The sequence below is a fragment of the Tiliqua scincoides genome, chromosome 4 (genome assembly GCF_035046505.1).
Source record: "Tiliqua scincoides isolate rTilSci1 chromosome 4, rTilSci1.hap2, whole genome shotgun sequence".
In the NCBI taxonomy this organism is placed as follows: domain Eukaryota; kingdom Metazoa; phylum Chordata; class Lepidosauria; order Squamata; family Scincidae; genus Tiliqua; species Tiliqua scincoides.
In genome coordinates, this window is record NC_089824.1 from 1,298,586 (window position 1) to 1,366,464 (window position 67,879).

Consider the following 67,879-nt stretch of genomic DNA (forward strand, 5'->3'; position numbering starts at 1 on the left):
ATGGCAAGTACAGCAGATTGTCCTGTCTCTTTGCTTTGCATATGCTACTGTGGGAGTTATTTTGATAAGAACTCCTGAGGTTCAGTATCTTCCTGGGAGGAGGGTTTGACCTAGATAACACACCTCTACCTGGCCTGACAGTCTGGGCTGGTGGCAGCAGATACATTCTTCCAAAGCTTTTCCCCTGTCAGGTGCATGGCCAAATGGGGGAGAGTGGAGAGCAGGAAGGGACTGAGAATGCTACCCACTGAGTGCTACTGCTCTAGGTCAGCCTGCAGACCCTGACAGTCTCCCCACCTTCCATGACATGGACCATGGCAGCAGAGAACACAGTCGGTGTTGTGAGAGTGACACTACTGAGTGATGCTCTGAGTGATGCTACTAGAGTGTAATGCAGTGGTGGTTGAGGGAGAGAGAATGCTGCCTGGGAACATTGCCTTTCCTAAGAGGTGTCTGCACTGGAGCTCTGGGGAAAAGAACTTCTCAGTCCAATGTGGCAATGGGGCAATCCTGAATAATAGAAGGGATTCTGATGAGTGTTTGGCCAGCAGTACCAATGGTTTGAGTCTTTGGCGTTCACAAGGGAGAGCAGACACTCCCTGCTCTTAGCTGCAGCAAAAGGATGGACATTTTGGCAACCCAGAGGTTGGTAGCAAAAACATGGTTCATTATCGGTGGGTGGGGCTGGCCGGGGTTGTTGGGAGGTGAGATTTTCAGGTGTTTTCTCCTCCCCCATTTCCCCCATCCTATGCCAGATCTGTAGCTGGCATAGCATATTTCTGGTGTGAGGTGCATCCATTGCCTGAAAAGGGGTCAGGATCTGGCATGTGCTGACCCATCCCTCCCACTTCCCTGACTCTTCTCCTCCTCCCCATGTGGTCTTTCTGGTGGTGGAGTTGTGCTGACATCTGAGATGCCTCCTGGCAGGATCCAGGGCATGTCCATCAGCAGGGAGAGAGCTGCGCTCTCAGGGCTGTCCTTGCACTGTCACCTGTACCTGGTGCATCTGAAGTATAGGATCTGGGAAGTGGGGAGCCTGTTGCACTCTTTTCAAGTTCTTCAGTGCCTTGGTGACATCTTCAGACAAGGGGGCTCCAGACTGTCCTTCCCTCAGGTCACTAATAATGTTGAAGGAAATAGTCCCAGGAAGTCTGATCCCTGCAAGACTTCTCAGGCTGCTTCTCTCTGGCTGGGAAAGTTTCTTTTTAGCAGAAGAATTTTATCAACTTCTATTTAATGAGCACTTTCTCATATTTCTCTGGCATACTCAAATTCCAGACAGGTCAGACCCACTGTGTTTTCCTCAGAGGCCATTCACTGAAGGAAACACATATTCTTACCCTTAACTGTAGAACAATATACCCCGTTCAGCCTGTACGCTCTGTGGTATGTTCAGACACCCATGATGTATCTGCTAGCTTTTGTGTGTGAGGAATACTTCTGTTTGGAGGTTGATGTGTGTGTGTGTGTGTAGTCCCTAGCCTTGGAAGCAGACAGGGGCCCATGAGTGGGGAGGGCTGCAGACAGTGGGGATTGTCTCCTAAGAGCCTGGATCTGTCCCATTTTGGCAGGGAGACCATTGGAACCTATGACTGTGTCAATGTGCTCCTGCCCAGCGATGCTGCCCAGCTCTTCCAGTCAGAGGGGATCTTCCCACGCAGAATGCTCATTGATTCATGGACCGCCCATCGCAAACTGCGGAACCACAAATGCGGAGTCTTCCTCAAGTAAGCGAGGGTCATTGTGGGTGCGTGGCGCATGCCTGTGTAAAGTACTGCCACCTGTCGCTGTGTTTTCATCCTACTTGAGGTCAAGGGAAGGGGCCGGCACTCAGCTGTGATTGGAAGCTCTGAGTCCAGCTGAAGCCTCTCAGGTTGTCGGACTAGGAGGGGCTGGTGCCAGAGACACAGGAGGATAGCTATTGCCAGTAGAGGCAGGTAGTGCAAGGCCAGGGGGCCAGGGGTCCTCCTTTCTTTGAAGGTGGCGAGGAAGGGGTGTATCCTGTGCTGCTGCAGGTGCATGCCTGCAGAAGGTCTCCTGGAGCTCCTTCGATGGGAGGGCTGGGGAGCAAAAGCTGTTGGCTGGAACAGTTGCCAGTTAGCTGCTCTGAGGGCTTCCAGGGCAACTCCTTATAGCTGTCCATCTGCAAGGGCTGCCCATCAATTAATTTTGTCTTTTATGTGTTAATTGTCTATCTTAACTGGTGCTTTGAATTTAAATAACTGTGTACATGACCTGGTAGAGGCTGATCACTGAGGTGCAGGCCGCAGTGGGATTGCTCCTGACTAAATGGAGAAGAGCCACTCCTTCCATCCCACATGATTTATTTGATCTGATTTCCAGTATTTGCACCCGCCTTTCTGCTCGAGGCACGCTTAGGACTAGAGGTCCTTCTTGCATTTTTCTTTTTTGCTCCTTATTGTATTTATTTATTTAGAGAAATCTTTCCTTGTTACCTTCTATTCTGCCAGGAGAGCTTCAAGGCAATTTTTTCAATTTGCAGCCAAACCAAGTTACAAGCACAAAATTAAGGGGCAGCCCAATCCAACCTAACCCCCCCCCCCCGCTGATGCAGCCTCACCAGCTCTGGGGCACATGCTGCATCCCTCGGGGGAGGCTTCCTCAAGGTAAAGGAACATTTGTCCCCTTGCCTGGGGGCAATCCTTTGCTGCCCCCATAAGCCCCCTTGGATCTATTTTGCCGGCACAAGTCCAAGTGGACCCAGGTTGGTGGACTGAGGCTGGGAAAGGGGATGAGACATTGGCAGAGCTGCTGTTGCTGTTAACCCCCCTTCATGCCCCCTTGACACTCCCCCATCCCCACCCTTGTTCTGCCCACTTCCCCCCCCCCACTCCCCCAACTCCCTGGTCCCTGAATCAACTTAGCAGCTCTGGGGTTGTTTCAAATGGGAGAAACAGTCCTCTTCTCACAATCCCTATGGCGCTAATATCCAGAGTCAAGATGGCCACTAAAATTGAGTGTTGGGAGGGTTAGGACAGACAAAAGAAAATATTTCTTTACTCAGTGTGTGGTGGGTCTGTGGAACTCCTTGCCACAGGATGTGGTGATGGCGTCTAGCCTGGACGCCTTTAAAAGGGGATTGGACGAGTTTCTGGAGGACAAATCCATTATGGGGTACAAGCCATGATGTGCATGTGCCACCTCCTGATTTTAGAAATGGGCTACATCAGAAAGCCAGATGCAAGGGAGGGCACCAGGATGAGGTCTCTTGTTGTCATGTGTGCTCCCTGGGGCATTTGGTGGGCCGCTGTGAGATACAGGAAGCTGGACTAGGTGGGCCTATGGCCTGATCCAGTGGGGCTGTTCTTATGTGTGCTTATGGCTTTGAAAAATAGAACGGCGGCATCAGTTGCAGGCAGCGTGGAGGAAATGCTGCGTGGAAAGAAGGGAAAGGCTGGACTGAGAAACACTATGGGGGGGGGAGCTGGGGTGACCCAAGAAGCCAGAACAGTCCATGGCTGCTGCTGTGACCCAAGGGCTGTGCTGCTGGGCCCAGAGCACCCTCACACGCTCCCTCCCCCTGGGGTCTTGCCGTGCAGGAATGGGGAGGAGTGGCGTTCTGACCGGCTAGTTCTCAACAAGGAGGTGATCAGCCCTGTGGGCACACGCAAGTTCCTGCCCTTCCTCAACACGGTGGCTGAGGACTTTGTGGACTTCATGCACCGGCAGGTCAGGAAGAACACTCGGCGCTCGCTCACCGTGGACCTTTACCGTGACCTCTTCCGCTTTACCCTGGAAGGTACCTGCTGTTCCCATCCAAACCTCCCCTTCATCCAGTCAACTCTTTCAGTCCTGCCCCCCCCCAACGTGGCAGCTGGGGCTGAGAGGGAGTGGCTTGCCTAAGGCCAAGAGGATTCTGGGAACATTGCATTTTGCAGCTCAGCCTCTTCCATGCTCTGCTGCCCCAGATCAAGCAGCAGCCTCTGCTGTGCATTCCAGGTAGCATGACACAAAGAGGCTCTGGGAGAATAAGTGCAGACCCAAAACGAAAGGTCCCCAAGTCTCCAGAAATCACTGTTTTGGGTGGACCCATTTGGTGGGTCGACTGCACAGAGAGCTGAAGGCAGCAGGCAGCTTCTTCTGGGTATGGTGATCACACCTTCAACTGACTTGACTGTCAGGGTCCCTTCTTGCGTAGAATGCAAGGGCTTAGAGGCATAGGCTTATAGGCATAGGCTATAGGGCTCTAAGAGGCATAGGGCTCTATAGAGGCATAGGGCTTAGAGGCAGGCAGGCAGGCAGGCAGAAAGGGGGTGTTGGGGGAGGGGGCATCTCCATCCTCCTCCTTCCACTTGGCATGGAACATGGCTGGCTTCTCCCCTCCAGTGACTTCTGTCCCCTGAACCAATTCCTCGCTCTGACAGCCAGCAGCTATGCCCTGTACGGAGAGCGCCTGGGTCTCCTGGAAGAGAGCCCACAGCCGGAGTCCCTGCACTTCATCGATGCCATAGAGACCATGCTGAGGACCACGCTGCCGCTGCTCTTCCTCCCACCAGGAGTCATGCGCTGGGTCAACAACAAGCTCTGGCAGGAGCATATGGATGCCTGGGATGCCATCTTTAAGCACGGTCAGGCCTGGGGACCCCTCGCTGAGGGAAGGGAGGAAGCAGTGGGGTCACCTATTCCTCTTCCCAGAGCACCAGGAAGCAGGACTGCTGGGAGGGGGACATAGTCAGGTGGAAGAGCAGTAACCAGACAGGATATGCCTCAGAGCACAAGTGTTGAACAAACGTAGGTCAGCCTTGGGAGAGGGGCTCTCGTGCCCAGCAGCATGAAAGGGGTGCAGGATCATCTTCAGTGCGATGGTCTCATGCCACAGCCAGGTGGTGCCTGCTCTATGGAGCACGGCAGTGTTGGGATCCACAGTCATGGGCTTGGACTGGCCAGGCACCCAGTACAGAGGAAGCAGCTACCTGCTGGGTCAAGCTTTGGTCCAGGCCACCCAGTAGGCTTTGAATTCAGGAGTGGAGACCCCAGGGGCTGGGGCTGGGAGGACCTTCTGCACAGGTGCACCAGTACTGCCACTGAACCCCAACTCCACGGTGAGCAGGGGGCTTGGGTTGGGGAAGCAGACGGGTTCAGGAGAGGCTACACAGAAGACCTGGTCCTCAAGGAGGCCAAGTGGTTTGGCAAAGGGGCAGAGCAGAAGCCTCTTCTTGGCACGGGGAAGAAGGGCTGCATGGCAGGATAGGGCAAGGAAGCAAAGCCCAGGAGCACAGCTGGAGCCCTGACAGGTGCTCTCAGGATGCAGCGCTGGGTTTTTCAGCACTGGGGGGCAGTGGGGCTGTTTGAGGACCGGGACACTGGGGCCTGTTCCAAATCTGGAGAATACAAGAGAGGGAGAGGGAGGAGGCTGGCTGGCTGGCGTGCAGCTGGCCTCTGTTCTGTGACTGGCTCTGGGAGGCTGAACGAGCTATGCTGGGCTGGCAGAAGGGGTCTGGGAGGTGCCTGGCTGCTCTGCAGGTGTTTCTCAAGCAAGAGAGAGCGCGTGGCTCAGATGCAGGCCCTCTGCTTGGAATGCCTCCGCTACGTGGCTCTACCCATTAAGTGTCTTACACATGTCCACGTGCCCTCTTCTCTTTGCATGTTGTGGTTGACTCTGCCTGGGATGTTCTGAACAAGAAAGGGAGGGGTGGCTCGTGGATGCCGCCTCCTCCTCCTCCTCCTCCACAGGCTTCTCTGGGGAACTTCACTTGGAATCAGTCCTCTTTCGATCCAGCCTCACTGTCGGTGTCCGCTGTGACCAGAGGAGCCCAGTAAACTGTCTGGGAGAGTGCTGGCGTCTGCTGCTCACACCCCACCCCCTTCTCCGCTTCTGCAGCCGACAGGTGCATCCAGAACATTTACCAGGAGTTCTGCCTGGGGCAGCCCCGCAAGTATTCGGGGATCATGGCGGAGCTGCTTCTGCAGGCAGAGCTGCCCCTGGACGCCATCAAGGCCAACATCATCGAGTTCACGGCAGGCGGGGTGGACACGGTGGGTGTGCCGAGAGTGAAGCTTGCCCAGCTGTCGGGGGGGGGGAGTGGAGTGGCTTTTCCCTTACTTTATATGCTCCCACCAGTCAATGGTCTCCACTCGAAAGCGGGGGGGGGGAGTGGGTGCCACACATCGCGCTCATAAGGGTGGTCATTTGAGTACCCCGTGGAGTAGCCCCCCTGACGAGGCCTGCCTGCCCCCAGACCGCCATGCCGCTGCTCTTCACCCTCTTCGAGCTGGCCCGCAACCCCCACGTCCAGACCGCTGTTCGCGAAGAGATCAAAGCCGCGGAGTCCGGCGGGCCCGCGGAGCTCTCCAAGGTGCTGAATCGTTTGCCGCTGCTCAAGGGGACCATCAAGGAGACTCTGAGGTCAGTGGGGCGTTCCCGCCAGAAGGGGGCCGAGTCACGGGCAGGGAACGGCGTTGATCCAGCAGCAACCACTGTGGCCTTGATGGGACAGGAGGTTCGCGGCGTGCTGGGGGCCAGTCAAGGAATGCCTTTTTCTTAGCGCAGCCAGGGCGAGGGAAGAGGTGATCTCCCTGCAGGTGGGGGGGGAGGGGGAGGGAGGGAAATTGCTTCAGACCTTCCAAGTGCTCCCAACTCATAAGGCAGTCTGCCCAAAGCGCCCGGTGGATGGGGAGAAAGGCCAGGGAGCCCCACTCGGGAGATGGACTGTGGAGCCTGCGGCTGGGGACACCCCCACATGCCTACTGCCCCTCCCCTCCTGATTCCCACCTGGACATGCCAACTGGTTGTGCCCCCTCATCTTCAGTCTCCTCGCAGCGGGAGTGAGAAGGGCATGGAAGGGCTTCACTTCTCCTCCAGCGCCACTACCGGGGAAGGCCACGGTGGAGCTGGTGATAGGCAGCCACCCTGTTTCCAGCGGTTCTCCAGTGATGAGGAAGCTTGGGGCCTCTTCTCCTCTGCATCCTCACTTGGCAGGCAGGGCGTTCCTGGGAGTTCTGCTCCCTGACTAGCCAGTTTTGAAAATGTGAAAGGCAGAGGAGGAGGAGAAGTCAGGAAGGAGAGGCTGCTTAACTAGCCACATCATCCCAGAAGTGGCCGCCCAGGTGTGCATTCCAGGTGCAGTCTGTCTGTCTGGGGCACCCCTAGAGAGGACACTCCCATTCCTTGAAAAGGGCTCTGCTGATAGCGCCTCTCGAGTTCCTTCTGCCTGGGCTGGGCGCAGAGTCCATGACATGCTTTGGGTAGTGATTCTTCCTCCCGCTTGGAGCTCTTCTTGCCTGGACTAATTTTCTGACCATTGCCAACCATGGCTGACAGTCTGGGCTGTCCTCTATGTGGTGCTAAAACTGTCTAGCCCTGTGGTCTGCTGTGCCCCAAAACCACTCCCAAGAGAAAACTGGCCTTGCCCCTTTGCTGACTAGATGCAAGACGGAGCTGGGAGCTGTCTCAGCAGCTGCCTGCAGAACGCTTCTCCCGTGGCCTCCGGACCACCTTCCGTCCTTAGCTTTCTTCCTGCTGTCTCCTTTCCAATTGAAGCATCATCCCTTTCGTTTCCATGCCCCATTTTCAGACAGAGATACGCATGGGTGAGACCCACTCTAGGAGGAAGGAGCAGCAGACTTAACGTTTGCAAAGCAGACAGACTCAGTACACAGGACAGTGTGTGTTTTGTAGATGAACTAAGTTTCCCTGGAACAAGGGCCATTTGCCCTTTTCTTTCCTGGGGCTGCCATTTCCTTTCCAAATAGACCATCCTGGATCAGGCCCCTTCCACAACCAAGCAATGGAGAAGCTGGTCTCCATCAGGGAATGGCAAATTTCTCTTTCAGACTCTACCCTGTGGGGATCACTGTCCAGCGCTACCCAACACGAGACGTGGTGCTTCAGAACTACTGTGTACCGGCTGGTGTGAGTATTCCCTGGCACATGTGGTCAGTTTCCACCATTTTTGCACCAAGTGGAGTCTCAGTTTCTGGCTGCCGTGCCTGGGTTAGTCTGCTACAGCCTGGGGGCTCAGCACATCATCACTGCCTGGAACAAAGGAAACTGCCCTAGATAGACACCCCAGCAGGTGATGAAGGGCCAAGCAGGGGTGGCCAGGGAGGAACGGTGGGCAGTTCACCTGAAACAGCACAGGACGGGCTGCTTTGGCTGAGGGCAGAAAACAAACCAGCCATCACCAGTGGAGAAAGCGGCCCTGGTGTCTTTCTCCTTGCAGACCTTGTGCCAAGTGGGCCTCTACGCCATGGGCCGGAGCCCCGAAGTCTTCAGTGACCCTGAGCGCTATGACCCCAGGCGCTGGCTCAGCAAGGAGGACAGCAACTTCAAGGCTCTGGCCTTTGGCTTCGGGGCAAGGCAGTGCATCGGGCGGCGCCTGGCAGAGGCGGAGATGATGCTTTTCCTTATGCATGTGAGTTGGGAAGGCAGTGGGGGGGAGGCAGAGCAGGCTCCGCAGGCAGCCCTCTCCAGGGTGCGTCTCCTGCACACCTTGCTCCAAACCACCCACTTTCCAAATATGTGCAGCATTCCTGGGTGCTAGTCCGGCTGTCATGCTTAGCGGACAGGCTCTGGGTGCCTGCAGAGATGGGCTGTGAAAGGGAGGCCCTCAACGTGGTGGTCCCCAGAGATGCCGCACCAAAAGCCCAGCTGCTCCAGGCCGACATCCAAGGCATTTCTCATTCCAGGTCCTGCGGAACTTCAAAATCGACACTGTCTCCAAGGCAGATGTTAAGACTGTCTTTGGCTTCATCCTCATGCCAGAGAAGCCGCCTCTGCTCACCTTCCGCCCCACTGACTAGTTGGACAGCAACAGGCACAGACCCCCCCCCCCCCGCCAGCCCTGGCCCCTACTTAGGCAGACTGACTGGATGAAGCAAGACAGACACGCTCAGCTCATCACTCCAGCTCCCATCCTGAACCTGCCCCCTCCTCCCATTCAAAGGCATGTTGGCTACCAGTCCCCTGTTGCCTTTTGCCACCCATCCCTTTGCTTCCACAACCATGGGGCCAGCGGTGCGGTATGTGCCAGATTGCAGCCTTCAGATCTGGGAGAAGAGCCAGTGCAGGCATCTGCCAGCCTCTCCACCACTGTCTCATGCCAAGTCAGACCCCCAGGTCACCCAGCTGACGATGACTGGCAGTGTAGTTAGGAGCAGCCTCAGACAGAGACCTCTGACAGCCCGAGCTGTCAGGGCAGCTTCCTGGTGGGTTGTGCCCTGGTCACTGTTTCTGTGGAGAATCCTGAGGGCTTACCCCAAAACAGCAGTGGAAAAATGCTTCCCACACTCCAGCCAGCATAGCCACTGCAGTCAGGCTTATGCACCTCCTGGCCAGCTTGTGGGTCTGCCATCGTGGCACTGAGCAGCACAACCCAGTCGGCCCCCATACCGAGGCCAGGCTGTGGCCTTCCTTGAAGGGCTTTCTTACTATTTCTATTTTTTTAAAAGAGCCTGCACTGCAAGGGGTGGGTGACTGAGCACGAGATCCCAGGCTGCCCCCTCTCATGCTGCACCAGGACCCTGCCACTTTGGGACCTGTTCTCCAGGCTGGCTGAAGAGCTCCTGGTGCCTAAGGCGACATGCCAACTGCTGCCCCTCCTTACCCAATGATATGCCGGCCTCTGCTCCTCCCACTCTCCACTGTTCCCGCCCAGCGCTCTCCTCCCCTCCATCTCTGCCCCCTCATCCTTTTCCAGTCCAGGAAGGGAGGATGAGCCGCAAACAAGGCCAGAAGGTGGACAAACTGAGTGCCCCCCCACCAATCTGCTGCCACAGGCTGTTTCCTGCAGGCAGGGCCCTGAGATTTGCAAGGGAGAAAAGTGCTTGAGGAAGAAGAAGCACCCTAAGTCACAAACACAGACCAAGGACCAGCTTAGAAGTGTTTTTCTGTAATAAAATTAAAAGTGCTTTCAATGAGGTCCTGAGCAGCTGTTTCCTTGGCCCCACAGCCTTGAGGAAAGCCCGAGGAGTGGTCCTGGGCAGGGAAACATGGGCTTTCCTCTAAGGGCTCCACTTCCGTCTTCAACAGAGTCCAGCAGAGTGGGAGTATAGGAAGGGGGGTTCAGCAGCTCCAGCAGGAGGGGAGCACTCACACCTGGAGTCCATCCTGTCTTCAAACCTATTGCACACACTCAGGGCCACTGCTCAGGATTGCAATCCCTACCCATGGAAACAGAAGCAAGTTCCCTGCAGGCCAATGGCAGCCACCGCAGAGCACAGAGGTGCTAAATAGCCCAGAACACAGTGTAGAATCCATACAGGCCTACAGGTTTGAATGCAAGAAAGAGAAGCCGTTCTGACCTCTAAAGTCTGCTTCAACTCAGCTCAGGCAGGATTCTGCCCAAGAAGACTCTCAGGCAATATCAGTGCCTTTTATTTTTATGATGGGGTCACTTGCCTGCAGTTCTCTGTTTCCTTGAGAATAAACCATTTATAAAGGACACTTGGCTTTGAGCTGCAAGATTGAGGTGCAGCACTTGTCAGGGACCTGAGAGCCAGAGAGGCTCAGCCCTCCTTGGTCCAAAAAAGCAGCCCTGCTGAGAACCTCTATGTTTGCACCTTTTGCCTTGACGTTGCACCTCCACCAAGTAGGCAGGACCAGGGTGCAAGGAGGACCCCTCACCTCCTGCTTCTTATTCCTCTCCCTCTGGTAATGGGGAAAGTATCATGGGAGACGAGGAAGGCCATTATTAAACCCGGAAGGAGGTCGAGACTGTCAGATCCACAGAAGCCTGTGGGCCGAGAGCAGTAGAGCCCTCCCAGAGCCTCTTCCAATGGGCTGGCTCCTCAAGTGCATCAAGGCTCTTTCCTGACCCTATTCCTGCCCTCACCTGCCTTAGTGTGCACACTGCCCATCTGTCCCAGGCAGACCACACTCCCACCTCCTGAGGCCCAGTGTCCCTCCTTTGTGCTTCTGCCTGGGTGCCTGGCTCCCTACTAAACCAGCCCAGATCTCTTTCTGCTACGTGCCTGAACACCAGCTAGGGAAGGAACCTCTGGGCCTGCCTGCCACTGTTCAGAGAAACACACTGGAGCGTCTGCAGCCCACACAAAGACCCCCACAAGAGGAAGGCAGTGATGGGGAGCTGCAGTCTGGAGGCCCCCCCCCCCCGGCAGCTACAGCTCCCTGCGGCACAGAAAGCTCTGTCCATGGGCAGAAATGCTCCATTCCTCTGGGGGAGTCTGGAGCCCTACACAGAACCTCATCGCTGTTGCCCTGCAACCCCCACTCCTGTCCCAGCAGCAGCAGCAGCGCTCATCTCCCGGCACGTGTTCTTTGCCATCCCTTTTTCCTTCGGCACATCCAGGGACACTGGAAGTCTTGGGACAGCTGCGCTGAGAAGTCTGGTCTGCTGCTAGAAGAGCTGCAGGAGGAATTCCGGGGCCCACTCCAGGGCGGTCTGCGTGACAGCCAGAGCAGCAGCACCCAGTGTGGCAGTCAGGCCCCAAACCGCCATCTTTACCAGGGAGCTGGGCTCTGCCGAGGGAGGAAGCATGTCCGTTTGGGCCTTGCTGGGGGTCAAGTGCTGCTGCTGGCGAAGGATGGCGTCTGGCCGCTGGCAGGACGCAGCCTGCTGGAACTCAGGGAAAGCGCCAACGGCGATGCTGGGGGGGGGGGAGAAAATAGCTCATTAGCAAAGGCTCCCGGGCAGAGTGGCTTCTCAGGGTGCACGGCTTGAGGCGGCCCAGGCCCAGTTGTGACTCCCACCCAGGCTCCACCTCCCCACATGCCAGTCTGAATCCGAACAAGCCAGTTAGCCTAGACGGGTATGCGCAACCTTGGCCTGGAGCCACTTCTGCAGAGTTTTTCCCCCAGCATGGTGTCGTGCTGGAAAAGCCCATGAGCTGCATTCGGTGCTCTCCAGGACAGCTTTCAGGAGCGACCTGGACGGTGGTGCTCGCCCCCTGAGACTCCAAACGAATCGGGGGAGAGAGCAGGCTGCTCACTGCATGCTAGAATGCGACATCTAGAAATGGAGCCCTCACATTTGGAGGAATACGGCTGCTTTCGGTGAGACTATTTGCTGGATCGAGTCACTGCTGTGGGCCTCTTCCAGTCCCATCCCTGTGCCAGTTGCTGTGCTGCCTGAAAAGCAAGGGGTGGCCTCTCAAGTCTTCTGCCCAATCAAACCAGACCTCCTCATTCTAAAGCGGGTTCTTTGCCTACCCACCTGCCCAGCACTCTTGCTGTTCCTTTCCTCGTTTCCTGGGCACACCTTCTTAGCTTCCCACCACCACCTTAGGGGTCTCCAGCCCAGCACTTCCATCGCCCGAAAATGGCCTGCTCTGACTATTTTTATGTTTTGGATGGTCACTGCTTTTAAGTGGCTTTAACACTGAGATCCTGCAAGCATCTGGATGGTCCCTTCACTTGGACTGAAGAGCAGCCTGAAAGGTCCCTCCCACCTTCACCCATGCAGTGGCCACAGTCACAACAGTCAGCTTGTGTGCATTTCTCAAACATACACATGACATCCTCATGGACTGACAGGTCCACATTCTACTTTAATAAATACCGTATGTGCACCCTTTACCCCTGGGCCTTCCTAAACTAGCCTGGTAAATTAGCAAAACACAAACAAAGGGGGGGGCACACATCCTGAGACTGAATCTTGGGAGTAGCCAAGTTCAGCTTGTGCTAAAAAAGATGAGTGCAGGGCATGAGCTTTCCATCCAAATCAATCATGTATGGAAGAGGCTGTTTTTCCATAACCAAGGAAGACGTTTTCTTGCCGAGTAGCAGCCAGGAGGAGCACAAGCTGGGTGTGGAGTGCGGCCTATCTTTGTGTCAACTGCAAATGGTGCAAACTCAGTCACACTTTCACTCTCAAGCTACAGGTCCAACCTTATACAGGGATTATATATATATATTTTTGAGATTTTTATCTCAACATGATGAGAAGGGCCCTTTCAATTAAAATTTCAATTAAAGGAAAACAGTCCTTTACAATAGTCAGAGAGAGGGCAGCCAACTGACAATCCACCAATCATTCTCTCTCCCTTCCCCCAACATCCTTTCTAAGCACCTGATTGTACTTGGTCTTAATGACTCTATCTTAACATCACAAAGGACAGCAAGGCTGTTTTTAAATCGACTGTGCAAAGGGACTTTGTTTTTTAAATGGATTCGCTATAGTAGAATTTCAAATAACCTGTACTTGTTTTATGAGGCTTTCACCCTTAAGAACCTAAGAAGATCCCATGCTGGATCAGGCCAAAGGTTAATTTCACAGTGCTACAGAGAGCATCCTGTTGCCACTCCCTTGCATCTGGCATTCTGAGGTAGCCTGCTTCTAAAATCAGGAGGTTGTACATACCCATCAAGGCTGGTAATGTGATGGACTTTTCCTCCATAAATCTGTCCAATCCTTGTTTAAAGATATCTAAGCCAAAGGCCATCACCACATCCTGTGGCAAGGGGCTCCACAGACTAATTACACACTGGGCAAAGAAATATTTTCTTTTGTCTGTTCCTACTCTCCTGACACACAATTTTAGTGGATGTCTCCTAGAGGGAGTTGTCTGAGAGGGAAAAGAACATCACTCTATCCATCCCCTGCATAATTTTGTATGTGTCAGGCTGCAATCCTAACCACACTTTCCTGAGAATAAGCCCCATTGAACAAAATACGACTTACTTCTGAGTAGACCTGGTTAGGATCGCGCCCTCAATCATGTCCCCACCTTCAGGCACCTTTTTTCTATACTAAGGAACCCCAAACACTGTAGCCTTTCCTCATATGGGAGGTGCCCCACACTTAAAGACTTCTTAAGGGCAGAAAAAGTTGACCTCCTCCCACCCTATTCTCCACCTTGGTAGCACAGGCCGGGATCTTGTCAAGCAGGACACACCTTCCCTTGGGCAACCATCAGGATCACTCTCCCACTTCTCCCAGATGGCTCTGACTCCCTGCTCACCTCTTGTGATGCTGAAGGGCTGCCTGCTTGGCTAGCTCAGTGTGGGGGAGACGGTGGAAGAGCTGGTGGGCTTGGAGGATGAGGGTCTCATAAGGTAGATCCTGAGGAATCCGGGACAAGAGCTGGTGGATGCTGGGCATGTCGCAGTCACAGGCCAGAACCTCCTCTTCACGGTAGAGAACAATCTAGGAGGGGCAGAGGGATCCTGATGACTGATGCCTCATTTCCCCCTTTCCTCCACCCCCTGGGCCAGCCAGCTGTCCTCGGAGCTCAGCACTGACCTTGCACATCTTAGACCAGTCTCTAGATCTCGATCAGTGGCTCCAAACCTTTTTGGTACCAGGGACTGGTTTCGTGGAAGGCCATTTTTCCACGGACCAAGGGGAGGGGATTGTCAGGCGCCTGCCCTTGCTAATGGCCGAGAAGAAGGGGGTTTCCCAAGTCTTCTCCCCAGGGACCTTGGTGGGGTGAAGCCGCCAGGAGGCCTCAGACTAGGCTCCAGGGGAAGAGGGTTACGTCACCCCGCTTTTGTTCCTCTGGGGCAGGGGTCGGCAACCTTAAACATTCAAAGAGCCATTTGGACCCGTTTTCCGGAGAAAAGAAAACCTTGGGAGCCACAAAACCCTTTTTCATCTAAAATGAAGATAACACTGCATATATAGTTTTTTTACCTTTATGATCTGCTGCAAGTTCCCCTTCCTGTGCTAACCAGACAATATACATATTGTCAAGATAGATATATCTTGACTGAGGGCCCAATCCTATCTAACTTTCCAGCACTGATGCAGCCCAGACTTAAGGAAACAAATGTTCCCATACTTTGAGGAGGCCTCTGTGACTGACTCCCCACTACAAGATGCAGTGCATGCCCCATTAGAATGGCTGCACCGACACTGGAAAACTGGATAGGATTGGGCACAGAGATGGCACTCTGAGGCACACACAGGGTGACCAGATGTCATAACAATAAAAGAGGACAAGTCACCCCAAAATGTAGGATATTGAAGAAAAATGTAGGACCACAAAATAAAAGCTTAAAACACTCATCTAGTATATTCATTACATATTGATCAATATATAGATTATATATTTATTATATATTGTATTATTGATCTCATGTGCCTAATTTAAAATTACTTATTGAATTTAAAACTGTATTACATATTACATATTATTACATATTACATAATATGTATTACATATTACATATTATTGAATTTAAAACTGTATTACTTGTAATTTATTAATTACAAGAGGGGATGCGTTGCCTGCTCACAGGGAAAAGCAGGACATTTAAGTTCTTTTCCAGGACATGGGGCTAAAAAATAGGACATGTCCTGGAAAAAGAGGACCTCTGGTCACCCTGGGCACACACTGGGACGGTGCATGCTAAGACGGCACCCTTGAATTTAGCACTCTTCATTTTCCCCAGGTCAACCCCCATCTTTTTTGCTCCTGAAAGAGCACCCCTTTCTAAGGCTCCCACAGCCCCATCTCTGCCCTCCTGCTCCCCATGGCACCCCAGAAAAGCAAGGTAAAGATGGAGTTACACAGGCAGCCCTTCCACAGCCTCCCTCTTACCCACCCACCCACCCTTGCAAAGTCAACACTCCCCCCCCTCCCACTGCTCTGCCTCATCTATTGCCCTACAAGACAAAAGTGAGGTCATCCCCATTGCCTCACTGTGCCAAGCCCCACCCCACAGCTGTGTGCACAGGAGATGCCCACAAGGGGACTGCAGGTGCCTTCTGCCCTCTCCTGGGAGCTGCCCCTGCCTCCCCCCACCCAGGCAGCCCTGCCTGGGCTCCCCCTCCTGCCTCTGCGCCCCCCACCGACCCCCCACTGGAAGCCCACCCACCTGGCGCCCCCACCCCTTGCCAGCCACGCTCAGGGTGGCAGGAAGCCAGGAGGGGAGCCTGGCTGCTGTCAGCCACACTCACCATATACACGACGTAGAGGGCGCACAGCGCATTACAGGAGCAGGCAAAGCCCCAGCACACCATCTTCCCAGGCAGGAGCGGCCAAGCCCCCTTTCCCTCCCACGCAGCACAAAACAATCACCTGCTCCCCCCAAGGGGAAAGCAGCAGCCGCCCATCCTGCCCCTTTAAATCCCAGCCTGCAAGAGCCAGAGCAGATGGCTGAAAGAGCCGCATGCGGCTCTAAAAACACAGGTTGCTGATCCCAGCTCTGGGGATTACAGTCTGGGATGGGTCCCAGGGAGGTGGTTGCTAGCTTCAAAGCCTCCTACTTCACCATACTGCCTGCTCATTACTGCCCCCCCCAGCTTTATGGGACTGGTCAGCCTCCCTCGACCCCACCCCTTCCTCTCTGGTGGGGTCATAAAGGGGCCACAGTTCTCTTTCCCTGGTGGCTAGCAGTGACTCCCTCCTCCCTCGCAGCCTTCTCCTCCCAGCCAGCCCACTCCTTCCTTGCCTGCTTTGCTGGGGTGTGCCTTCCACCGTCCACAGCATGGAGAGGCTTCCCGCCTTGTGCTGCCTGGGACATTAGGTCCCCAAGCTGATCTCCCCTGGTGGGAGCAGCTGGGGGCTACGCATCTGCACCTGGCGCCGGCCTGCTGGGTTGCCCACCACCAGCATCATCAGCCAGAGATGGCCCAGAAGGCCCTGGGGTTCCCCAGCACTTCCCTGCCAGAGCAGTGGAGCCGGATGCGGTACAGGGAGGCTGGACGCTCGCTCCCTGACAGCCGCCCCCTGTGCTCTCTTGCCCTCCTCCTGCTGCGTCTCCTCCGCTGAAGCCAGTCGCAGAGGTAAGTTGGGGTCTGGGGCTTCACCCGGAACCCAACAGCTTCACTCGCTCACCTGCCGCTCACCTCCTGTGGTGCAGCTCGGTTCCTAACAGGCTGGGGACCCCTACTCTAGATCCAAGTTTCTCAGTGTTTGCCACTTCTCATGGACCACCTGTTGGAAGCACCACCAGATGTACCACTGGCAATGGTGTCATCACCAGTTGCTTTCACAGTGGGAGACTAGACCCAATGCAACAAACACTGGTAGGAGGCTCAGGGCAGACCAGGTGGCTTTTTCCACCATGTGCAAAGCACATGCTGGAGCTCCACCTGCTGAGCCTTCCACTGCTGCTTGTCTCACTGCCAGACGCTGGGCTTCCAGGGGACTCACGTGCACCATCAGATACTACCTCAAGTATCACCAATGGTACAAATACCACTGGTTCAGAAACGCTGCTCTAGATAAAATATTTATCTAATAAGAGGTTCCCAAACTCCTCTGAGGGTTGGGAATCTCTTAAGTAGTGGCGGGGCAGGGAGGGGTAGTCCTGACAATGCTGCAGCAGTTGCGAGGCTGTGGGGACCCAGCAACATTTCAACGTGCCCGGAGGGCTGCTGAAGCCTCCGTTAGGGTCCTGGAGGCTCACAGCTCTCTGTGAGCCTCCACGTGGCTGCCCTGATCTCCGATTGTTGATTGGAGCTCCCTCCTGGTTTGCACAATCACAAACTGGAAATAAGCTCCAATTGGCTATTGTAGCTCAGGGGGCTTCGAGCTTCCAGGACCCTCATGACTGAAAGCTTGGGAGAAAGGAAAGTTCTTCACCTGCACCTGAAGGACCAAGGGAGGTGCCAGATGAGCCTCCTGGGGTCCAGTCCTGGGGGACCACAACTAAGGCGGCCCCTGTGCTGGAGTAAAGGCTAGAGCCAGTGCCAATCTCAACCACGAGGACACACACCACCAATCCCACAGCCAGCCGAAGCATCAACCCCCTACCGCCCACCATGGGCCATACCGTAGCAGCAAAGTAGACAGCCATAAGTGGGTGAGAGGCCAGGAAAAAGTCATACAGGCGCAAGATGTGCTGGAAGTTGGCCAGGACATGGCCATACCAGGTGATCAGCCAGCTCAGGGCGAAGATCGTCCCCACCTCAGCTCTGCAACCATAGGCAAAGAGAAGGAGACACCAGTGAGAAGGCGGCCTGGGACTGACCCCCATGCAAGATGCCCCCAGCACCTTCTGCCTCTTCCTCCTGCAGGCTGAGCATGACCTGTCATGACTACTGCCTTTCCCAGCCCCACAGGGCAGCAGGCACACGGGCAGGTACCTCTGCATGAAGTCATGGAGACGAGGGCTCTCCTGCTGCAGGATGGGCATGAGGTAGTTGAGGATGTGCTTGGTGCTGTCCATAGTGGGGTCCATGAAGTCCCTGGGAAGGACAGTGGCAGAGGCAGGGTGGGAACGGCCCTGCTCCACACTGAATCCCTCGGGAAACCTGGCCATGTGCAGCTGTCCAGGCCAGGGCACCTGACCTGCCTGAAGGGGGGCCAGTTCCACACAACTGTCTCCCAGCCCTGCAGTCCACTGCACTCCCCGGCCCACTCACCTTACCGCACAGGTGGGCACTGGGCCTGCTTCCAGTCCTCCCTTCCCTGAGGCAGGCCCACCGCCAGGCCCCTTACCTGAGGTGCAGGGTGGAGAGCCTCTCCAGCAGAGCTACTGCCATGCGTTCCCCGCAGACCAGCAACAGCGTCACAGCGATGTCGTGGTACCCCTGGTAGTAGTGCAGCTCAGGGCGGGTCCTCAGCACATGCAGGATGACGTCAATCAGCTGCTCCTGCAGGATCTGGCGCTGCTCTTCATGCATACCTAGGCCGGGGGGGTCGGAGGTCAGAGGGATAAACCACACCCCTGACCCCTGACCCCTGACCCCAGCCCAGCCACTGCTATCAACTGCTGGGGCTGGGCGACAGAATGGCTCCATTTCTGCAGGAAGAGGTGCTGAGTCATGTTGCTTGGAAACGTGCTCTCTGACCTGCAAGTCTAGATCCTCTTTTCACACTGGCAGGCTGCAATTCCCTGTTAGTGAGCTGTGTGCACTCTCTGGACATGCTCAGAGGCATACTTCATCCCTTCATAAGCACAGGGCAAGACTTACCTCTGCAGACTGTTTGCGGCCTGCTTCAAATGCCACCCTGGATCCCACTCTAACTCAAAGCTCCCTTGGCAGCAGCGGTGCAAAGGGATTGCACTCAAACTGTGCTGTGCATCATTTTAAGAATGTGGCCAGTGCCAGTTGCTTGTCATTCTTTTGCATGCTGGTTCCTGAACGAAACCCTAGAGAGATTCACACACGTGCAGAGTGCTGGGAGGAGACCAGGGGCTCATGGGAGACTTCTACACAACCCCAATCCTCCCAATCACATCTCACCTGGGGGGAAACGGCCGGTGGAGCGACGCACATCCAGGAGGACCTGGTGATAGTCCTTGTGGTTCTCACGTACTTCCCGGCCTGAGTAAGCAACAAGGACATGGGTTTAGGCACAGGCAGGGCTGCTTGAGCTGGATCTGGACAGCTGGTACTGCCAATTCACCAAGAAACTTCCCTGGAACTATGCGCTATGACTCCCAATCACACCAGCATGCGCCTCTGAACACCAGTTGGGGGGGCCATGGTGGGAGAGAAGCAGGCCTTCTCTCCTGCTGCTTGGTAGCTTCCCAGAGGCAGTTGGTGGGCCACTGTGGAAAACTGGAGACTGATCTGAAAAGCCAATCCAACATGGCTTCTCATATAAGCCCCTCCTCCTCATCCATCAAGCTGCAGCTGCTCCAGGAAGCCAAGCTTCCATCTGTGCCGGAAGAAGAGTCACATCTGCTCAAGAGTCCACTGCCTGGTGCACATTGCACTGGGGAAGTCCCAATTCAGAGTGTGCCAAGTTCCAAGAGACTGCCAACCAACCCCCCACCCCCACCCCCACCCCAGAAGAGCGCTCATTCAAATAACAGGGGAGCGCACATTAGGAAGAGGCCAAAGAGCACTGCCAGACCCCACAAATCCTGGTCCCTTTCCTGCCCCATAGTCATGCAGCGAAAAAGGGAACAGACTGCCAGGACCAAAAATCACGTTTGAGTTCTGGGCTCATGTTCATATTTAGACAAGGGCTAAAAAGGCAAGGATGCCAACTGGCTGTGCAGGACCTGCCATCACTCACCTGGTGTAAGCAACATGGAATCAGGCACCAGGTTACTCAAACAGGCTGGCCATCAAACCATAGCTGGTAGGCCTGCTCCATGGAGTACCTGACGTGTCTCAATCATCAAGACAAATGAGGAACAGAATGCATTCTCTCTCCTCTTCTGCTCCAGTCAAGCATAGAGGGTGACAGCCACACACACGCTGGGCATGCTAAGAGTCACTTCTTCAGACAGCCAGTGGTGAAAAAAGTCCACAGAGGAGACGGCGGTAAGAACTACTACCAACAACAGCTAAATTATGGCCTTCCAAGTATCAGCTGCTGGGGCTTGTATCTTCCTGTCCTATTTATGGATTTCCAGCCGGGGCTTCTTGCTGGTCACTGGTGCAAACATGCGTAAACACCTTGACTACGTGAACTTCAGGTCTGACACAGCAGAAACCTTTCATGCTTGTATGGAGAATAGGATCTATCAATAGCAATTAACCAGGACAGGTGAATGGAACCTCCATTTCAGGGGTAGTATATCTGGTCAGTACGAGATGCTGCACGTAGCAGTGTGGGAGGATATTTATTTTTGTGCCCTTCTTGTGGGTTCCTTGGGGGCATCTGCTAGAAACAGGACGCTGGGCTAGCTGTACTGAATTCAGAGCACAGCTCTCCTCGTTTTCAGGGCACATCAGCACTCTGAGCTAGTACCTCCGGCAATGTTAATAAGACAGCTTCTAAGGGCAGGACCGGAGTCCCCTGATGCCAGGAAAATCTCTTCTGTTCTAGCTGCCACTTTCCCTCTTCCAAAAACAGCCCTCTAGCTTCCCAGTGCAGGCCTGTACAAGGTGACCTGCTCTCCAGATACAGCCTGCCAGCTGCAAGCCAACCTCCCTGTTGGGCCAACTCTGGGCAGCAGCAAAAAGAGTTGCTGATGAAGCCCCAGGAGAGTTGTTGCTGGCTCACAAGTTGTGCAGACCTGTCTAGCCTTCCCCTAGGCCCCTCCCCTAGCCCACCAATATATACTGTACCTGGCTTGGGTGGGAGGCTGTACACATTTACACCCAGCAGTTTGGGCCACACCTTTCTGCGGACCTCATCTGTAAGAAGCCCCCCCTGGCTAAGAGCAGCTGCCCGGAGACTCTCCACATCTACGGGGTCTTTCAAGAGGGCTTGGTGGATCAGCACCTTCTTCTGCTTCTTCTGTGATCCAGGAAGCTCTGCAGAAAGGAAGGAAGGGGCAGGCATGAGAGGGCCAATCTCAAAGGCTGTGGCAAGCATCTTCACCCTATTCCCCAAAATCTGCAGTCAGAGAAGCCACCACTAGAAACTGAGCCTCCCTTCCAAAAACAGGCCCACTGTCACAAACGTGGGTTGACCGACCATTTTTCTACTGCTGTTCCAAAACCCTGCCCCCTCCTGAAGAGTCAGTGTTGTTCGTCTGTTGCAGCAAAAACATTAGTCTTAGGGCCCAATTCTATCCAACTTTCCAGCACTGATGCAGCTGTGCTGATGGAGCATGTACTACATCCTGCAGTGGGAAGGAAGTCCTGGAGGCCTCCTCAAGGAAAAGGAGCGTTAATTCCCTGACCTTGGGGCTGCATTGCTGGAAAGTTGGATAGGATTGGGCAATGGCAATGCCCTTAGGCTGCAACCCTATGCACACTTACTTGGGGATAAGTTTCATTTAACTCTTTGGGGCTTACTTCTGAGTAAACAGGCCTAGGCCTGTGCCATTATGGCCCCTTAAGAAGAGAACAGATTTCTGGGGGCAGAAGCTTTCTTAGAGCAGCTCGGCATCTGACAAAGCCAGTTCCATTCCATCCAAGCTTCTGCCCCAGAAATCTGCGAGGGCTTTATGGTGCCACAAGATTGTGTATGACCAGATTATGATGACCAGCATTAATGGCCCACGTGCTTCCCCAAGAGGCAAGAGTGTGAAGAGTGTGGGTCCCGTTAGGGAGAAGGGCAGAATATAAATAAAGTTTATTATTATTATTATTATTATTATTATTATTATTATTAATAATAATAATAATAATAATAATAATAATAATAATAATAATAATAATAATAATAATAATAATAACTCCCTAGAGCAGGGGTCTCCAACGTTTTTGGCCAGAGGGCAGCATCAAATGTCTGGCACAGTGTTGAGGGACGGAAAAAAAATTTAAATATAAAATTTATATAAATAAATTAGAGATGGAACTTAGATGAGTGAATAAATGAATGAAAGGGCTCTCATTCATTCAACCTCTCTGGCCCTTAGAACACCCTCCAGATGCAATCAGAGCACAATTCCAGTCATGTTCAGCAAAGTGGGCCAGGAGCTTTCAGGAGACAAGAGGCTGGCCGTGGGCCAAAAAGAGGCTCACCGCGGGCCACACCTGGCCCCCGGGCTGGGGTTTGGAGACCCCTGCTCTAGAGTGCTGGATCAGGGCATTCTGGAACGCAAGATTTTTTTCCCATCTTGTAGCACCCTGAGGATGCTCGGTCTGGGGGGCTGCTCAAGACTACTGGGATGATGGTGCCTCTAAGCAGAGGCCTCCCCACCCATCACTGCCTGCTTCGCAGGAGCTTCGAGGCAAGACTGTCAAGACCACGAGACTGGCCCTGCACCACGGGGGCCACCACTGCACAACAGCCCACCTGGAAGCCACACAGTATCGGTCCCTGTCCCAGACCTCAGATCACTTTAACATGCTCTTGCCAGGACTACCTGTCAACCCCTCGGGAGCCCGCTGGGCCCGCCTTGCAAGAGGAAGCTTGTTTTTAAAACACAAAAAGTGAAACAGACCTAGAGGGATGAAAGGGGCTCAGGGTCTGCAGCAACACGTGGAGGGGGGACTGGAAGAGCCGCACTCTCCAGCATGGCTTCTTTGGTCGGCAATGCCCAGATCCAAAGGCCGTGGCTGCCCAGCACCAGGCACTGGCAGCAAGCAGCCCCTTGACTCCGAGCTGCCTGCCTGGTCATCCAGCGCTGGTGGGGAGGCTCTCCTGCCCCTTGGGGACCCCCCCCCAGCAGCCCCGTTCCTGAGAGCCTCCCTGTGGCTGGACGCCGTTGCTGTGCCACGATGGAGCCAGAGGCCAGCGGCTCGGGGGGGCCAAATGCCAGTGACGTGGCAAGAGGGGGGGGCAAAGTAAGTTCTGCAGCGTGCAAGCGGCCCCCCCTTCGGAGCCATTCCGGGCGGGGGGGGCAAAACTTGGTGCTCTGCCCCCCCTCCAGCTACGCCACTGCTCTGGCACCCGGACGGGGCGGGCCGCGATGCGAGCACGAGCCGAGCGACCGGCGAGGGGCGACCGCGCGGGGACCTCCCTTGCAGCACCTGCCAGGCAGCCGGCCCCGCTCACCTCCCCGGGCCGCGCAGCCCGCACTCTGCCTGCGCCTCCGGCTCCCTGCAAGCGGCATCGCTCCAGGTGGGGAAGGAGGGCCCGCCTCCGCCCGTCCCCATTGGAACGGCCCGCGCCGCCCATTGGCTGTGGCGCCGTCCATCAAAACCCGGAAGAGCAGACCGCGCGGGGAGTCTCGGGGGCTGTAGTTTCGGGGAGGCTCGGAGCGCCACGAGCGCAGCTGCGTTGGCGTAGCCGTAGGGCGTCCGTCGGAGCGCAGGTAGCCGGCAGCCCGACCGCTGCCTGCAGCTTCCCCTTCGAAGGCCCTGGGCTGGTCAGCGGGGACCAGGACTCCCAGACGGTGGAGAAGCGCCCAGGGCTGCCCCTTGCCTGAGGACGTGCCCCAGCCCCGCACCTCCTCCTCTTCCTCTCCCAACGCAGGGAGGGGCAGGAGGAGGAGCAGGGCAGGCAGGCAGCGACGGCGCCCTTCCTCCTGTCCATGTGCTGCCTGGCAGCCCAACCTAAACGGGACTACTCAAAAGGAAATCCCATTATGTTCAGTGGGGCTTGCTCCCAGGAAAGCCTGAGGCAGCTGCTCCAGTCGGCCTCACGGATGGGCGGGCTCTGAGCAGGGTTGTACCCACTTTACTTTGGGTCCTGGGTGTGGTGTATTGAGCTGCCTCCAAAGGAGCTCAAGGCTGCTTCAGTGGGGCTGGCCCTCCATACAACTCCATCAGGGCAGGCCAATGCGAAGATCTGCCACGGGGCTTTGGACAGGCAGCCTCTGTGCTCAACACTCTCCACAACTGATTAAACTGGCGTTCTTCCCAATGTTGGCCGAAAGGTGTGGCCCAAAGCAGGGCACTCTGCAGTGTCCAGGCCACCCTTCTACTCTCTTAGGACGTTAGCAGCAGCAGCAACTGGGCTCTCTGCGTATTCTGGATAGGCTGGCCAGGTAGACCAGTTTCAGGCAGGACTTCCTCTGCCAAAAACCTAGCTAGGTGCTTCTGCAGGCAGTCTGCCTTGGGGCCGCAACCCTTTCCCTTCAGGCACAACACGGCTGGCTCTGGAAGGACACCTCTTTGCCCATCAAAACCAACGTTTTGTCCTATGCCCTGCGGCTCATAAGAATGATTCCGCTCCTTTTTCTAACATTCTTTTAAATATTTGAAATGCTTCTAAGCCTCAGTCATTTGCAGCCAAACAATTCCATGTCCTTCACATTTCCCTTGTATGAGTTGCCTTAGACCTTTCGGGCAATTCCTGTTGATATTTACATGGAAATAACATTCTTGTGGTGGTCCAGTTCAGCCTCATGTCCCACTGGGTAAGAGTTTACTTTGCATGCCTCAAAACGTTTGTTGATTCACTGCCACCTTTATGGGACTATGTTGTCTTCGATGGCTCCACATCAGACCCCTTTGACATCCGAAGCGGAGTGAAGCAGGGCTGTGTTCTTGCGCCAACCTTGTTTGGGATTTTCTTCGCTGTCCTGCTGAAGCAGGCCTTTGGAACTGCAACAGAAGGCATCTACCTCCGGACCAGATCAGATGGAAAGCTCTTCAACCTCTCCAGACTGAGAGCAAAATCCAAAGTCCAGCTGAAATGTCTGCGTGACTTCCTCTTTGCCGACGATGCAGCTGTCACTACCCACTCTGCCAAAGATCTCCAGCAGCTCATGGATCGTTTTAGCAAGGCCTGCCAAGATTTTGGACTGACAATCAGCCTGAAGAAAACACAGGTCATGGTTCAGGATGTGGACTCACCTCCCTGCATTACAATCTCTGAGCATGAACTGGAGGTTGTCCATGACTTTGTGTACCTTGGCTCAACGATCTCCGACACTCTTTCTCTCGATACTGAGCTAAACAAACGCATCGGTAAAGCAGCTACCACGTTTTCCAGACTCACAAAGAGAGTCTGGTCCAACAAGAAGCTGACAGAACATACCAAGATCCAGGAATCAAGAAATACCAAAAAATAGGAAAGCACCTATTTTTAAAAAGGGAAAGAGGGGGGACCCGGGAAACTATAGGCCGGTCAGCCTAACATCCATACCAGGTAAGATGGTGGAATGCCTCATCAAAGATAGGATCTCAAAACACATAGATGAACAGGCCTTGCTGAGGGAGAGTCAGCATGGCTTCTGTAAGGGTACGTCTTGCCTCACGAACCTTATAGAATTCTTTGAAAAGGTTAATAGGCATGTGGATTTGGGAGAACCCGTGGACATTATATATCTGGACTTTCAGAAGGCGTTTGACACGGTCCCTCACCAAAGGCTACTGAAAACACTCCACAGTCAGGGAATTAGAGGACAGGTCCTCTCATGGATTGAGAACTGGTTGGAGGCCAGGAACATATAACATAAGAACAGTCCCACTGGATCAGGCCATAGGCCCATCTAGTCCAGCTTCCTGTATCTCACAGCGGCCCACCAAATGCCCCAGGGAGCACACCAGATAACAAGAGACCTCATCCTGGTGCCCTCCCTTGCATCTGGCATTCTGACTTAACCCATTTCTAAAATCAGGAGGTTGCGCATACACATCATGACTTGTACCCCATAATGGATTTTTCCTCCAGAAACTTGTCCAATCCCCTTTTAAAGGCATCTAGGCTAGACCACATCCTGTGCCATCACCACATCCTGTGGCAGGAAGCAGATAGTGGGTGTCAATGGGCAATTTTCACAATGGAGAGAGGTGAAAAGCGGTGTGCCCCAAGGATCTGTCCTGGGACCGGTGCTTTTCAACCTCTTCATAAATGACCTGGAGACAGGGTTGAGCAGTGAAGTGGCTAAGTTTGCAGACGACACCAAACTTTTCTGAGTGGTGAAGACCAGAAGTGATTGTGAGGAGCTCCAGAAGGATCTCTCCAGACTGGCAGAATGGGCAGCAAAATGGCAGATGTGCTTCAGTGTCAGTAAGTGTAAAGTCATGCATATTGGGGCAAAAAATCAAAACTTTAGATATAGGCTGATGGGTTCTGAGCTGTCTGTGACAGATCAGGAGAGAGATCTTGGGGTGGTGGTGGACAGGTCGATGAAAGTGTCGACCCAATGTGCAGCGGCAGTGAAGAAGGCCAATTCTATGCTTGGGATAATTAGGAAGGGTATTGAGAACAAAATGGCTAGTATTATAATGCCGTTGTACAAATCGATGGTAAGGCCACACCTGGGGTATTGTGTCCAGTTCTGGTCGCCGCATCTCAAAAAAGACATAGTGGAAATGGAAAAGGTGCAAAAGAGAGCGACTAAGATGATTACGGGGCTGGGGCACCTTCCTTATGAGGAAAGGCTACAGCGTTTGGGCCTCTTCAGCCTAGAAAAGAGACGCCTGAGGGGGGACATGATTGAGACATACAAAATTATGCAGGGGATGGACAGAGTGGATAGGGAGATGCTCTTTACACTCTCACATAATACCAGAACCAGGGGACATCCACTCAAATTGAGTGTTGGGGGGGTTAGGACAGACAAAAGAAAATATTTCTTTACTCAGCGTGTGGTCAGTCTGTGGAACTCCTTGCCACAGGATGTGGTGCTGGCGTCTAGCCTAGATGCCTTTAAAAGGGGATTGGACAAGTTTCTGGAGGAAAAATCCATTATGGGGTACAAGCCATGATGTGTATGCGCAACCTCCTGATTTTAGAAATGGGCTATCTCAGAAGGCCAGATGCAAGGGAGGGCACCAGGATGAGGTCTTTTGTTATCTGGTGTGCTCCCTGGGGCATTTGGTGGGCCGCTGTGAGATACAGGAAGCTGGACTGGATGGGCCTATGGCCTGATCCAGTGGGGCTGTTCTTATGTTCTTATGTTCAGGTCTACAGAGCTTTCGTCCTGAGTACACTTCTGTACTGCAGCGAGTCATGGACTCTTCGCTCACAACAGGAGAGGAAACCGAACGCTTTCCACATGTGCTGCCTCCAGCGCATTCTGGGCATCACCTGGCAGGACAAAGTTCCAAACAACACAGTCCTGGAACGTGCTGGAATCCCTAGCATGTATGCACTGCTGAAACAGAGACGCCTGCGTTGGCTCTGTCATGTCGTGAGAATGGATGATGGCCGGATCCGAAAGGATCTCCTCTATGGAGAACTTGTGCAAGGAAAGCGCCCTACAGGTAGACCACAGCTGCGATACAAGGACATCTGCAAGAGGGATCTGAAGGCCTTAGGCGTGGACCTCAACAGGTGGGAAACCCTGGCCTCTGAGCGGCCCGCTTGGAGGCAGGCTGTGCAGCATGGCCTTTCCCAGTTTGAAGAGACACTTGGCCAACAGTCTGAGGCAGGGAGGCAAAGAAGGAAGGCCCATAGCCGGGGAGACAGACCAGGGACAGACTGCACTTGCTCCCGGTGTGGAAGGGATTGTCACTCCCAAATTGGCCTTTTCAGCCGCACTAGATGCTGTTCCAGAACCACCTTTCAGAGCGCGATACCATAGTCTTTCGAGAGTGAAGGTTGCCAACAAATTATGGGACTTTGCCACACCCCCAAATCCCTGGAGCTCAACCAGGCCATCAGTCCACCTCCAAACCAAAGGAAGCCCTGAACAGCCTGGATTGCCTCCATCCTGAGGCTGGCTGCGGTTGGAGTGATCTGGGAAGCCAACTGGCAAGGCTGGTGCCACACTTGTCATTTGCCCTTGGTAGCAAAAGCATGGAGGGAGGTGGTTCTTGGTGCTGGAGAGAAAAACTGGGCAAGCAACTGGCAAACACAAGTTTATGAAGGAATATTAAAAACAGAAAAGGAAAAAGGCCTGGGGAAAACAGGCAAAAATGAGAACTTGCAGTTAGGGGGAAAAAACACCAGGGCTCAGGTCAAAATGAGAACAATCCTCCTCTAGCACTTAGGGCATTGCAGTTTCCTCATTCACCTCCAGGGGGAGCAGGAGGGGCCACCAGCAGTGGACAGATCATCCTGGTTCTGCATGAAAACAGGCTGATTCCAATGAGGGAGCTCTTCACTGGCCCAGAACCTTCTGTTCTGACTGGTCAGTCTGGAAGTGGGAAACCTGACCTTGGCCATGGTCAGGAGGTTGGACTTGACCAATGACAAGGCAGACAGGCCAGACTCCGCAGGTTGAGTATTGATTCCCTTCTGGCCCCGGGTGACAGCAGGGGTCTGAATGGTGGAGATGAACTCTCCTAGCCCACGGTTTCTATGGAGGTGAAGCTCCCATTCACTATGGCCCCATTGCCATGGCTAGGCCCTGGGCTCAAGCGTGTGCATGCGCCACCCCTAGCCTGTCCCATCCACTGGCCATGCCCCACACCCCCAGCTTGCACCATGTCTGTTCATGCCTGCTTAGCTCATCCACCCACCTGCTTGTCTTTTCTGCCCTGCCTCACTATCCAGGTGCTGGCTGGGCTCAGCACTGGTGAGTGGGCAGAAGGAAGCGGCTCCACCCTGGCTTGCTCTCATGCCCCCTCGATGCATGTTGCAGTGGTCTCCAAGAGCAGAAAGTACTGGAACTCTCTCTTCCTCTTCCTCCCCAGATGCCAATTGGGATTTCTCCCAGGGATAACCCTATTAGAGGTAAAGAGGTGGTGTGCAACATGTGGCAGTGTCTAAAATCCGGTTTGAAAATCTAGAGTAACATAGTAACTCTAGGTATTCATAAAACTATGTGTGACTCATTATAGTTACAAACACCTAGAGTCACCATACAACTTAATTTGTCAAACTGGATTTGAGGCAGTACTGCAAGTTGTGCAGCAGCTCCCTTGTGTGGGCTTCTGACATTTGGCCCACAAGGTCCCACCTGTGTTATTTCCCTTCTGTCCTTTTGTTCAGCAGGGACAGGCAGTAAAAGGGGTCAGAAGGGAGGAGATGAACTCTCCTAGCCAGTGTCTCCTTACACAGACCGCTTCTGGTGCAGAACCTGCCCATTGGTGTCTTACTGTTGAGTAAACATGTGTGGAATTAGTCTGCACATCATCCTTGTACTGGCTTTCAACTGTGTGCACATTAACAGTATCTTATTGCAAAGTGTGAGCAGACATGCTCTGGAGACACGTGCATTACTCCTTTACACATGTCCTCAAATATGAAGGCCTTGGAACCTTAGCCTTTGGTTGCAGTTCACACACACACACCCCCCCCCAAACACACACACAGTTAGCACCATGAGAGAGAAAAGGGGAACGGAAAGTGACTCAGAGCATACTCAGTTTCAGACAACTAATTGACAGAGAAAATATTAATTTGGCAACTAAATGGAATGCTATAAAATGGAGGTACTGATGTACCAATAAGAGAAACAGCACATGATTGTAAAGCTCTTTCTAGTTACAAGCATTTGCAGGTTATATGGGCTTGTGGTTATAAAAAGAATTAGCAAGGAAGACAAACTGCTCAGGAGTAAATTTGCACAATCACAGAGCGTGAGGACAAGGGGTTGACCAAAACAGCTTCCCTAGAGAGTCTGGAGTTGCTGTGGGAATGGGAGGGGAGAGGCAGTGGGGCCAGCCAGGGTGGGAAGAGACTGAAGGAACCAGAAAGTGGCATCTCCAGCAAGCAAACAGACTCTTCTGGGAAGGGGGCTTTTTGAGAGCACTGTGGCCTTCAAAGCTGTACCATAGAAAGAAAGTGGAGATGGGAACAAACAGGGCTGATTTGGGAGGATCCTGTGGTTCATCCCCCCCCCCCCACTACTCCCAGGAACCAGGATCAATCCTTGCCCTTTGTCCAGGTGGTTCAGCACCTGCTTGCCTTCCACTTGGCAGAGCCTGAAACCTAGGTTGGGCTGGATCTATCAAAGGGAGGTCAGAGTCTCTCAGAGTTGCCGCCCTCTCCTCCTCCAGAGTTTCAAAGAGGTGTTTTAGGAAAGGAAGGAGAGCAAAGATCAGAGTGAAGCAATCCTCCTGCATATTCACTTTGGCAGGTCTTTGCAGGCTACTGGGAAGGGGGTGCTTTAAAGCCTCTAGTGGCTCCAAATGAATAATTGTATTTTACTGTGTTCTTTTCATTTTCATTTTTAAAAAACTGTCACCCACTCTGGGTTTTTAAAAAAGAATGGCAATTTTTTTTCTTTTACAATAAATAGGTTTATTGGGCAGACAGAAGACTGGCTGCCCAATCCTATGCATGTCTACTCAGAAGTAAGTCCCTTTTGTTCAATGAGATTTACTCCCAGGAAAGTGTGGATAGGATTGGGCCATGGGCCATGGAATGGACCACGTTCTCAGTGTTCTTTAACTGAAGATGCTAAGTGACCCACCAGCCTACTCCCTTTTAATATTAGTTGGTCCAGTAAAAGGCCCCACTTGGTCAGGGGCTCCTCCTTGTCCTGGGTTCTCATAGGAAGATGAGCCTGACGTGGCTGGGGCTGCACAGAACTTTCAACTTTCATTCAGATTTTGGACCTCTGCAGCTCAGCCCAGTTTCCAGATGTGTAAGTAACTGCCTGTTTCAGCACACGGACTCCCTTGACATCCTCTCAAGTGACTGATTGCTCAAAACAGTATTGCTCAAAGCACAGATGTGCTTCCTGAGAGCTCATGTTTGTGAAACCAACTTACTAAAAACGAAGGAGAACAAGAGTCCCTCTGCCTGGTCCCACTTTCTTGTTTCCTCATTGTGTGTGTCTTGTTTCCCCTGTTGTGTGTGACAACAAAGGATTTTGCACTGCTTTCAACTAAAATCCTATCCAATTTTCCAGTACCGGTGCTGCTATGTCAATGGGGTATACACTGCTTCCTATGTTGGGGAGGCAGTCACAGAGGCCTCCTTAAGGTGTGGGAACATTTGTTCGCTTACCTTGGAGCTGCATTGCGGTTTCTCCAGTGCTGGAAAATTGGATAGGATTGGGGCCTAACAGCCCTATCCTATCCACACTTTCCTGGGAGTAAGCCCCATTGACTCTAATAAGACTTACTTCTGAGTAGACATGCATAGGATTGGGCTGTAAGTAAATAAAATAATCTGTCTCTATCCTACAGTCACAGTGCAACCCTAGGAATATTTGCTGTCAACCAGGAAGGCCCTGCTAAGATCTCCAGGTCTGCTTTCTTGGAGACTGCGGGCTGCAACCCTGTTCCCAGAGAGGCTGACAGAGGCGACACTAGAAGCTCCAGCTACCGGGGCAGATGTTGGCAACCTTCAGTCTTGAAAGACTATGGTATCGCACTCTGAATGGTGGTTCTGGAACAGTGTCTAGTGTGGCTGAAAAGGCCAATTCGGGAGTGACAATCCCTTCCACACTGGGAGCAAGTGCAGTCTGTCCCTGGCCTGTCTCCCTGGCTATGGGCCTTCCTTCTTTGCCTCCCTGCCTCAGACTGTTGGCCAAGTGTCTCTTCAAACTGGGAAAGGCCATGCTGCACAGCCTGCCTCCAAGCGGGCCGCTCAGAGGCCAGGGTTTCCCACCTGTTGAGGTCCACTCCTAAGGCCTTCAGATCCCTCTTGCAGATGTCCTTGTATCGCAGCTGTGGTCTACCTGTAGGGCACTTTCCTTGCACAAGTTCTCCATAGAGGAGATCCTTTGGGATCCAGCCATCATCCATTCTCACGACATGACCGAGTCAATGCAGGTGTCTCTGTTTCAGCAGTGCATACATGCTAGGGATTCCAGCTCGTTCCAGGACTGTGTTGTTTGGAACTTTGTCCTGCCAGGTGATGCCCAGAATGCGTTGGAGGCAGTGCATGTGGAAAGTGTTCAGTTTCCTCTCCTGTTGTGAGCGGAGAGTCCATGACTCGCTGCAGTACAGAAGTGTACTCAGGACGCAAGCTCTGTAGACCTGGATCTTGGTATGTTCCGTCAGCTTCTTGTTGGACCAGACTCTCTTTGTGAGTCTGGAAAACGTGGTAGCTGCTTTACCGATGCGTTTGTTTAGCTCGGTATTGAGAGAAAGAGTGTCGGAGATTGTTGAGCCAAGGTACACAAAGTCATGGACAACCTCCAGTTCATTGTAATGAGATTGTAATGCAGGGAGGTGAGTCCATATCCTGAACCATGACCTGTGTTTTCTTAAGGCTGATTGTCCAAAATCTTGGCAGGCCTTGCTAAAACGACCCATGAGCTGCTGGAGATCTTTGGCAGAGTGGGTAGTGACAGCTGCATCGTTGGCAAAGAGGAAGTCACGCGGACATTTCAACTGGACTTTGGACTTTGCTCTCAGTCTGGAGAGGTCTTTCTGTCTGCTCTGGTCCGGAGATAGATGCCTTCTGTTGCAGTTCCAAAGGCATGCTTCAGCAGGACAGCGAAGAAAATCCCAAACAAGGTTGGTGCAAGAACACAGCCCTGCTTCACTCCGCTTCGGATGTCAAAGGGGTCTGATGTGGAGCCATTGAAGACAACAGTGCCCTTCATGTCCTTGTGGAAGGATCTGATGATGCTGAGGAGCCTGAGTGGACATCCGATCTTGGGGAGGATCTTGAAGAGGCCGTCCCTGCTGACCAGGTCGAAAGCCTTCGTGAGATCTATGAAGGCTATAAAGAGTGGCTGTCGTTGTTCCCTGCATTTCTCCTGCGGTTGTCTAAGGGAGAATACCATATCAGTGTTGGACCTGTTGGCTCGGAATCCACACTGCGATTCTGGATAGACGCTCTCTGCAAGTACCTGGAGCCTCTTTAGTGCAACTCGGGCAAACAGCTTTCCTACAACGCTAAGGAGAGAGATGCCACGGTAGTTGTTGCAGTCACCCCTGTCACCTTTGTTCTTGTACAGCGTGATGATGTTTGCATCCCTCATGTCTTGAGGTACTCCACCTTCTCTCCAGCAGAGACAGAGAATTTCATGCAGCTCAGTGACGATGATCTCTTTGCAGCATTTTAGGACTTCAGCAGAGATGCTGTCTTTTCCAGGTGCCTTGCCAAAGGCAAGGGAGTCCAGGGCCACGTGAAGTTCTTCTAGGGTTGGTTCACTGTCAAGCTCCTCCAGCACAGGCAGGCACCCATTGTTGTTCAGTGCTTCTTTGGTGACTACATTTTCTCTGGAATATAGCTCAGAGTAGTGCTGCACCCAGCGTTCCATCTGCTGCGCCCGATCCTGGATGACCTCGCCTGTGGCAGACTTCAGAGGGGCAATTTTCTTCTGCGTTGGACCTAGGGCCTGCTTGATACCGTCATACATCCCCTTGATGTTGCCCGTGTCAGCTGCTATCTGTATCTGGGAGCAGAGCTGGAGCCAGTAGTCATTAGCACATCTCGTGGCAGTCTGCTGGACTTTGCTGCGAGCAGCTCGGAGGACCTGCAGGTTGCCCTCACTGGGACAGGCCTTGTATGCTGCTTGAGCACTCCTCTTTTCCTCAATGACTGGTGTCAACTCCTCAGAGTGGGCTTCAAACCAGTCTGCCATCTTGTTGGTCTTCTTGCCAAATATGGACAAGGCATTGTTGTAAACGGCATTCTTGAAATGTTCCCATCTGTTGGATGTGTTTGCGTCAGCCGGGCCTGGACGAGATTCCTCAAGTGCTCGTGCAAATTCCTCCACTTTTCTCTGATCCCGGGTCTTGCTGGTATCAATGCGAAGTCTTCCTTCCTTTTTCGTGTGATACAGTCGCTTTGTTTGCAGTTTCACTCTGCTGCACACCAGGGAGTGGTGAGTGTCGCAGGCAGCACCCTGATAGCTGCGTGTGATCTTGATGCTGTGAAGGCTGGAGCGTCTGGTGAGAATCAGGTCAAGCTGGTGCCAGTGCTTTGATCTTGGGTGTCTCCAAGAGACTCTATGTTGGGGCTTCATGTTGAAGAACATGTTGCTGACACAGAGACCGTGATGACAGCAAAACTCTAGCAGGCGTTGGCCATTTTCGTTCATCTTCCCAGTGCCGAACTGACCTAAGCAAGCGGGCCATGAACTGTGATCAGCACCAACTCTAGCATTGAAATCGCCGAGGATGAACAATGGCTCTTTTACGGGGATCTTCTTGATAGTGGTGGCCAGGTCATCATAGAATTTGTCTTTGGCTTCTGCTGGAGACGACAAAGTCGGTGCATAAGCACTGATGAGAGTGACAGGTCCTGCTGATGACTGGAGCTGCAGAGACAAAATTCTTTCACTTCCCACAGTAGGTGGGATGATGGATTTCAGCAGGGTATTTCTGACTGCAATGCCAACGCCATGTTCCCTGGTTTCGTTTGGTGGTTTTCCCTGCCAGAAAAATGAGAAATTTCTCTCCTTGACAGATCCGGAATCTGGCAGCCTCTTCTCTTGAAGGGCGAAGATGTCCCTCTGCAGTCTGCTCAGCTCCATGTCGATGACAGCTGCCCACAGTGACAATGCCCACTCTGGGGCAGTGGCGTCATATGACATTGTGATGTCACTTCTAGGCTCTCCCTGGAGGAGAAGGTGCTGGCAGCTTTGCCGCGCTCAAACCCTGACCCTTCCGGGAGGCTCCACAGGAGACGGAATGGGGGGCAAAGCCACCAGCACCTCCTCCACTGGGGATGTCCGGAAGCGATGGCCTTGCACCAGGGATGTGTGGTGGGTGGGGAGGCAGCGTGGTGGCAGCGCTTCTGGAAGGACTCCAGTGGGAGGCACTGCCTCCCCTGCCACCCCACATCCCTGGCAGAGCACCTGGGCAGGTGCCCCTCGGGCTCAGCCTAGTAACGCCTCTGCTCTCAGAAACGCAAGCAGTGGGGCAGTCACTCCAGCCTGAGGGGCTGGTTGAAGGGCTCGCCTCCCTCCACTGCAAACCGCGCCACGGGGCCTGAAGGGTTAATTTTCCAGCCGAGACTACCTTTCCCGGCATGCCCCTGGCGACCCGCCCGCGGGGACAAAAGGCCCCTCCCCTCGCCGCTCCGCAGTTGCCTGCAGGGCTCGGCGGGAGGCGCGCAGACTACATCCCCCGTGGTGCCGCGGCGCGGAGGGCTACGGTGTCCGCGAGGCGAAGTTCCAGCGCCATGGAGGCTTCTGAGGGGGTGGGGTCCGACGCGCGGTCGGTAACGGGCGCCCCGGCAGCTGAGGGGATGGCCGAGCGCGACGGTGGCGGCGGGCCGGCGTTGCAGCGGAGGAGGGCGGCCGCTGCCGGGAGTGGGCCGAGGCCACCCCGCGGGCCGGGGGAGCCCCCCTCGGAGGCGAGGGACGCCACCTTGGGCGCGGGCGACGCGGTCAGCCTGGACGGCAGCGCGGACTTCAGGTACTCCTCAGGCAGGAGGGGGAGGGGCCCCGCGGGGGGCGGGGTCGCCCTCGCCTCCCTCTGCAGGGCGGTGACCTTCGCGCCCCAGGCAGGGCGGGGGGCGTCTGGCGGTCCCGAGGTTGCCGCCTGCCTGCCGGGGTTCCCGGGGTGCAGCCCGCGCTGCCTCTGCTCCCTCCGCTGCAGCAGCAGCGAGCGGCGCGTGCTCGGCTCAAGGGTCGGCGCAGGCGGTGAGTCAGCCGCGGGAGGCCACTCCTGACCCTGCTTCCCCTGCCAGGGATGTGCGGGGGAGGCAGAGAAAAGCCGGACAACATCGGGCCCTTAGGGGCACTGGTGGGGGGCAGGTGAGGCAGAGCCTCCCCGCGGCAGTCCTTCGAAGAGCGCCGCCGCTGCTGAGAGAGGTGCTCAAGCACACTCAACCCACGCGCGGAGCATGGACAGTGTGGAGAGCGCAAAGCACGTGGGTTGAGTGCGCTTGAGCACCTCTCTCAGCAGCGGCGGCGCTTTTCGAAGGACTCTCGCGGGGAGGCTCTGCTTCACCAGCCTCCACACACAGCTGGTAGGGTTGCCCTGTGGTGTCTGCCTGCTCAGAGCTTCTGTTCCTCCTGATGACTTGAATCGCCTGTCCTTGGCTGGCCCCCAAAGCACCCTGTGACAGCGCTGCCTGAAGAGAGCTGGAGGGACCCTGCCTTCACAGAGCTTCTCCCACACGCTTTCCTTCACTGCTTTGTTTACAAATTCGCTGCCAGTTCTTGCATGTTGACACAAGTCAGCTTAGTAGGTGGTTGTGTTCAGGAGGGAGTTCTGGCAAGTAAACATGCAAGGAATTGGACTGCTGTCCTTACTTATTTGGAGACCCCATGGAGTTCATTGGCACTTTCTTCCCAGTGGCCATGTGCAGAGTTGTACTGGCTGTCCTTGGCCTGCTACACCTCCCCAGGAGGCTCATTCTGTGTCTGTATCAGAGTCCTGAACAACAAGGAAGTGGTGCTGCTTTCTCTGCACCTAATTATAGGCAACCTCCTTACCTCTTCTGGGCATTTATCTCTTCCTCCATCTGGGAAGAGTTTCCCATGATCCCTGCTCCACCCTGCCCAAAAGCAAGATGCATTTCTACTTCAGAAGCTCCTTTGCCTCCTCATCTGGAAGGACGGGGTCAAGGCCCACTGAGTCTGCCTGACACAGAACATCATACTTGGGTTGACTTCTTTCTAAAGTTGTTAGTGGAGCAAATTCAAATTCTGGTCGTATCTTGCATAACAAGTTGCACATAACAAGGACCTGTGTGTGTGTGCTAAACTCACAGGGCAAAGCCACTGCCTCTTTCCGCAAATGAAACTGTGGCCAGAGCATGAAGGAAGCAGGTTTGCCATACAAACGCTGCGCCAGATCTGGATCCTGCCTCTCACTTGAGCAGATGTCAAAGCTTAAGAGTATTGTTTGTGTTAGTGACAAGTCATAATAGGCTGGGCCTCTCCCACTCTACACACTAGAGGTGAGCCTTGTCTTTTGTGTGATTGCTAATTTGATTTGGCTTGGGCATGTTTTTGTGTGCCTGGGTGGAACTTGGATGACTGCAGGGTGTGAGAGAGCCTGGTTTGTCTGACCCATCTGCACGTGTAAGGGAGTGTGGTAGGAAGGCTTCCCAGTTTGAATTGGTTACTTAACTCTGCCCACAGCTTCAGTCTTGGTTCCTTTTTCCTTTGTCCCCCCCCCCCTTCAAACAGCCCTTAGAACAAAGTCACAGCATGGACCTTTTCACACCTGGCAGATAAGGAAACTTGTGGTGCTCCACTTCTGTGTCAGCTGTGTCAATCCTGCAGCCATAAGTGGTTCTCCAGCAAGGTCTCCAGGATGTAAACAGGGCAGAAAGTCTCATGGTCCCTTCCTGTTCCCCCATATTGTTTGATACCTGTTCACGTATCCTTTTTCTGATTAGCAGTTTTGCTATACTTTCTAAAATGTACTTTGTCAAGTGATCCCAGCTGATTGCAACATGTCAGTGAAGTGAGGCTGTGAAACCAGAGTAGTGCGAGGGCAATGCTGCCAGCCTTTGCTCGAAGTGGGCAAATGCTTTTGTGCTAGGTTGTGCCCTTCTCTCCCAAATTACCATTGGAGCTTGGGCATTTTGTGTATCCTGTTTAGGCTTAACCCCAGCTAGAAAGCTTTGCCTTGGGATGGTTGCTCTTGCTGTTCGAAGTCTTGCTTGAAAGGTGCTGTCTTGCCTGAGAAGGAGCAATGCCAGGCACCTGGCTGGAGAAGCCCATTTTGTGGAAAGTTACAACCAGGGTAGCGCATACTAGTTTCTTTGCCTTGTTGACATTGAGAGAGTATGGTAAATGTTGGCCAAGAGGTAGCCTTGGAATAGGGCTTGTTGAGGCAGACCTGGCTATAGTAGGCACATCCCTGTTCAGTTTTCACGGCCAGTTTTTCTCACTCAGCAGACAAATGGGTGCTGTTGCCAACTTCAGTGTGTTCCTGGGGGCTCAGGCTTCCTCCTTCAGTTGTCTGGCACCTAGAACTATAAGCAGCTGTTTGGTTTATAAAGCTGTCTCTTGCTCATAGGTCTCAAGAGCTGCTCAGAATTTGTCTGCTATGTGTTCCCTGTAGTTGTTGAAAAGGTGGTTGGACTTGGGCAGCTGGGGAAAGATGGTGATCTGGCTGGAATGGTGTGCAAGGGGGAGGCCTGGCCTAGCAGCAGAAGGGGCTTGCCTGACTAGGTGATCATGTGAGCAGATGGATGGAGGCTATCCACTGACTTTGATCCAAAGGCTACAAGGAATCAGCTGCAGAGCTTGACTGGCTCTGGTCTAAGTCTCCTCTCTGAGCTGGTTTTGCAGTTGGACTGGGCATTCCCTGAGAATATGGGGCCTTCATTGCTGACTTCTTGGGTGAAGTCCCAGCAGTGGGTGATGGCCCAGCAGTGAGGGTGAAATTTGACACAGTCTGTGTTGACTGTATCTATATTTTATGCAAGCTTCATTGGGCTGGAATAGCAGCACAGGTGCATTTCAAGTTAGTGCACATGAGACAGTGTGCCAATTCTCCTGACCTTGGAAAAATCCTCTCTGCAGCATGGTTCAGTGTGGTTTGGTGTTGATGCAGATTCTCTCCACCCATGAATGTGAAGCATGCTGAAATCTCAGCTGTGGCAGCTTTTACGCTTGAAAGTATGGTTGGTGCTTCAGAAGTGGCAGGAGCTGCCACAGCTGTGAGAATTTCTCCTCTCCCCCCTCAGCTGTCCAGAGTAACTTCTGAGCTGACCTCTGGCTGCTACTACTGCTCCCCACAGGTCTGCTGCTGAGCTGATTTCAACTTCTGGTGTTTCCCTCCCTTTGTTTGGACTATTGTTTGTTCTCTGGGTAACAGCCATGATCTGGCTTCTTGTAGGTGTCTGAGAAGGAAGAAGGCTGGGCTTGCTCCCACTTGAGTTTAGGCATGGCCTAATCGGGTCACAGCAGCCAGCAAACAAGGCCAGATGGTTCTTTGCCCACCAAAGACTCCTTCTTCTGTGAAACAAGTGGAATGTGCTGGTGATGCATGCAGCACCTTGTACTGAGTAGGACCACTGAGCTGTCTAACATAGAACTTACTGGCAACTGTGTCGTCCTTTGGGGGCACAGGCAGAGAGGGAGCCTGTCTAAGAGTAACTAGGCTGAGTCAGAGACTGAAGTTGACCCAAAAAGGACCCTGAGTGAGCACAGAGGGTGCCTATGAGAGGGGTTTGGGATGGAAGCGGCTCTGAAGGTGACCCTCCATCTAGAAGGCAGCAAGGGAAGATCATAGTACTGGCTTCTGGGAGCCATTACAGGTGACTTCTCTGGAGCTTGGACTAAGCCAGGAAATAAGTGAATGTAAAGTGGTGGGGGGAGGGGAGGAAGTAAAGGAATCTACACCACAAAGGTGTGATGGCTTTCAATCCACTTATCTGCCATGGTGTTCCAGGAGAGATCCCAGAAACTGCAGCTGGAGGAGTTCCCTAGTGGGCCACACCCTTGGAAGCTCAATTTGTGGGTCAGTGTGGGGGAAGAATACTTTAGTAGTGGAGGGAGGCTCTGGAAGATAAAGTTACCAGAATAAAAAGCCTCCCTTGCTGTCTCTGCCAGTCTCTTTCCAGTATGGCTTATTGTTTGTGTGCTGATTCTGAATTCTTGGTGTTGGGGTGGCCAGCAGACTGCCCAGGCTTGAGGCTTGTATGAAGAGATGCCCTTAACTTGCAGCAAGGTGCCTAATAAGGATCTTTATGCATTGCTCAGTTAGAAAAGTCTCTTGAATGTGTGCAGACAGGTGTCTGGGGGTTGTCCGGTATGTAGCTCTGACAACAGAAGATCCCAAGTCTGTGCAGGGGAGTGGGGAATTGGGCAGGGCATGTTCTCCCCTCCCCCAGTTGAGAGGATGCAGTAGCTTAGCAGCTTCTGGGTAACCCAGCATTCCTGTTTTGCTCCTGGAATCCTCCCTGTGCCTCCAGCATGCATGCTAGTGACCTCTGTTAGTTAGAAACTGCAGCTAAGAGGCTTTCTGCAGGCAGAATGAGACCTGCTGCAAGAATTAGATTTGCTGCATATGACCCTTTGCACAGAAACTGGGCTTGCTCAGTTGGAATGAAGCTCTCACTTTTCCATGAGGTCTGCAAAGTTGCTCTTTCCAGGTTCTAGGATTACTATTGCGGCGGTGTTTCATACCCTCTTTGAGGGTGTCCCCTGGCCCCCTTCCATGTGCAACCCCTGTCTCTGCTTGCTGTAATCTCTCACTCATCCTTTTCCAGATGCCACAGACTTCAGGATTCCCTGCTCAGCTCTGCCAGCGGCTACAGCAACTACCGGGGCATCTTGAACTGGTGTGTGGTTATGCTGGTGAGTAGAAGGAGCAGCCCCAAGCTGCCTGCCTGGTTTCTTCAGGGCCCAATTAGAGTGGCAGTTGTACCTGCAGTGTGAGCTGCCAGACAGCATCGGAGCTGAAATGTGAGCACTTTTTCCCCCTTTCAGTGTAGTCTTTGGCTAGGAGCCAGCCAGACATGTGCCTCGGGAAGTAGCCACTTCTGAGAACACAGAGCCATGATTGTTGTGGATAGCCTGGAGACTTGACTCTGAAAGAACTCCAAGTGCAGTGCCTGCACAGGCAAGGGACCAGTGTCCCGAAGCCTGCCCTGAACTCTTGGTTGTGCTCAGACTCTTGGTTGTGTTCAGCAGTTGACAGGCTGTTTGTTCTAGGTGGAAACAGCTGGCTTCTCCTTGGCAGATGGCTTGCTTAAGTAGTAACTCACCCCCCCCCACCCCCACCAGAGATAATTCCAAAAAATGGAGCAAACGAGGGAAGGTGTCTATCCACAGTAGTTGGCATGGAGGCCAAAGGGAGTCGTCACTTACCAACTAGTGGTGCCTTGGGATATCAGGTGCTGATGTGGAAGGCTGTCACCTGTGAGTCCTGAGGCATCTGGGCAGCTGCTGGGAATGGATGCAGGGTAGTGGGTGGGCTTGCTCCTCAAATTGGCAGGATCTTTCTCACTTGCCTGCCTCTCCAATGAGGCTTCCCACAGTAAAAATATGGTAGGGATCTATATAGGGGTTAAGGTGACTGTGGAATTTCCTTAAGGTAATTGGCAGAGCAGGTGCCAGTCTTGAAGTAGGTGGGTGAAATCCAACTGCCTCTCCCTACTGTGGCTGTCCTGAACTGGTGCCTGGCAGCTCTGAGGAGCTGGGTGCAGTTAAGCATAATTTGGGCAAGATAGAGGTTCTCTTGACCAGTAGGAAAACTGATTCTGCAGTTGGTGCATAAAACTGTTCTGACTGGGGTTATGATCTCGAAGAATCAAGTGATCTTGGACCCAGCTTTGGAGGTGGCAGCTGTGGCCAGGAGCCTCTTGGCTGCGCTTTGGTTGGTGCAGTAGCTGTAGCTTTGCTGAAGGAAGCGGATCTGACTGCAGGGACTTGTGTCTGTCTCATTTGGATGACTGTAGCAGATGCAACTTGGGGCTGCCCTTGAACATTGTCCAAAAGGCACAGCTGTAGTGTATTGGAACATATGGCACCTGTGATCTGTGACTTGTGTTGGGTGTTGGCTTTTGGTATGTTCCTGGGCACAATTCAAGGTGATTAAGATGCTCTTAATAACATCTTATATCATTAAGAACATAAAGAGCCCTGCTGGATCCGGCCAAAGGGGACTGTAGAATCATATCATAGAGTTGGAAGGGGCCTAATAGGTCAACCCCCTGCTTTAAGCAGGAAATCTTCTCAGAGCATCTCCAACAGGTGCTTGTTGAGCCTCTGCTTGAATATCTCCAGTGAGGAGAGTCCCCCACCTTTCTCAGCAATCTGTTCCACTGCCAAATTGAACTGCCCTGCCCTGCCCTGCCCCTCAGGATTTTTTTGTTGATATCTAATCGAAATCTCGTCTCTTGCAGTTTGTACCCATTGGCTCTAGTTCTGCTTTCAGAGATAGTTGAGAATAAATTATTCCTTTCTTCCATATGACAGTCCTTTAGGTATTTGAAGAGAGCTCTCATATCCCCCCTCAGCCTTCTCTTCTCCAGGCTGAACATGCCAAGTTTCCTCAACCTTTCCTCATAGGGCTTGTCCTCCAGCCCCCTGATCATCCTCCTTGCTCTCCTTTGAACCTGCTCCAGTTTGGTTGCATCTTTCTTAAAGTGGGGTGCCCAGAATTGGACACAATACTCCAAGTGAAGTCTAACCAGTGCAGAGTAAAGCGGAACCACAACTTCTCCTGACTTTAGTTTGTTAATGCAGACTAAAATTGCATTCACCTACACCACTGCTGACTCATGTTCATCCTGTGATCTACTGCATCTCTAAGATCCCGCTCACATGTTGTACTGCCAAGCCATGTATCTCCCATTTTTACACTTGCATCTTTGGTTGTTTTTGCCCAAATGCAGAACTTTCCATTTATCCCTGTTGAACTTCATCTTATTCATTTCAGCCCAGTATTCCATTTTGTCCATGTCTTCCTGAAGGCTTCTACTGTCTTCTTTTGTGTTTGCTACTCCTCCCAGTTTGGTGTCACCCTTTCTGGTTCTGCAAGCTGTTGATGTCTGCAGTGGGGGTCTTAAGTGCTAGCATCTGAAAGACACTGGAATCAATTGTGGAGGTCCAGCAGTTCAGAATGCCTTTTTACTTTCTTTCTCCTGACAGTCACTCATTTCCACACAGAGTCCTTCCCAGTGAAGGTCTAGTTGTTCTCAATGTTGCTAGTGTTATCCGCTGTTTCCTGCCTTTGGAGAAGTTCTGTGTGGATTGTGTCCAGGAACTCCTCAGATGTCTGGATTTGGCAAAGAGTAGATAGTTCTTCCTCCAGCCCTCTCACCTTTTCTTCCAGCAGTGCAACAAGTTAGCACTTGCTGCATGTGTACTCCTAAGGGTCCTCAGGCAAGAAGACAAACAGCACATGTGCTGTACGTCACTATTACCACGTCACAACTTCCATTTTCTGAAGGGTTGTAGGATTGCTTTCTCCCAGGGATCTCATAGGTTGTGGTGAGCGCCTCACTCTGTCATCCATTTCTGCAAAGCTTGCTGGGAAGAGTATGCTGATAAGTCTGCTCTGCCTCCAAGCAGCTATGGAGTTCACCAGCTCTGATCTGCAGGCAAAGAGCTCTTTAGTTCTTGCCCTTCACTTCCTGCTAAAGGCTCATGTCTTTGGCAGATCTCTGTGAGGGTTAATCCCTGATCAATCAGGTGGAGAAGGGAGAGCAATGTATCTCCCAGGCAACAGGCTCCTCCCCTAGCAACCTTATTTGCTTTCCTACATGTGGTCTGCAGTGGAGTTTCTTCCTCCCACTGCTTGCAGCTGGACCTATCCAGTCCAACTTCCTGTATCTCATAGTGGCCTGCCAGGTGCCTTGGGAGCACACAAGATGCACAAGATACCTGTATCCTGGTGCCACTCCCTTGTTCCTGGCATTCTGACATTCTGTTGCCTATGAAGTCCCACGTGGCTTGGGGTTCAGGTACCTGAAGGACTCGATTAATCTCCCCCACTCTGTATTCTGCACCTGATGCCCTGCTCTGTCCTGCCACTGTCTGAGGTGCAGGTGCTGGGAACAGGGTGTGTATATGTGAGACCTTCTGACTGGCAGTCCCTGCTTGTGAGGCTGGAACTAATCCTAACACTAACTCCTGAAATAGAGAGCAAAAACTCCTCTGTATCCAGCCTTTCCATTCTGTTGCTCATTGATATGGTTTATTTAGGGCATCTTCTCAGTGGCCTGGGGGAAGATCAGTTTGAGCCCTGCTGTCTTCTAGGTAGGTAGGGTATGAGCAAGAAGAACTGCATGGGGGTGTGTGGAAGCAGGCAGAGCAGACTGCGCAGCACCTGCTGTTCCAGGTCCATGCAGGGCCTGCCTCTGAGTGTTGCTGTTCAGCAATGCCAGCAGGCTGATTGTGGCAGGAGTGGCTGGGACTGCTGCCTCTGTCTGGTCAACTTCCCCTTGACCTTTGGCCTGACCTACCTGCATGCCCTCTAATGAGAAGCTCTCCTGCAGAATGACTGGGCTCTTCCTGGAGTCATCCTCATTGCAGGAGCCACTCTGCCTGAATTTCCCTTAGAGATCTGAGCTGTATAGTAGAAGGTGGTGTGTGCCTGCCTGGTGTGGCCCCTTCATGCCCAGGCAGGTGGGCTCTGCTGCTGGATTGGTGCTAAATGGCCACAAATGTGCCATTTGCCACTGGCCCAGAATGTGGCCATGGAAAGCAGCAGGAAAACTAGGTGCCCTGTCTGAGGGGTCTGGAGTTGAACCAGTCAGTTGCTCCAGGAGGCAGGACAAGAAGCTGCCTGCCTTGCTGGGGTCAGAGTCTGCAAGTCTTGGTGTTGCTACTGTAGGAGAAACGGGGAGCCAGTTAACAGTTAAACACTGTTGCCTGTTGCCCTCTTCCTTCCTGGCATGAATGGTCATTGTGTGAGCAGTGCAAGGGCTGTCGGTGGCAGTTCTTGTGGCCATTGCTCTTGCAACTGTTCCTCCCCCGTATGTCAGTCAACTAAATGTCACGTGCAGCTTGGCAACCCTTCTTAGTAGATCAGCCTGGCAGTGGTGGCAGTGGCAACAGGCTGTTCAGGCAAGGGGTTGGGAGATGAAAGCCTGTTCTGGCTGCAAGGGCTGGCAGAGCTGCATCTGTGCGTCAAAAATCCAGAGCCTGCAGAATCCACACAGGACTTTACATTGTCCTGTTTCTGCACTTCACTTGCCAGGTTTCAGGTTGGCATTGAATCTGGGGCCCTGTGCATGCCAAGCCTGAGCTCTGCCACTGAACTAGTGGCCCTCCCTCTGCTTTTGCACATCTTACTGTGGGAAGTGGAGTGCAGTCTTCTTCCCCCCTTTGAAATGAGGCTGGAGGCAGTTCTGGTTCTCTGACTTGCCTCTGCAGCCATGAAGGCTGCCAGTGGAGGTCGCTTCATAGAAGGTTGCGTTCTCAACCCACTGGATTCTGTGCTTACCAGTATGGTGCAGTGGTTAGTGTGTCCAGACAGGATCAGAGTCCAGACCCCTATCACAGCACTACCACAGGGTTTACTGCAGTGGTTCCCAAACCTTTTTGACTGGCTGCTCCTGGGCTGTTGGTTGTTGCTCCCCATTAGGGTTACAATCCTATACATTGTACAGGGCGGTGGTTTTTTGCAAGGATTCTGCAGCTTTCTGGGGAGCCATGACTCACAGTTTGGGAACCTGGATAACTTTTTCTGAATAACTTGAGGTCACTTGCTCAGTGTAACCTCCTTACAGGGTGGTTGAGATGAAAGAAGGGGAATCACGTAAGCCACCCTGAGCTTGTAATTTCATTTTGCTTGTAATGCATTAACTGTATTTTCAGATCTTGGAAGCCACCTTGAGTAGATCCCTGATGGGAAGGGAACTGCAGGGTACAGACTCTTAAAACTGAAGGCAGTGGCATCATTAGGGTTCGCGTCACCCTGTGCGGGAGGCCAGTGTGTCACCCCCATGTAATGTGCGGGGCAACACGCCAGGTGGTGGGTGTGGTGATCTGCCATCACCCTGCCCCCACTGGTTTTTTGGCTGTACCTTTTGATAGAATAAAGATATTTCAACGCAGTTTATTTCATTGCATTCTGCATGAAATTACACATGATATATAACATGATGGAATTATTCTTACAAACTGTGATTTTGGTCACTAGTGGTGTCACACCCCCCCCGCCCCCAGTGTTAACTTACTAACACCTTATTGGAGTAGTTCTCAGACTTTTAGCACTGGGGGGACTCACCTTTTTAGAATGACAATCTGTGCAGGACACATTTTAAAGCAAATTAAAATAATTTAATTTAAAGTAAAACAAATAATTAAATAAGGGGAAGCCAGCCCTGTTCCATAAAGTGAATTTTCACCTCCCCCCCCCAAAAAAAGAAACAGTAAGATTTTCACCCCCTACCCAGTTCAATTTAAGTTCTTATATTTCAAGCATATCACTATCGGGACCCACCTGGCTTTACAAATCTGAGAGCCCAATCCTATGCTTGTCTACTCAGAAGTCCCATTATAGTCAGTGGGGCTTACTCCCAGGAAAGTGTGGATAGGATTGCAGCCTAAAACAGGAAAATATTCACCATACCCTGTCAAGCCTCTGTTTTATTCTTTTTAGGGGGGGGGGGTGCCTTCTGGAGCATTTGTTGAGCTCCAATTGCATCAAATCAGGACTATTCTGGTGGCCCCACATTTCCCTTTGCCTGACCTGCCCAGGAGCCAAGGCATGTTTGCTTACTCATGAGTAAATGTGACCATGTGGCTTAGTTTCACTTTCCTTAGGGCTCAATACATTTGCCAGCTTGGAAGGAGGGACCTCCTTCTAGGATGTTTTTGGGGGGCTACGTTCATTGGATCAGGACCATTCTGGTGGTGTTGGATTCCTTTCTGACTGCCCTTTCCGATGGACTAAGACAAGTTTGCCTACTCATGAGTAAATGCGCGATACAGCTCAGTTTCACTTTCCATAGGGTTCTATGCACTTTTTGTTCTCTAGTTTTTTGGCCATAACTTTTGATAGAAAGGAGATATCTCGCTCTGGTTTTTTGCATTGCATTCTGCTGGAAATTCCACATCCAACGGTATGTAATATGATGGCATTACTCCTAACCACTGCAATTTTAGCGCATCACCCCCAGTGCGTGTCACCCCCTGCGTGTCACCCAGTGCAGCCCGCCCCCCCAGGTATGCTACTGACTGAAGGGTCAAAATTCTGTCCTGGGGAAGGGCCCAGATTGTGGCATTGTGCATAGGTGTTGACTTCTGCTCTGGCCACAGAATGGGTGCCTTATGTGCTAATAGCTGGGCACCCCTCCTGCTGGAGGACCTGGAGTCCTGCAGGTGCATCAGGGCAGAAGTGGAAGCCTCTAAAGCTGGCATCTCAGATGCATGCCTGGAGGGTATGATTATGTGCTTGGGCGTGGGTCTGAAGTGCTGCCTGCATGTTGTCTTCTCCTGGGCATAACTTGCGATTCTCTGCCTTATCTCTCCTCTCCCCCACTGTTGCCAGCAAACATTGTCCTGATGTCATAGGAATGCGCTCTTGGAAGCCACCTGGCTGTCAGGATAGTGAACTGCTAACTGCAGCTCTGGTAGCCCAGCAACTCAGCAATTTTCAGTCATTGTGCCACAGCACATGGGTGTGCCATGAATGGCCCATAGGTGTGTCATGGGAGTTTGGGGCAAGGTCATTTATTAGTAGGGCAATTTGGAAATGTGAGCCCCCATCAGGATGGTGTGCCTTGTCGGTTTTAGTGCCTTGTAAGCGTGCTTGTGAGGTGAAGTGTTGAGAATAGCTGCAGTAACCCCTTCTGGATCAGTCGTGCTGACACTGTGCTTGGCCTGTGCCAAAGTGAATGAGTGAGGAGGGCTTTGACCTGGGAACTGTGCTGGGTGCTTCTGGCTGACATTCCTCCTTGCTGTTCCTAACTCCCCTCCTCTTTGCTTCCAGGTCTTGAGCAATGCACGCCTCTTTCTAGAAAACCTCATCAAGTAAGTGTTAGACTCTTCCGTTGCTTTGGGAGTGGGGGGGGGACCTGCATATAGCTGGTGAGGCCCCAAGGCACTAGGACTTGGCTGTTGCAGTTCTGAGTGAATGTCTCAAGGAGTCATTTTGCACCTGCTCACTCCTTGCCCTTGGCTGGGCCTCCACATAGCAGGGCAGTTATAGTGCTCTGCAGGCAAGTTTGTCCTATTGCAAGGGCTGTGGTGGTGTCGGGCATCTGCCATGCCCTGTTTTGCAAGGGATTAGCCTCTGATTCTAGGAAGTTCCGGTGAGATTCAAGGCCCTGCTTGGCTGGTTGCTATTTCCCAGGTGAATGCACTAGGCTAGGTGGGCTAGAAGACCAGACCTCCAGGGCAGGTGAGACGGGTGGGAACCCCTGGGAAGCTGGACCTGGATGGAAATCTGTAGCCCAACTGCTCTGCTTCCATGGGATGCTCCACAAAGCCCCTCTGCATGGCCAGTTGAAGTGAGGAGGGTATGAAGGGCAGAAGTCCAGAATATGCTTTCCAGCTCTTGGCTGGTGGTGCTGCTGCTGCCACCTTGTGGCTCCAGAGGGCCTCTCAGCTTATTCTTGGTGTTGTGTCCTGCTTCTGGATGAGAGTCCTCAGAGCTACTTGGAACAGTTCATTGAGAGACTGACAAGGCGGCAAGGAGGATAGTGGTGGGATAGATCGCATCAAGGCAGTTAAACCTGTGAGTGACACATCACTGGGGGTGGGAAACACAACTTAAAATCATGGACTCCTAAACCAAGTTTTTTTTCCTTCTTGTAATTGGTACATTTTTAGGACTAACTGAAGAAATTGCCTTGTACATTTGCTTTGGCATAGGAAAGGTGGGGTATAAATCTTTCAAATGATAGGTGACTAAATTAGCAGTAAGTTTGAAATCCAGCAAACCTCGGGAGGGCTCTCTGCCCCCACCATTGGTCAGGCAGCTCACATGGCTTTTGCATGATGGAACTGCATTCCTAGAAGCCAGGAAAATGGCCTAATGAAGCCATTTCTTTTTGACTTTGTGCAAGGGCATCGAGTAGGTAACCCATGCAAGACTAGAAGCCAGAGCCATAGAATTGCAGACTTTACTTTGTGAGCCCAAAAAGGCCTCCTGGCCTGTATTTTCTAGCAGTAGAAAATTCTTTGGGCACCATGGCAAATTACTCAAATTCTCAATGTGAGTTTCGAAACCATCCTGGCTCCTAGCCACACAGAAGGCATGGGTGTAGGTGGGGAAGAGCCTGACAGAATTCTAACATGCTATAATTAACAAATCAGCAGCGGTTCCCAAACCAGTTGGTCACAACTCAAGTTCTGGTGGGTCATGAAATAAACAAGGCAGATTAGGGTCTGTGCATCAAAGGATTAAACATCCTGCTACTAGGGGGGAGCTCTGCTGCCCAATCACCATTACCAGCCACTCAAGCGTCTGTCACTATAAAGTGAAACCTTTTAGGTGGATTCCAATGCTAAAAAGTTTGTGAACACTGTGCTAGTGCAATAAAATGAAAGTTGTCTCCTCCCCCCCCCCAGTTGGTTTCCCTGGACTTAGAGGGGTACAGCAGTGGAGAAGATAACACCCTGCTCGTTCAGGTGCAGGTCCTAGCCTCCTCTTGATAGGTACTTGATAGGGTGCTGCTGCTGTCCTCTTTTGGCCCCTTTGGGTGTTCCCTTTTGTTAAGGACATGTGCTGCTAGCCCCAGAATTTTCCAGTCTTAATGCCTGTCTTTCCTGGAAATGGAGAACAGAGGTGTGGCTAAGGGCCTGGGGAGGCCTGTCATCTGGACATTTCCATCAGTGATTGACCTGTTCCTGGGTCAGGGCAATCCAATATGGAGCAGAAGGAGAATGGGCTGGACACACAGAAGTCTCCCTGGCAGGGTCATCTTTTTTCCCTCAGATATGGCATCTTGGTGGATCCCATCCAGGTCATTTCCCTGTTCCTGAAGGACCCCTATAGCTGGCCAGCCCTGTGCCTTGTCATTGGTGAGTTGCATGTGCTGGGCAGAGGTGCTTCTTCAAGGCATCGGATGCCTCTTCCCTGGCTCATGGCATCTGTCCTGATCCAGTGGGGCTCTTCTTATGTTCGGGTCCCATGGCCTCCCACTGTGCTCAGCCATTGGCTCCTGTTGTCTCTGCATTGTTTGGGAACAGTCTTGGAGCAAGGGTGCTTCAAGGATATGCTACTGTTCTCCTGCTGGCCCTCAGTGCATAGCTGCAACCTGAAGCAGCCATCTGGCTGAAGTGAAGTTGGAGGCTTTGAAAAAGCATGTTGGTTGTGGCTATCAAGCTGAACCAAAGGGCTAAGTGGGGCTGGACCAGGACTTCTTGGGTTTGCTTGCAGCCCCCCAGCTGATTAATGGGTAGTCTGTTCTTTTCCTCTGCAGTGGCCAATGTGTACGCGCTGGCAGCTCTGCATGTAGAAAAGAGGCTGGCAGTGGTAAGCATGCTGGGGATGGTGCAGCTGGCGTGGGGGGGTGAACTTGTAGAAGGATTCTGGGGGAGCTGGTGCAGATCTGCTGGGCATCCTTGGCAGCAGTCTTTGGCAATCTCCACTGCTCAGTCAGTGGTGGCCTCTGCCCAATCAAAAGCTGGCAGGTGACCCACTGGGGGTGTGGAGGAGCAATGTGGGGGCCCATGCAGTTGTGAAGAGAGCATGTGTGAGGCAGGGTGTGCCCATGTCTCCTCTGCTCTCTCAGGGCTCTCTGTCGGAGCGCAGTGGGACAGTCCTCCACACCCTCAACCTTCTGACCATTTTGTGCTTCCCTGCACTGGTGGTATTTGCAGTTGCTTCCATCACCCCAGGTGAGTGCTTGGGGAAGGGAACTTCTCCTGGAATGCAGGGTTTGTTTTCTGGCTACCCTCCATGACTCCTGCTACAGCAAGTTGGTAGGTTAACCTTTGTTGGAACACAAATGGGCAGCTGATTGCCACCACTCTAGAGCCTGCCAGCAAAGACGGTCTGAGTTGCCTTTCTCGCCCTCCGCCCCCAGCTTGCAGAGGTACTTATGTTCCCTATAGCAAACAGGACAGGAGAATTTGCAGTGGCTGACACTGGAGCTTCCCAGGACTCACCTTTGTTGGCCAGTGGTGGAGGGATATGCTCTGTTATGCACTGTGCTCCATTGCCACTTCTTCCTGTCTAGAAAGTCCATTTGCAGGCGGAAGGAGGCAGGTGGTGACTTGTGCTGATATTTCTGTGTTCGTGGTGGCGCAGAAGGCAAGGGCCCCTGTCCCCCCCACCAGGGATGGTGAAGGGAGTTATGTCCCTGTGGGGGGGGGCGCAATGTGGGCCTCTGTTCCAGGGTCCCCACAAGCTTGTGCTGACCCTGGTGGTGGTGGCAGAGTTTATTTCCAGTGTTTATACTGTGCCTTTCTCTCCAGGGAAGCCTAAGGCAGCAAAGAGTTTGAGTACCGGCTGGCTGCAGCTGCTTCCTGGATTATCTGTCATTGGAGGGGAGGGAAAATGGCCAGCCATCCCTGTTGTGTTGTGTTGGGTGCCAGTGCCTGCCTGGGCTTATTCAGACCAGGGTTGCCGTTTTTGTGTGAAGTGTGTCTCTCACACAGTTCCAGCTGTGTGAGAGGAGGAACTTGCAGAAAAGCCATGGGCTGCTCTGGCTCTGAAACAAATGGGTGTCATCAGCAGGGTTCCCCCCACCCTGGGAGGTAGCTCAATACCCCCTCTTCATCTCCCTCTGCAGTTGGGGCTGTGCTGGCTCTTGCCACCCACACCATCCTCTTCCTCAAGCTCTTCTCCTTCAAGGACGTCAATAAGTGGTGCCGCCAGAGGAGACACGCAAAGGCTGTCCGAGCCCATGCTGGTGAGCAGTATTTCTGGGGTTGGGGGTGGGGGGATAATGTAAGGTCTTGAGTCAAGTGCAACTTGCTAGTGATGAGGTGCTAGGCATGGGGCAGGCAGGGGTTGGACTATGGTGTGTGGAAACTATCCACAGCACAGCTAGATGAGAAGGGGGAATAAAAACAGAACTGTCCTTCTCCTCTTTTGCCTCTTGACAGTCCAAAAGGAGTGGTAAAAGTTCTTGTATGGCACCTGGAAACCTTTCCTTTGTGCAGCCCTACAGGGCCCCAGGATTTGGGTTGGAGCACCTTTCAGGTGACTGAAATAAGTGAGCCTTGCAGACTGACTTGGCCCATTGTCCCTCTTGCAGTTTCTGGGTCCCAGAGAGCCAATGGCGACATGGCCCCCAGTGGAGTGTCCTACCCAGCAAACCTGACCTACAGAGGTACTGTGACCTGAAGCTGCCTGTGAGGTGGTGTTTGTCATGCTGTGGCCAGGCTCTGCCTGGAGCTGTCCTGTTGGGAGACCAGGACTGAACTCATGGGGCCACCTTGGCCTGAGGCGGAAGGCCCTAAGGGAAGCTTCTCCCTTCCTGGGGGAGGCGAGGTCAGTCTTGATCCTCCTCACATGTTAATCCCTTTCCCTGCAGATATGTATTACTTCTTGTTTGCTCCAACCTTGTGCTACGAGCTGAACTTCCCCCGGTCCCCGCGTATTCGTAAGCGCTTCCTTCTGCGCAGGCTCCTTGAGATGGTGAGTCCATTGTGTCTCTGTACCTGGTGGCACTCTGCTTCTCTGGCATGAAAATGGGGCTCCCGGTCTCTCTGCAGCTTGTTGCCTACCCTGTGGCAATCCTCCCCCCTGTTCTAGACAAAGCCTTTGCTTCAGCAGCAAAACACATGTACAACAGGGACCAAATACATACACCTGTGGGCTGGGCAAAAGGGTTTACCCATTTCTGCCCAGCCCACAGGTGGGCATATTTGATCTCTGTTTCATATATGCAACATTGGGCAAAAATGGCTTTAAGAACTTCGCTTCCTATTAACTAGAGACCCGGCGGGTGGTGGAAAGCAGGTCCTGGGGAGGAGCCTTGCATGGACTGTGGACTACAGATGATTCGCACTCCAAATGTTCAGTGGGCTGGACGTGTTTTCTGTAGCCAGAAGTGAGTTGGTGGGCCTACTGACTCCAGTTGCCAACTGAGACTTCTGGAGCAGCCTGGTTCCTGGAGCACTTCAGGATGCCCACAGGACAGGGCTGCTGTGAAATTTCCTGGGGGGAGGCTTCTGGAACATGAGGCAGGGTTGTCATGGGGTGGTGGGGCAGGTCCTCCAGGATTTCTCCAGGCAGTAGGTCACTCTCTCTCTCTCTCTTGCTTCCAGCTCTTCTTCCTCCAGCTGTTGGTGGGGCTGATTCAGCAGGTAAGAGTGATGGGAGAAGCTGTTGCTGGGTGGGGGAGGGAAGAGGAGCTTTCTTCTGGAACAGGGAAGACTTCAGGGCTGCAGCCACTTGCTCAGCAGACTTGGAGGCAAAAGCAGGGCAAGACAGCTGGAAAGGCAAGAGCCACCCCTTGAGTGCCAAGAGCATAATGAAAAAGGCACTGAAGGGCCCAGGCAGCCACAATCACTGCCAGGGAGAGCCTCTAGGGCGTGGTTCTATTTTGTCTGTGCTTGCAGCTTTGTGCGCTGCCCCTTCTTGCGTGTCTGGCCATCTTGGGGGTGTTAACAGATGGATGCAGTGCCAGTGGGGCAGGTGGACAAAGTAAATTTGGATCTGTAGGGAGCAGAGGGAAGCCACCAGTTTTGCTTTCCCTGTTGCCCCCATTGGAAGAGGGTCTGACTGAAGACTTGGGCATTGTTGCATTGGAGCAGGAATGATAGTAAATGGTGGTTTAAAAATAGGGAAGGGCATTCCTGATTGGTCCTTGTACCCAGGACCTGAGCCTCTTCTTTTGCTGACCTTTCCTGCGAAACATTCAGCAACTGGACACGAGTGGGGAAAACCCAAGTCACTGTCCTGAGCTTGGTGGTGCTCTGCCTGCCCGGCCTGATTGATCCAAGAGCTGGAGTAGGGGGAGAGCTTGCTCTGGGGTGGGAGAGCCTTTCAGTACCCTGGGGGAGGAGGTGGTTCCCCTCCTGAAATTCCTCTAGTCCTGGCACATCTGGGTGGAGCCACTCCAGTGCTGCAGAGCAAGAGGAGGCTTATGAGGCATAGTTGTCCAAAGGATGGGGCGAGAGGACCTCCAGAGGCTTTCCAGGTCTGACTAGGACTGGATGTGTTGTGTTTCAGTGGATGGTCCCCACAATTCAGAACTCAATGAAGCCTTTCCGGGTAAGTTTTTTTTTCATGTGGGATTCCTTCCCCCATCACAGAGGTTGGGTGTTTCTTGTAGAGGCCCTGCAGGGTGGCAGGTTGAGCCAGAAGGGGTGGGGGAGAGCTGGAGCTCCTCTGCCCAGCACCCCTTAATCTTGGCTGGTGAGAAAACTGAGGCGGGGTCCTCTTTACAGGACATGGACTACTCCAGGATAATTGAGCGTCTTCTGAAGCTGGCTGTAAGTACTGCAAGTGGGACATCCTTTTAAGCAAAGTGCTGGGACTTGGGTTTGGAGTGAACCTGATCCTTGAAGGGCAACTCCAAGGTGTGACCATGGGTGCAAGGGCACTGTGCTCCTGACCAAGGCTTGTCATTATGGTTGGTATCCCGAGACTAGGTTGGAAAGAGGCCAGAAATCTGCCTCAAGGTTCTTCTGATTCAGCTCAGTGCCTCCATTCGGTGGTCAGCAAGGTGTCCTGAGGAAGCCCACACACATGGGATAGAATGTGGATGAGGAACCCCTCCCAGTGTCTGGTCATTGGAACTAACGGGGTGTTCCCTGACCATAAACTTTAAGACCTTGGCACTGCCAGTACCCAGCATCCAGTAGCATGTTAATGTGGCCTTTGCCTCACGACTGCTGACAGGTCCCAAATCACCTGATCTGGCTCATCTTCTTCTACTGGTGGTTCCACTCCAGCCTGAACGTTGTCGCTGAAGTCATGCAGTTCGGAGACCGGGAGTTCTACAGGGACTGGTGGTGAGTGAGAAGAGCAAGCTTGGCCTGTGCCCAGAGAAGCCTCTCCCTTGGACTGGGTGGTGCAGAGTGGGCAGGGCTGGTTTGTTGACAGCTGTAGTTCCAGAGGACCAGGAGGGTAGTGCAGCCCCAGACACCTTAAGGGAGGCCTTGGGCTTGGCCATTGGAGCAGCTGCTAGCGGAGGGAGAAGTGGTGGTGAATAAGCCCTCCCATGCTCTTCATTTGGGGCCATTTAGGGGGAGGCTTTTCTGTCCAAATTGATGGGGGGGGCAGGCTGCTGCCCAAGAGGGTAATGTGGAGGTGCCAAGCCTTTTTCTAGGAGTGGGTGGGGCAGTTGCATGCTATCTTGGGTGGGGCATGGCTGCATGTTCTGTAAGAAGGGTACCCCTCTCCCGATGGATAAGGTGTGCAGTTAGACTGAGCATCATGCAACACGGGGCCGCAATGGGCCTTTCTCCTTGACTTTGAGTGTGAAGATGCTATAGTAACTCTGGCATGTGAGCCAGTGAGAACTCAGCTGCCCTTCACAGCCCTGAGTAGGAATGGCGCTGCTGTTGATGGAAGGGAGGCTTGGCACTCGGGACAGGCCAAGGCAGGGAATGGAGGGTTGGGCAGCACATGACCATGTCACACTCCAGGTCTCTTTCCTACTCACCTCAGTTGCTCTGGAGGTGATGAAAAACAGCTGTATGATTTCTTCCTTTGTTGGTATTCCTGACATGTGTTGGAATAATTCTTAAAGGAGCAGCTTAACTCTTCAAGTGACAAGCCATGAAGTAAACTTGCATTATACTTTCATGGTCAAATGAGATGGTAAAAACAGGGCAGCTGAGACACAGGTGTCCATTGTTCAGGTTGTCCAAGCAGGCAAAGGAGGTCTTCTCTTGAAGAACAGTTCCCTGCAGAGTCTTGACACTTTCTGCTTCTGCAGAGCATAGTATCTCCCACATCAGCTGCTTCTCAAGTTCTAGTTCAAGTTCACACTTCTGGAGTGCTCTATCTTTCCTGCATTTGGGCGAGACTATGAGCAAACTTGGCAGACCACCTCTCTGAAGATCTACCCCTCCTGTAAGATCTGAGACAGGTGGTCTTGCAAGTCCCTCTTTCTTCAGCTGGCAGGGATACCAGAGAGGACCACTCTGGTGGTAGCTTTCACCAGGTGCAGTTCTCTGATGTAATGGGTGGCTGGTCCCCTTCCATGTCTGCTCTCCGGCAGGCCTTCCCAGAGTGTTGCTGTCTGAAAATTCTGGTTTTGATGCCTGTGTTGTCTCTAACTTTCATTGCTATATCTGGGGTGCTGCAGTGATGTTTGCTTGTTTGGCTGAAGTGTGGCCTTTACAAAGAGAGAGAAGGGAAATATATACTGACTTTTTCTTTCTGTCTAAATGGCTTTGGAAAGATTTCTCTTGGGGGGGGGGTGTCATTGCAACTAGACAAGAGGAAAATGTCCATAGCATTCACCCATCCTAATTAGTTTGTGTGTATTCCCAACACTTGCTATAGGAGTCACGTCTCCTTTCACCACTGTGTGGTGTCTGGTTGTATCGTGATGGGTGGAACAAGCCTCTCATTTGCGTTCTCCTGCAGGCTTACATGGACAAGAAGAGTCTAGGAATGAGTAGAGCTCCGTCACTGCCCATGTTGGGGGAGGGGGAAGCAGCAGTCTGTTGGGACCGGGTGTGGCAGGGTGTGCACTGGCTGCCAACAGCAGCTAAGAAGAGCCTGGCTGGATCAGGCCAAAGGCTCATCTAGTCCAACTTCCTGTATCTCACAGTGGCCCACCAGATGCCTCAGGGATCACTCAAGACAATAAGAGACCTGCATCCTTTTGCCACTTCCTTGTAGCTGGCATTGTGCAGTAGCCTACTTCTAAAATCAGGAGGTTGTACATACCCATCATGGCTTGTAACCTGTAATGAGCTTTTCCTCCAGACATTTGTCCAGTCCCCTTTTAAAGGCATCCAGGCCAGATGTCATCACCACATCTTGTGGCAAGGGGTTCCACAGACTTCATGTGCTGGGTAAAGAAATAACATACTGGGTAAAGAAATACACATGCTTTGCTCCTCTCTTTCAGGAATTCGGAATCTGTGACCTACTTCTGGCAGAATTGGAACATTCCAGTCCACAAATGGTGCTTGAGGTACACTTTTGTCAAACTGTATAGGGCCTGCTGTGTGGGATGTAGAGGAACTGTTAATAAGGATTGACTGACTGTTCTGATCCACTGTCCAGGGAGTAGAAGGGGGGATTCCCTCTGAACCCAGATTTGCCTTCAGCACAGAATCTTGCAGAAAGGTCCTAGCCAGAGATTGGTATGAGGAGAATATGCTGTTTGCCAGGTGGAAATGTGGTGGACTTTCAACCCTTTCCCTCTCTTTGTCCACCTGCTTAGACCAGCAGCCCCATTTCTCTGCAGACCTAGAGTTCTGCGCTAGAGTTCTGCAGTGGAGGTGGGCCCCTCTGGCTCTGCACTAGGGCAGTGGTCAGCTGTATTCACCAGGAAAGGTTTGCATAGTGGACCATACCTATTGGGCTCCAGCATTTGTCAACAATTATGCTGCCTCTGCAAAAGGGAGGTTCAGCTTGCAGCTAAAGTAAGCATCAGTGAAGCTGCCACAGATGGTCTTAATTGGCAGCAACCCCCGAGGGTTTCAGTGAGGGAAGGGTCTCTTCTTACCTGGGACCTTCTGTATGCAGAGCACGTCCTCTCCAATTTGAGCTGTGGCCCCTCCCTAAAAGCATGATGGTCCTTTCTTTGTGACTGCGTTCATCATTTCCTCCTGCCAAAAAAAGAGAAATCTTTCTAGGGCTGTGTGCAGTACAAAATGCTTGCACAAGTGAGAGTTCATGTATCCTTTCAACGCCTGTAGCTGTGGTCACATGTGCTGCCTTTCAGAGCTGAGTTGCCACCTGTCTGTATTGGGTTCCTAGGCTGATGCTGGCACCGTACCTGATCCAGGCTCTCTTATCTAGCAGTTTGAGTGTAATCATCCACTATCCTGAGGCAGGGGGTGGTTGCTAGTTCTGAGTATTGGGTGCAGTTGCTTTCGGGAGGCATCCTGGCTATATTTGTCTGTGCATTCGTTGTAGGCATTTCTACAAACCCATGATCAAAAGAGGTGTTGGGAAGTGGACAGCTCAGACAGCTGTCTTCTTGGCTTCTGCCTTCTTTCATGAGGTTAGTTCTTTCTCTCTTCTCTCCCCTCCCCAGTACAAATGTGACACTGAGTTTTAAGGGAATTGCTACAGCTCTCTCTAAAGCAGCCATTCTGTGATTAAAGCACTTGATTGGGGGTGGATAAGACAGTTCTACCCCTTTATATTTGTGATGCCCCTTAGCTACTATATTTTGAAGTCTAGGGGTGCATTTCCCTGAATTAGGGGAAACAAGGATGGGACCCGGGCCCCTGTATCCCTTCCCTCCCACCGATCCAAGTACTGTTAAAAACATAGCTGGCCATTCAGTAATGGAAATTTCCACAGGTTTCCTGTGAACAGCAGCAAATGGGCATCCAGGGAAACGGGCTTGGGCCATTCTCAGATGTTGAGTATGGACTGAAAGTGCTCTGAGGAAGATGGCTGCATTCTTCTGCTCACCTCGCCTGAGAAGAGGGCTGACTTTTCCGTTCTGCACCCTAAACTTCTGGGGAGGCGAGTGCAGAATGGCCTCTTCCAGGTGCAGAGCTTTAAGGGAGAGACTGAGTATAGCTGAGAAACTCTCAAGACAATAATTATAATACCCCGCCCTTCTCCCCAAAGGGACCCAGGGCGGCTTATAGCAGGTTAAAAACAGATTAAAACATAATATAACAAACAGATAAAAACATATTAACAAATTGACAGGTATCATAAAAAAACAGTAGTCAGATAAAAAGTCAGGTAAAAAGAGCATAGAGAAGCAGATAATAAAGGAATCAGGCCTGTAAAAAATATTAAAAGATGTTAAAAAGGCCTTGAACTCAGAAGGCCTGTTTAAACAGAAAGGTCTTCAGGCCTGCCAAAAAGTCTCAAGAGAGGGAGCCATTCTCAAGTCAAGGGGAAGGGGGTTCCATAATGTTGTTGCCACTACTGAGAAGGCCCTATCCCTTGCCGCCGCCCCACGTACCTCCTTAGGCGGCGGCACTTGTAAAAAGGCCTTCTCTGATGACCTAAGAGGATGAGCTGGATTGTACGGAAGTAGGCGATCTCTAAGATATCCTGGCCCGGAGCAGTATAGGCCTTTAAAGGTCAAAACCAGCACCTTGAATTGGGCCCTGAAATGAATGGGCAGCCAATGTAGCCCCTGGCGAAGCAGGCTGACAGAGTCAAACCGCCTACCTCCAGTAACCACACGGGCCGCCGCATTCTGCACTAATTGCAGTTTCCGAACTGTCTTCAGCCCCACACTTTACAATAATCTAACCTCAGTGTCACCGTGGCATGGATCACCATGGCCAGGTCTGCACTATCCAAGTACGGCCGCAGCTGGCGTACCAGCCGAAGCTGAGCGAAGGCCCCCCTAGCCACAGCTGCCACCTGGGAGTGTGGCCCAGAGTGTGAGCATGGGGAGAGGGCCATCTGCCCATTCCAAGTTATCGTTGTCCAGGGACAAGGTGGGCACTCTCCTCTAGCAGTAGGCAGAGTGTCTTTTGAGGCTGGTACAAGGAGTGTCCTGGATGTTCACAACTCCTAAGCATGAGCAGAGAAGGGAGAAGCAACTAGGTAAGATCATTTGCTGAAGGGAAGGCTACTTCTGTGAACCAGGCTGGGCTCCTGCCTGACCCTCCTGCTGAGGAGGGAAGGAACATCCTTGTTCTTCTCTCAGCAAAGGCTAGTTAGTGGCATTTCTTGGTGTGAAGTCTCTCCTGCCAGGCAGGACAACTTGCATTGTGCCCTGTCCTCTGAGCTACTTCTCTCTCTAGTACCTGGTCAGTGTGCCTTTGAAGATGTTCCGACCCTGGGCATTCATGGGGATGATGTCGCAGGTAAGGGATAGAAGCTGCCTGTGAGAAGTGGGGTCCTTCCTGAATGGCTGAGTAAAATGGTGGTTGGGAGCTGCCCAGGGTGGTTGTTGCCTGTTGAGGCCTCTGTTGGTCTGGCAGGTGAGCTTGGGTGGAGTCTAGCAAGCAATGGGATCTGCTGTTGCAACCCCTTTCTGTCCCCAAGACTACTCTTGGGCAAGACCCAGCATTTGCCCTTTCCAGACTCTAGACTGTCTGTGCATTCTCTCCAACAGATCCCCCTGGCTTGGTTTGTGGGGCGCTTTCTCCGGGGCAACTATGGGAATGCTGCAGTGTGGATATCCTTGATCATTGGGCAGCCAATTGCTGTCCTCATGTATGTACACGACTACTACGTGCTCAACTACGATCGAAGTCAGTGACCAGAGGTGGCGGCGATGCCTTTCCTGTCCTCTCCTGACAGCAGGATTCCTGGGGAAGGCAGAAGAATCTGCTGCTCCTTCCTGCTGCTTTGGGAGGTCTACAGCTTCTGGGAAGCTGCTTTGTGTGATCGCTCTGTACGTGTGTTAGTGAGTGGCTGCTTGCCAGCTGCTCTTGGAGTTGAATGTTGGATCAATGCAATAATCTCTGAGCCCAAATGCCCAGGGTTTCCAGTTGTGTGGCAGCTGATGGGGGAGAGCAGAAACAAGATTTGAACCATGCTGTGCATACTGGGGTGGTGGGCAGGTGTGTGCTCCTTCAGCGGCATGTTGGCTTTATCCAGGGCCAAAGTGTCCCTGGAATATGTAGGCAGAAGTAGCTCCTCCCATTGGGGCTGCTTTTGGGGCTCTTTCCTGAACTGTTGCTCACTTCCAGTTCAGGTCGAGGCTGTTGCACACTCAGTCCTAGTCTGGTCCAGTTGCCAGCTGCTCTTCCTGTATTGAGGAACACCGTTTGCTTTTATGCAAGGCCTTATGGGAATGTGTAATATTGGCTCCTGGGACTCCTATGGCCAGTCTTGGTACTGCTTTCATGGCATCCTTGATCAAGGCTGTGACCGAGTAGGCTTATGTTTTGAACTCTCTCCAGTTTCTTGAGAGCTGCCTCAATTACCTGCCCTGTTCTCCACCCACAAAAATCCGTCCTTGTACCAGGAGAACCAGGTTCCAGCAGCCCCTGTAGCTGCTATAGTAGTTCTGTGGTGTCCTCTTGTGGCAGTGGGCCTGACTTCTGCCAGGATACTGTGGTCCTAACACTTTGTCAACTTAAGCAAGTTTTTAGAATTTGCAGACTGTATCTGCCTGGTACAAAGTGATTAAAGCATATTTTCCAAAATGAGGTGTCCATATTGCCTGTCTCAAATAACAGAGCTGAACCGGGGAGATTACTCGGGATGGTTGTGTGTAAAGAACTCTCATCTGATGTTATCCAGAGGTGAGGCTGATGCTAGCAATCTCCCTTCTTTGTTTGCACTGTCTGCAATGTGTGTATTACATAGTTTGCTCAAAGGAGCAGTGGTCTTGAGATGAGCACAAAGGCACCCTTCCTGATGTCCACCTGGGGCAAGAGCATCCACTTTCAAAACTTGCAAACCCATAAAATTATGGCAGGAGGGGTTATAGCATACAGTGATTCACTAGGGCAGAGTCTTCATGAGAATAAGATCCCTGAAAGCCTTAAACATCCAGGCAGCATCAGTGTTTAAAAGCCAGAGGAATTCTGAAGTGGTTGCTCTTTGCTGCTGCAGGAGTTTACCTTTCCCCTACCACCATCTGCTTCAGTTTTTCTTAAGCTTACCTCACTGATTTGTGAACCTAAGAGGGTACAGGGGTGTATAGATCAATGGGAGAGTCAGTTTTGCACCCAGTAGGGCACTATTCTGTTCCCAGTACCTTGTAAGGTTGCAGCTCCTGCCTGAAACCTGGAAAGGAGCTGTTGCTTTCTGAGCCAGCAATTCTAGCACCTTCTCAGTGGCCCACAATATGAAAATGTCTGCTGTAAACAATTGACCTTCTCCCCCAATGCCCCAGGCCTGGGCAGCAATTGAAATGCTTTTCCTGCTGTGTCTTTTTATCCTTGAATACTTATTACCTTTAGCAGGTGGGTGGTGGCATGGTGGGCTTATGGGGGTGAGAGCTTTTATACCCAGTACCCCTAGCTCAGTGGTTCTCAAACTGGGTGTTGCAACATCCTAGTCAGAGAGCCCTGACCTCTGCCCCCTTAAGGGGTAGGCAGCAAAAGGATTGTGTCACTTTGGAGGGGGGTGGGAGCATGGTTGGACTAACCACAGCCTGCAGAAGCCTCCAGGTGTGAGGAACCCTGCACCAGTCTCTGCAGGGCCCCCTGAAGTGTGCTGACACTCAAATTGTGAGCCACTTCTGGTTTCACGATCGCAACCAGGAAGTGGGTTGTGATCATTAATTTAGTCTCCTATGGAGGCTGGCACAGGGCTCTCAGTACCCCTGACAGGCTGCTGCAGGCTGTGGTAAGCCCAGCGAAGTCCCTACACCCCTCCAAAGTGATGCAATCCTGGCCATTGCATTGCTGCCTCACCTGCAAGGACTTACAGCAGGGCTTGAACTCCCTGGGAGTCAGGCTGCCCTAGCCTGACCCTACCTCCTGTACCAGAAGCATTTCTCTACAGGGTTCAGTTGGTGTTCATCTTTCCAAGTCTTGTCTGCAAGTGCTTTAACAAGTCCTTTAATGGAGGAGCTTTGTTTACTTGTGCTTTGCTCAAAACATCCATACTTCCCTGTAAGCCCTGCTGTGCTCTAGGCCAGGGGTCCCCAAACCCCGGCCCAGGGGCCAGATGCGGCCTGCGGCCAGCCTCTTGTCCCCTGAAAACCTCTGGCCCACTTGACCAAACATGACTGGAACTATGCTCTAGTTGCGTCTGGAAGGTGTTCCAAGGCCAGAGAGGTTGAATGAATGATCCCATTTATTCACTCATCTAAGTTCCATCTCTAATTTATTTAAATGTTATACTTAAATTATACTTAAATGGTGTCTTCATGGGGGAGTGCAAGAGTAAAGAATGCCAGTTGCAGGATAGTGGTAGCAAGATGCAAGTATCCTGTGGTCTTTGTGCTCCCTGAGCCACTTGGTGGGCTGCTGTGCCAAACAGGAAGCTGAACTAGATGGGCTCTAATGTTCATGAGAACAACCCCACTGGATCAGGCTATAGGCCCATCTAGTCCAGCTTCCTGTATCTCAAATGCCCCAGGATAACAAGATAACAATGAGAGCTGCATCCTGGTGCCCTCCCTTGCATCTGACGTAGCCCATTTCTAAAATCAGAAGGTTGTACATGCACATCATGGCTTGTACCCCATAATGGATTTTTCCTCCAGAAACTTGTCCAGTCCCCTTTTAAAGGCATCCAGGCCAGATGCCATCACCACATCCTGTGGCAAGGAGTTTCACAGACCAACCACACGCTGAGTAAAGAAATATTTTCTTTTGTCTGTCCTAATCCTCCCAACACTCAATTTTAGTGGCTGTCCCCTGATTCTGGTGTTCTGTGAGAGTGTAAAGAACATCTCTCTATCCACTTTATCCTTCCCATGCATAATTTTGTATGTCTGGATCAGGCCAAAGGCCGATCTAGTCCAACTTCCTGTATCTCACAGTGGCCCACCAGATGAGCGCACAAGACAAGAGACCTGCATCGTGGTGCTCTCCCTGCATCTGGCATTCCAAGGGCCAGGCTGATAAGAACCAAGAACAGCCCCTCTGGATCAGGCCACAGGCCCATCCAGTCCAGCTTCCTGTATCTCACAGCGGCCCACCAAATGCCCCAGGGAGCACACCAGATAACGAGACCTGCATCCTGGTGCCCTCCCTTGCATCTGGCCTTCTGACATGGCCCATTTCTAAAATCAGGAGGTAGCACATATGCATCATGGCTTGTAACCCGTAAGGGATTTGTGCCTTGTAACCCTGATGGTGTGTCCCTGGTCAGGGCTCCTCTGACGGAATGCGCTGGGGGTGCAGAACCAGCTTGCTTTCTGCTGGGGGCTGCAGTCTGGGCCAGGCCTCCCCAGCATGCGGCAGCTCCCCGACCAGGGACGGAGGAGGCAGAGCCTCCCCCTGCCCCGGAGTCCTTCGAAAAGCACCGCTGCCGCCACGCGAGGTGCTCCAGCACACTCAGCCCACGCAAAGCGCTCTGCCTTGCCACCCCAGGCCCTTGCCCCACAGAGCCCCTGTGGCTGCCTGCAGGGGCAGAGCCTGGGCTTTGAAGGGAGAAGCCCCGCGCAGGGGCACTGCTGAGGGTGCACCTCGGAGGCAGGAACCGCAGCCCCCCCCAACCAGCCCGCTGCCCTGGAGACGACATGCGGCTTCTATGGTCGGGGCGCGCCAGAGCGGCCGGCCGCGGCGGCGACGCTCCCTCCTCTATGGCTGGAGGCGGAAGCGGCCTCCCAGGGCTCCGAGCGCGCCCCCCGGTGGCCGGCCGCCTCCCCTTCCCGCCTTGCCGCCGCCATATTGTCACCCCCCAGCGGACCGGGGAGAGGCCAGTCCCCTCCCTCCCCAGAGCGGACCCGGGAGAGAGCTGCTCGCCCCTGCCGCCGCCGCCGCCTCAGCGGCCCGGCCAGGTAAAGGCCCGCGGGGGGCGTGGCGGGAAGGCCCCCGCCCGGCGGAGAGGGGCCCCGCTGCAGCCCGCCGCGGGGAGCGTCGCCTCGGGCCCCGCAGGGGGCAACGCGTTCGCTGCGGTCCTGCGGAGGCGGCGCTCCCCGCGGAGGGCTGCAGCGGGGCCCCTCTCCGCCGGCCGGGGGGGCGCTGAGGCGCTTCTCCGCGTTTGGGTTCTCTCGGTTCTTGTTCTCCCCCCAGGTGAGGGACCCCCTCAGGTGGTGGTGCCCCCCATGAGAGGCCCCCCAGGTGAGAGACCCCCTCAGGTGGTGGTGCCCCCCATGAAAGGCCCCCCCAGGTGAGAGACCCCCTCAGGTGGTGGTGCCCCCCATGAAAGGCCCCCCCAGGTGAGAGACCCCCCAGGTGAGAGACCCCCTCAGGTGTAGTTCCTCCACTCAGGTGTGGTGCCCCCCAGCCCAACCCCTCAGCTGTCAGTGCAGAACCAGGCAGGTGTCTGAGGTACACAACACGCCTTCTGCCCCTGGTGGGTCAGTCCTGCAGGTCAACAGAATATGTCTTGTGACATGATGGGTGTTTGGCTTCCAACCCCCCACCCCCATCATGATACAGCCTTTAATTGTCTGCTTTGAGGTAAGCTGGCAACTCCCAAGTTGTTTCCGTGCAGCCCACCAGTCGACAGCCAGGAGCCAGGTCAAGCCCCTGCTGTGCCTGCCCAGGACTGCGTGAGCCTCCTGGGTGTAGAGGGCTATTTCAGGTTGTCAGATACAAGGGGGGGGGGGGGCCACCAGGATGCAGGTCTCTTGTCCTTTGTGCTCCCTGAGGCATCTGGGGGCCACTGTGAGATGCAGGAAGCTGGACTAGAGGGGCCTCTGGCCTGATCCAGTGGGGCTCTTCTAGTGTGCTTATGAGCACCTTGAGAGGCCACTCCAGATTCCACAGGCCTGCTTTAGAGCCTGTTTAATTTGCAAATACTGTAGCAGAACTGGCCAGTTAGAAACATGCTCTTAGAGAATCCCAACCAGTCAATTAGGATTCTACTATTGTTTTTCCTCCATGTATTAATTCAGTATAAGAATATCAGAAGAGCCCCGCAGGATCAGGCCGAAGACCCATCTAGTCCAGTTTCCTGCATCTCACAGTGGCCCACCAGATGCCTCAGGGAGCACACAGGACAACATGACATCTGTGTATTGTTGCCACTCCTTTGCAGAGATGGGCTACCTCTAAAGCCTGCATGTAGTCATATACATATAAAAGTGGCTCATAATTTTTATAAATAAACCTGTACAGTTGGCAAGAAAATAGACGATGGACATGCTGTCTTCTGTGGGTTATTGGCATTTGGAGTTTCGTCCACTGAATCAGACCATTGGTCCACTTGGTTCAGAATTATTCACTTAACCTTAAATCTTATACACACTTGCCTGGGAATAAGTTCCATTCAACTCAGTGAAGCTTGCTTCTCAGGAGACAGGCATAGGATTGCACTGGCTGGCTCTTGGGCAGTAGTTTTTTCCAAACCTGCCCCCTGAGATCCTCTGAGCTGGAGATGTGAAGGACTGAAGGTACAACCTTCTGCTTGTGAAGCAGATGCTGTGACCCCCTCTTGGCAGTCAGCATGCACTTTGCAAGATCTCCACAGAGTTCTTGACCCTGCACGGAAAGATAAGCACACCTTGCCAATAAGGGCAGGCTGGAAGAGGCTTGTGAAGTTGCCATCTGCAGTGTTTTGGACTCTTTTCTAGACTCACATTGGTTCTTGTGCTCCATGAGGTCTACTGGGGTGCTCAGGGCTGGAAGGTGTGAAACGAGAGGGGGCTGATTTTGGTCTTGTCTTCCTTTTTCTCTAGTCTAGTTGAAACTAATCCAGGGACATGCTTTCCATCGACAAAGCAAGAGTGCCTCCTAATTAAAGCATAACAAGGATACCAGTGAGGATCCTGAACATGTGCTCTTGCTTAAGATTCTTGCTGGATCAGGCCACGGTCCATAATTCTTTACAAAAATCAATGCCAGCAGTGCCTGTTTAAATTTCTTCACTTTTAGCTAGTTGTGAAGGATGCATGTGTTGATCTGTCAACTTTAAAATGTTTGTATATGTTTGTAAGTTGTCAGCCATGAGAGTTGTATGTGGAGCACATAGGACAGCAGTGTAAATATATGTATGGGAGAGCAGAGAGGGACGTGAGGAGGCATTACCGCAGTGGTTCCCAATCTGTGCATCACGGCTCTGTGGTGTAACCTGTCAGGGGCATTGCAGGCTTTCCAACAGTCTAGTTGGGGAGTTCCCTCCTCCCCCTCCCCCATTTCTCCATACCTTGTTCTGCTGAACTGAACTCTGGCTGGGCAAGGGGACTTACTCTCAGGAGGCTGCCTGTTCAGCACTGTGCTGCAGATACTGCAGCCCCAAAGCCTGCCCAGGGAACAGGCAGAATACAGAGGCCTTGCTTGGGAGGAGCAGGAAGGAGGGCAGCAGCGCATTACAGACTAAACCTCCTCTACGCAGCAACTGTGGAGGGGGGAAAGAAGAGAATTACTTAGATGAGCCACTTAGATGAGTGGCTGCCCTTTCGGCATCATTGTGTCCAGGGAACAAGCAGAACAGGGAAGTCGGCAAGCAAGAAGCTGTCCACCTGGCACGCCCCTTCTCAGCTGAAAGAAGGAAGTGGGGTGAAAGCAAGTTTGTGGACTCATTTCTCCATTGTGTCCCCTGTGCAGCTCCACTTGTCTCAGTCTGAGCCCAGCAATGCTGCAAAGTAATGCGCTGCCACTATCACCCCAGCTCCTCCTTCCCACGCCTCCCAAACAAAGTGTTTGAGTGTGAGTACAGTCCCCTTACACAGGTAACAGCCCTACTGCTCTCCCCCCTTCTCTTCCACTACTCACAACGTCACCCCTGATTTTTTGTTTGGAGGAGGTTGATATGTAAAACTTATGTTTTCCCCCTATTTCTTTTTTGCTTTTTTGTTTCCTTGGAGGAGCCTGTGTGTGTATGTTTCCACATTGCAAGCCTGCTTCCCTTCCCTCCACCAGCTTCGCAAGAGGACAGAAACATGACTGAAAGGAGGAGAGGTAAAGAAAGTGTGACTACTGGCTTGCGCTTTCTCTTTCTCTTCTTCGCCATTCCTGCCCCCTCCAGCCTATGAGACTCTATGAGAAAGGAAAGGGTGGGTGGCTGCTTGGTTGGTGGACGGTGGGCAGCCTCACTGACAGCTGGAACTTGGAAACAAACATGCCATTTTAGTAAACATTGCAAAAATCCAACACAAATTTTAGCAAAATCCTAACACTTTACTGTGTGCCCTGTGGGGAGGACAAGTGGAACAGTTTCTTTGGGGGGGCTGCCCTTTTTTTGGAAGGCACATGGGCAAGCCAGCTAAGTAGATGCAAAAATTAAATGTTCAAAACGAATACATTTCCACATTCTTTAAAGAAAGGGCAAGGGGAGGTAGGGTGGATTCACAGTCAGTTCTTTGAAACCATCCTTGCTATTGTGCTTGAGGGGTGCAATGTAATTATATTATAATCTTATAATTATAATACCTTCACCCCAGTTATTTTCAGGGAGAAACATGGAAGTACTACTGAGGCTGGGCTTGGTCTCCCTCCCTCCCAAAAGGTCAAGAGAGCCATGGTTCCCAAAAGTTTGAGAGACACAGCCCTGCACTGCACTACAGGAATATTTACTCTTTTTTCAGGGACGGGGCGATGCTGTGAATGAACACCTGGCTGTTGGGAAACCTCTCTGCATCTTCTCTCCGAATGGAAACCTTTTGACAAAGTGGGAGCAGCTTACTGCACCTCTGGAGCACTCTCTGGCCAGTTCCCTGCCTGGAATGCTGTGTGTGCCTTCCTCTGCCTCTCGTGTGACTGCACCACGTTGCTTTTGGGCTACAAATTAACCAAGGCTCAAGGTAGTGATCTTTGCTGCTGAGTAGCATGAACTGTGTACATGTACATTCACGGTCGTGCTTTCCCTTCAACAACAAGGACTGGGAGCTTGTTTTTTAAATGAAAGCTAAGAGTTTCAAAGAGCCAGATGTCTCAGAGCTTCAGCTGTGTTGTGTGCAGTGTGCTTTTGGCTCCAGTAGTGATGGATGCGTAACCAGGTGTGTAATTGCACTTCATGTTGGTCTGGTTGGTGCTTAATCAGATCTTTGCAAACTCCTGGATTTACTTATTCCTGCATTTGGGTTTTGCAGTAGTATATCGCTGGGTCACTCTTAAAAGCCAGTAGAGTTCCCTGGGAACAAGATTTCTGGAGACAGAAACGGATTGCAGCAGATC

General features: G+C 52.6%; 5 protein-coding genes across 9 annotated transcripts in view; 4 read left to right on the plus strand and 1 right to left on the minus strand.

The window, feature by feature from the left end:
- The first annotated feature begins 1,658 nt into the window (after nt 1-1,658).
- Nucleotides 1,659-8,959, plus strand: LOC136647785 (cytochrome P450 11B, mitochondrial-like). Its single transcript, XM_066623554.1, has 8 exons — nt 1,659-1,727; nt 3,561-3,760; nt 4,386-4,589; nt 5,843-5,997; nt 6,201-6,367; nt 7,795-7,873; nt 8,184-8,375; nt 8,650-8,959. Exons 1-8 carry the CDS (start codon nt 1,663-1,665, stop codon nt 8,761-8,763), a joined length of 1,176 nt encoding a protein of 391 aa, XP_066479651.1. The 5' UTR covers nt 1,659-1,662; the 3' UTR covers nt 8,764-8,959.
- Nucleotides 8,960-9,838: 879 nt separating this feature from the next.
- LOC136647784 (TBC1 domain family member 20-like) lies at nt 9,839-23,367 on the minus strand. 2 transcript variants are annotated; one of them, XM_066623553.1, is made up of 9 exons: nt 23,164-23,367; nt 20,841-21,029; nt 19,059-19,139; nt 18,310-18,496; nt 17,955-18,056; nt 17,642-17,783; nt 13,882-14,066; nt 11,950-12,049; nt 11,501-11,568 (listed from the first exon to the last, which is right to left on the minus strand). In XM_066623553.1, exons 1-8 carry the CDS (start codon nt 23,303-23,305, stop codon nt 11,998-12,000), a joined length of 1,080 nt encoding a protein of 359 aa, XP_066479650.1. In that variant the 5' UTR covers nt 23,306-23,367; the 3' UTR covers nt 11,501-11,568; nt 11,950-11,997. The 2 variants fall into 2 exon arrangements, with proteins under 2 accessions (XP_066479649.1, XP_066479650.1); XM_066623552.1 differs by lacking the exon at nt 11,950-12,049 and having other exon boundaries at nt 9,839-11,568.
- Nucleotides 23,368-34,903: 11,536 nt separating this feature from the next.
- DGAT1 (diacylglycerol O-acyltransferase 1) lies at nt 34,904-60,340 on the plus strand. Its single transcript, XM_066625489.1, has 17 exons — nt 34,904-35,219; nt 39,982-40,069; nt 47,160-47,200; nt 49,110-49,195; nt 49,597-49,649; nt 49,909-50,014; nt 50,911-51,030; nt 51,379-51,453; nt 51,658-51,761; nt 52,394-52,432; nt 53,301-53,342; nt 53,519-53,563; nt 53,973-54,085; nt 56,161-56,226; nt 57,177-57,264; nt 58,988-59,050; nt 59,302-60,340. The coding sequence occupies exons 1-17, from the start codon at nt 34,984-34,986 to the stop codon at nt 59,446-59,448; spliced, it is 1,512 nt and encodes a 503-aa protein (XP_066481586.1). The 5' UTR covers nt 34,904-34,983; the 3' UTR covers nt 59,449-60,340.
- A 2,996-nt stretch (nt 60,341-63,336) lies between these two features.
- On the plus strand, nt 63,337-63,933 carry LOC136647501 (cuticle collagen 2C-like). Its single transcript, XM_066623077.1, has one exon. The coding sequence runs from the start codon at nt 63,337-63,339 to the stop codon at nt 63,931-63,933; it is 597 nt and encodes a 198-aa protein (XP_066479174.1).
- Nucleotides 63,467-67,879, plus strand: part of LOC136648118 (casein kinase II subunit alpha) — an 18,894-nt gene continuing 14,481 nt past the window's right edge. For 2 of the 4 annotated variants that reach the window (XM_066624130.1, XM_066624133.1), the window contains exons 1-2: nt 63,467-63,597; nt 67,291-67,506. The gene's annotated coding sequence lies outside the window, so the exon portion shown is untranslated. Of the gene's footprint in view, nt 63,598-66,570; nt 66,665-67,290; nt 67,507-67,550; nt 67,702-67,879 lie in introns of those variants that run through there. The other 2 variants (XM_066624131.1, XM_066624132.1) reach the window with 2 other exon arrangements.

Bases quoted from the DNA above. Each gene is read 5' to 3' on its own strand.
- LOC136647785 (XM_066623554.1), top strand. From the start codon at position 1,663: ATGCTCATTGATTCATGGACCGCCCATCGCAAACTGCGGAACCACAAA. The intron at 7,874-8,183 runs GTGAGTATTCCC...TTCTCCTTGCAG, and splicing joins ACTACTGTGTACCGGCTGGT to ACCTTGTGCCAAGTGGGCCT. The intron at 8,376-8,649 runs GTGAGTTGGGAA...TTCTCATTCCAG, and splicing joins TGATGCTTTTCCTTATGCAT to GTCCTGCGGAACTTCAAAAT.
- LOC136647784 (XM_066623552.1), bottom strand. From the start codon at position 23,305: ATGGACGGCGCCACAGCCAATGGGCGGCGCGGGCCGTTCCAATGGGGA. The intron at 17,784-17,954 runs GTACCTGCCCGT...CTATGGTTGCAG, and splicing joins CTCCATGACTTCATGCAGAG to AGCTGAGGTGGGGACGATCT. The intron at 11,569-13,881 runs GTGAGCAGGGAG...CCCCCCCCCCAG, and splicing joins GCCCTTCAGCATCACAAGAG to CATCGCCGTTGGCGCTTTCC.
- DGAT1 (XM_066625489.1), top strand. From the start codon at position 34,984: ATGGAGGCTTCTGAGGGGGTGGGGTCCGACGCGCGGTCGGTAACGGGC. The intron at 47,201-49,109 runs GTAAGTGTTAGA...TTTTTCCCTCAG, and splicing joins TTTCTAGAAAACCTCATCAA to ATATGGCATCTTGGTGGATC. The intron at 54,086-56,160 runs GTGAGTGAGAAG...CCTCTCTTTCAG, and splicing joins GAGTTCTACAGGGACTGGTG to GAATTCGGAATCTGTGACCT.
- LOC136647501 (XM_066623077.1), top strand. From the start codon at position 63,337: ATGCGGCTTCTATGGTCGGGGCGCGCCAGAGCGGCCGGCCGCGGCGGC.